This window comes from Euphorbia lathyris, chromosome 5, assembly GCF_963576675.1.
Source record: "Euphorbia lathyris chromosome 5, ddEupLath1.1, whole genome shotgun sequence".
Lineage (NCBI taxonomy): Eukaryota > Viridiplantae > Streptophyta > Magnoliopsida > Malpighiales > Euphorbiaceae > Euphorbia > Euphorbia lathyris.
In genome coordinates, this window is record NC_088914.1 from 70,326,425 (window position 1) to 70,398,045 (window position 71,621).

At 38.3% G+C, this 71,621-nt stretch overlaps 4 protein-coding genes and 1 pseudogene across 5 annotated transcripts; 3 read left to right on the plus strand and 2 right to left on the minus strand.

Moving 5' to 3' along the window:
• Positions 1–10,854: 10,854 nt before the first annotated feature.
• LOC136228789 (adenylate kinase isoenzyme 6 homolog) lies at positions 10,855–12,132 on the plus strand. Of its 2 annotated transcripts, none has more exons than XM_066017265.1 (4): positions 10,855–11,082; positions 11,267–11,480; positions 11,574–11,719; positions 11,818–12,132. In XM_066017265.1, the coding sequence occupies exons 2-4, from the start codon at positions 11,280–11,282 to the stop codon at positions 11,990–11,992; spliced, it is 522 nt and encodes a 173-aa protein (XP_065873337.1). In that variant the 5' UTR covers positions 10,855–11,082; positions 11,267–11,279; the 3' UTR covers positions 11,993–12,132. The 2 variants fall into 2 exon arrangements, with proteins under 2 accessions (XP_065873337.1, XP_065873336.1); XM_066017264.1 differs by having other exon boundaries at positions 10,856–11,082; positions 11,260–11,480.
• Positions 12,133–12,144: 12 nt separating this feature from the next.
• LOC136229863 (DAR GTPase 2, mitochondrial-like) lies at positions 12,145–14,391 on the minus strand (annotated as a pseudogene).
• A 14,527-nt stretch (positions 14,392–28,918) lies between these two features.
• On the plus strand, positions 28,919–35,292 carry LOC136229121 (casein kinase II subunit alpha-2). Its single transcript, XM_066017698.1, has 10 exons — positions 28,919–29,302; positions 30,684–30,813; positions 30,939–31,133; positions 32,426–32,583; positions 33,531–33,621; positions 33,720–33,785; positions 33,856–33,938; positions 34,307–34,370; positions 34,475–34,543; positions 34,973–35,292. The coding sequence occupies exons 1-10, from the start codon at positions 28,950–28,952 to the stop codon at positions 35,030–35,032; spliced, it is 1,269 nt and encodes a 422-aa protein (XP_065873770.1). The 5' UTR covers positions 28,919–28,949; the 3' UTR covers positions 35,033–35,292.
• A 1,405-nt stretch (positions 35,293–36,697) lies between these two features.
• LOC136230423 (uncharacterized protein At2g23090-like) lies at positions 36,698–39,230 on the minus strand. Its single transcript, XM_066019486.1, has 3 exons — positions 39,029–39,230; positions 38,860–38,900; positions 36,698–37,001 (listed from the first exon to the last, which is right to left on the minus strand). The coding sequence occupies exons 1-3, from the start codon at positions 39,099–39,101 to the stop codon at positions 36,882–36,884; spliced, it is 234 nt and encodes a 77-aa protein (XP_065875558.1). The 5' UTR covers positions 39,102–39,230; the 3' UTR covers positions 36,698–36,881.
• Positions 39,231–57,290: 18,060 nt separating this feature from the next.
• LOC136230191 (acyl-CoA-binding domain-containing protein 3-like) lies at positions 57,291–59,453 on the plus strand. The gene is made up of 4 exons (XM_066019175.1): positions 57,291–58,078; positions 58,735–58,840; positions 58,939–59,012; positions 59,167–59,453. The coding sequence occupies exons 1-4, from the start codon at positions 57,501–57,503 to the stop codon at positions 59,210–59,212; spliced, it is 804 nt and encodes a 267-aa protein (XP_065875247.1). The 5' UTR covers positions 57,291–57,500; the 3' UTR covers positions 59,213–59,453.
• The last annotated feature ends 12,168 nt before the right edge of the window (positions 59,454–71,621 follow it).

The window sequence follows — 71,621 nt, forward strand, 5'->3', positions numbered from 1 at the left end:
GATTTGGAAATTTTGAGTCTTCAAATCCAGGAGGTTGATTAACGTAAACTTCCTCGTTTATAAAGCCATTAAGAAATGCACTTTTTACATCCATTTGGTATAGTTTAAAATTCATGTAACTGGCATAGGCACACAATATACGTATAGCTTCTAATCTAGCAACAGGAGCAAATGTTTCTCCATAGTCTATACCCTCTTGCTGACTATAGCCTTGGGCTACAAGTCGGGCTTTGTTTCTAATCACATTTCCATGTTCATCTAGCTTATTTCTAAAGACCCACTTAGTTCCTATGGGCTTTTGATTCCTAGGTTTAGGTACTAAATCCCATACCTCATTTCTAGTGAATTGATCAAGCTCTTCTTGCATATCATTGATCCAGTACTCATCTTGCTCAGCATCAGCAAAGTTCTTTGGCTCATGTATTGATACGAATGCAACATTGCTGAGGTATTTTCTAAGTTGATCCCTGGTCATCAGTTTGTTGTTAGCGGCATCAAGAATGGCTTGTTCTGTATGGCCTCTTGGGATCTTTATTTCCTTTGGTAGTGCTGAGTTGTTTGGAAGAGGTGTTTCTACAATCTCTACAGGAATGGATTGGTCAGCAAATGATATTTCAATTTCTTGCTTACCTTGAGTCAGCTCCTGTATGTTAGGCATTGTGGCTCCTGGTTGATCATCGGAAGCTGAGCCTGGTTCTTCTTCTTCAGGCTGAGCTGACTTACCTGTAGGGTCAGTTTCATCGAACTCAACATGTACAGACTCTTCTACAACTTGAGTTCTTTTATTAAATACTCTATATGCTTTACTGTTCGTTGAATACCCTAAAAAGATCGCCTCATCAGCTTTAGCATCGAATTTAGCAAGGTTGTCTTTTGTATTGAGTATAAAACACTTACACCCAAAGGCACGAAAGTATCCAATGTTGGGATTTCGACCTTTCCAAAGTTCATATGGGGTTTTCTTGAGTATAGGTCTGACTAGAGCCCTATTCAGTATATAACATGCTGTGTGAACAGCTTCACACTAGAAGTACTTTGGAAGCCTATTTTCACTCAGCATTGTCCTAGCTATTTCAACAATAGTTCTATTTTTCCTTTCAACAACCCCATTTTGTTGAGGTGTTCTTGGAGCAGAGAAGTTGTGGTCAATACCACAGGTTTCACAGGATTCATCAAACTGTTGGTTTTTGAATTCTCCACCATTGTCGCTTCTAATGTGAGCTACTTTTAGGTCTTTTTCATTTTCAAGCTTTCTAATCAATGTGGTGAACATCTCAAAGGTTTCATCCTTGCTACTAAGCAAGATGATCCAAGTATACCGAGAGAAATCATCTACAATAACCAAAGAAAATTTCTTACCTCCCAAGCTGAGTGGCTGGATAGGTCCGAAAAGATCTAAGTGTAGTAATTCCAATGGCCTTTTGGTTGAGACGATATTTTTACTATGAAATAACTTTTTAGTTTGTTTGCCTTGCTGACAGGCTTTACATAGTTGATCTTTTTCAAACTTTAATTTGGGTAATCCCTCAACTAATTGCTTTCTAGCTAATTTGGCAAGAAGATCCATACTGACATGGCCAAGTCTTCTATGCCATAGCCAGGAGTTGTCCTCTTTAGATACTAAGCATATATTTTTAGAAAACTGTTTTTCCAAGTTCAACATATATACATTTTCTACACGAGGGGTAGTTAAAATCAATTCATTTGTATTTCCCTCGAGTATTTGACACTTAGTATCATCAAATACAACCCTTCTGCCGCTCTTGCAAAGCTGAGCTACACTCAACAGATTGTATTTGAGACCTTTAACTAAGGAGACAAACTCAATGGTTGGGTTACCTCCGATAGTACCTGAGCCGACTATCTTACCCTTCTTGTTGACTCCAAAGCTTACACTTCCACCTCGTTTAAGCTCTAGTGTGATGAACTGTGTCTCATCACCTGTCATATGCCTTGAGCATGCGCTGTCTATATACCATAGTTTTGACTTCTCCACGCATGTCAAGCTGACCTGCAATTTAGACTATTCATTTTTAGGTACCCAATTTCTTTTGGGTCCTTTCTTGTTAGTATAGACAGGAGCAAAGTCATGTTTTAACTTATGACGGCATACTTTTATGGTGTGGCCTGGTTTACCACAGAAGTCATAAAAAGGTACCCTTTGTGGGTTGAACTGAGTATAGTCAGCATTATTGTGTCGGGCATGCCAACATATTTTTATGGTATGCCCTTTTCTTCCGCAGAAGTCACATTTGACAGTCCGCTTGTTATGCCAACACACATCCTTTGTGTGTCCCCGTTTTCCACAACACTCACATTGAGTGATTTGCTTATGCTGACTGTTATTTGCGTACTCAGCATGGGCTTTATTTCTGTTTAAGCCCTTCCCTTGACTTTGTAATTGTGTGATATCCTTCCTAAGTTTCTTTGACTCAGATTGGACCTCCATGACAAACTTATGTAAGATTTGCATATTGGTATGCAAGTCAGAGTTGTCCTGGAGAAGATATCGGAGATCACTTAGCTTGACCTCTTCAATCTCATCACAGCGCCTGCTGAGTGCCTTAATCTTTTTGTTACACTTCTTAGTTAGTGTATATAAGTCACTCAGGGCATTCACCATTTCATTTCTAAGCAAAAGTAAAGACGTTACCTCATTGTTGTGATTCTCTTGGTCAGTTTCATCAGAAATGTCAGCATGCTCAAGCTGGGATTGGTCAGCTCCATCATCTGCCATAAAACATATGTTGGCTGTTTCATTTTGCTCAGCTTCAGATGATGTTGACTCATCACTGTCACTCCATGTGGCTACCATAGCCTTTTTGCTTCCCTTCTTCTCTTTCTTGAGATTGGGACAGCTTGACTTGATGTGCCCGGTTTGATGACACTCAAATCATGTGACGGATTTCGAGCTGTCCTTCTTGTACTTGTCGCTTGACTCAACTTTGTACTTATCATTTCTTCTAAATGATCTTTTGCCATTTCTATCATTTCTTCTGAACAGCTTTTTCATCTTTCTGGTGAACATGGCTAATTCCTCATCATCGGTTGACTCTGCTTCAGTTGAGTCTGCTTTCATGACAAGGGATTTTTGTTTCTTATCCTCTGATTTTTCTTTTTCTTTAGCTTCAAAGTTTTTTATAGAGATTTCATGGGTCAGCAAGGATCCTATCAGCTCATCATATTTGTAGGTAGTCAAGTCTTGGGCTTCTTCTACGGCTGTTTTCTTTGCCTGCCAGCTCTTGGGCAGACTTCTCAGAATTTTCTTCACTTGTTCTTCTTCAGTGAAGTTCTTTCCAAGCCTTTTTAGCTCATTTATAATGTTTGTGAACCTTGCATTCATTTCTGAGATGTCTTCATTCTCCTTCATCTCAAACAGCTCGTAGAGTCTCATATGTTGATTGACTTTAGACTCCTTAACCTTGCTTGTGCCTTCATAGGTTACTTCAAGCTTCTTCCAAATCTCCTGTGCCGACTCACAACCTGAAATCTTATTGTATTCTGCAGCATCTAACGCACAGTGAAGCATGTTTATAGCCGAAGCATTATTTTGTAGTTTTCTGAGGTCATCCTCTATCCACTCAGCCTCACTCTTAACAATTTTCTTATTGTTAATAGTTTTGTATGGCACATGTGGACCTTGAACAATTGCAAGCCATGCACTCATGTTTGTGGCTTGAATAAAGTTCTTCATCCTATTCTTCCAGAATGTATAATTTGATCCAAAGAATAGGGGTGGTCTAGTGATTGATAATCCCTCAGGGAGTATCTGTGTTGTTTGGTTTCCAGGAAGGAAACGAGTGCTATTCTCACCCATTTTTAGGGATCAGCTCAAGATTGTAAAATCTCTGAGTAGTGAGCTTTTTGGCTCTGATACCACTTGTTGGTCCCTGATAATTAGTTCCAAGGGGGGGGAGTTAGGAACTAATATAACTTTTTCTCTTTTTAATTAAGCTGACTGGAAGTAATTTTGAAAGTTTAATAACTCTGCTTTTGGTCAGCTTGGTGAGAAATGTTTGAAGACAGCTTTAGTCAGATGTTGACTAAAGTTGTTTTCTTGTGAGTTAAGAATTGACACTCTTGGAGGTCAGCTTCTAACTCAGCACCACTTATTTACTCAATGTCAGCTTAGGCAATTTATATGCTGAGTAAATTTAGCAAACAACACATACAATATAAGAGAGAGTTTAGAGATTACTCAGTACCACTTATCCTAGTTCGGCCTCTCTGCCTACGTCCAGTCCCCAGAGTCCTCCGGGCTTTTTGAATCCAATACTGAGCTCTTTAACGGTAGAGCACAAACCAATTACAAGGCAGTTGAATATGCAAGAGTACCTTCCTCTATTCATCTACTCAACTCCTACTAAGTGCTACAACCCAGCACCTAGATTTCTCTACTGCTGAAATGCTTACAACCAAGCACTCAGTTTTACTCTCTCGATATTTCTATTGATCACAGACTTGTTCCTTTGTGAACTAAAGAACACTTTAGATGATTACAACTCAATCTAGCATTTACACATAGAATAGAAACGTGGGTGTAAGATTCTTTTTGTATTTGAGTGCTTTTGAAACTTTCTCTCTTGTATTTTTCTTTTGATGCTTCAGTGCTTCTATATTTCTTTTGGTTCTTCGATTGTCCTTTTTATAGATAAGAACCTGTGGACTTGATCGTTTAAAATGTCTTGACCGTTGCTACCAAAACGGCTCTTTTGGGGAACATTTTCTGGAAAGCTTCAGACTGTACGCCATTCCCTGCTTCTGTTTTTCTTCAGGTGTCAGGTTGTCTTCTAGCGTCTGTTTTGTTTGTTTGTGCCAGTTGTCTGTTTCCAATAATCCAACGTCCCATGACTCTCGGAATCAGTCTTCTTAGATGTCTTTGAGGTTCCAATTATTGGTGCAGAAGATTGGCAGACTTTGTCTTTTAGTGAAACGGATCCTTCATGCTGTCCTGATGAATACTCAGCTTCGTTTGTTCATGGTTCATGCTGAGTTCCTTCAAGGTCAGCTCCGTTTTGTTTAACGGCTCCTGAAGAGGTCTTCAGCTTTAGTCAGCTTCGTTTTGTTTTCTGAACTTTAAATCCACTCAGCTTCTATTCTGTCATGCTGAGTTCTTTTCTACTCAGCTTCGTTTGTGCTGACTTTTGTCCTGTCTTTTTCTTTATATATTTTTGCACTCAAGATTTAACAAACATATTAGTACAATTAAATCAAAGCATCTAAATTTAATTGCCTTTTAATCATGGATGATTTTGTCAAATCAAAATCTTGTGGAAAGGTGTTTCAACAGCATGCTGTGTGGACAGCTTCACCCCAGAAGTACTTTGGAAGCCTATTTTCACTCAGCATTGTCCTAGCAATTTCGACAATTGTTCTGTTCTTCCTTTCAACAACCCCATTTTGTTGAGGTGTTCTAAGAGCAGAGAAATTATGGTCAATACCACTGACTTCACAGAATTCGTCAAACTGTTGGTTTTTTAATTCTCCACCATTATCACTTCTAATATGAGCTACTCTTAGGTCTTTGTCATTTTCAAGCTTTTTAATTAATGTTGTGAACATCTCAAATGTTTCATCCTTGCTACTCAGCAAGATGATCCAAGTATACCGAGAGAAATCGTCTACAATGACTAAGGAGAATTTCTTACCCGCCAAGCTGAGTGGCTGGACAGGTCCGAAAAGGTCCAAATGTAGTAATTCCAATGGTCTCTTGGTTGAGGCAATGTTTTTACTTTGAAAAGACTTTTTCGTTTGTTTACCTTGCTGACAAGCATTACACAGTTGATCTTTTTCAAATTTGAGTTTGGGCAATCCCCCAAATAGTTGCTTTCTAGCTAATTTGGCAAGGAGGTCCATGCTTACATGACCAAGTCTCATATGCCATAGCCAGGAGTTATCATCTTTAGATACTAAGCATATATTTTTGGAAAACTGTTTTTCTAAACTCAACATATATACATTATCAACACGAGGGGCAGTTAAAATCAAATTATTTGTTTTTCCCTCGAGTATCCGACACTGAGTAGCATCAAATATAACCTGTCTATCGCTATCACAAAGCTGAGCTACGCTCAATAGGTTATATTTGAGACCCTTAACTAAGGAGACTGACTCAATGGTGGGGTTACCTCCGATAGTACCTGATCCTACTATCTTACCCTTCTTATTATCTCCAAAGCTTACGTTTCCACCTCGTTTAAGCTCAAGTGTGATGAACTGAGTTTCATCACCAGTCATGTGCCTCGAGCATGCGCTATCAATATACCATAGTTTTGATTTTTCCACGCATCTCAGGCTCACCTGCATTTTAAATCATTCATCTTTAGGTACCCAATTCTTTTTGGGTCCTCGTGGGTTAGCATAGACAGGTGCAAAGTCATGTTTTAATTTGTGACGGCATACTTTTATGGTGTGGCCTTGTTTACCACAGAAATCACAATGAGTTACCCTTTTAGGGTGACTTTGTTTTTGGTCAGCACCATTGTGTTGAGCATGCCAACAAACCTTAGTGGTATGCCCTTTCTTTCCACAGAAGTCACATTGGACAATCCGCTTGTTGTACCAACACACATCTGTTGTGTGTCCCCTTTTCCCACAACAGTCACACTGAGTGAACTGTCTACGCTTACTAGTACATGAGTACTCAGCATGGGATTTATTTGAACCTTTTATTTGGTTCTGTAGGTTTGTGACATCCTTTTTTAGTTTCTTTGAATCTGATTGGACTTCCGAGACAAACTTGTGCATAATTTCCATGTTGCTATGCAAAGTTGAGTTGTCTTGGAGAAGATATCGAAGGTCACTAAGTTTGACCTATTCAATCTCGTCACACTGCCTGCTGAGTGCCTTTATTTTCTTATTACACTTTTTGGTCAGTGTATATAAATCACTCAGAGCGTTAACCATTTCATTTCTAAGCAAGTGTAAGGATGTTACCTCATTTGAGTATTCCTCTTGTTCAGATTCTTCAGAGAGGTCAGCTTGCTCAGATTGAGTGAGGTCAGCAGCATCATCGACCATGAAGGATATATTTGCTGACTCATTGGCATCAGCTTCAGATGATGTTGACTCATCGCTGTCACTCCATGTGGCCACCATTGCCTTTTTGCTTCCCTTCTTTTCTTTCTTTAAGTTGGGACAGCTTGACTTAATGTGCCCAGCTTGATGGCACTCGAAGCATGTGATAGGCTTGGAGCTGTCCTTTTTGTATTTATCACTGGACTCAGCTTTGTACCTATCGCCTCTTTTGAATGTTCTCTTGCTGTTCTTTTCATTCTTTCTGAACAACTCCTTCATCTTCCTTGTGAACATGACCATTTCCTCATCATCTGATGAGTCAGCTTCGGTTGAGTCAGCTTTCATGACAAGTGATTTTTGTTTCTTGTCTTCTGACTTTTCTTTTGCTTCGAAGTTTTTCATAGAAATCTCATGAGTCAGTAGAGATCCGATCAGCTCGTCATATTTATATGTGGTCAAGTCTTGAGCTTCCTCCACAGCCATTTTCTTAGCTTGCCAGCTCTTGGGTAAGCTTCTCAAGATTTTCTTCACCTGCTCTTCTTCAGTGAAGTTCTTGCCGAGTCTCTTCAGCTCATTTATGATGTTGGTGAATCTAGCGTTCATTCCAGAGATGTCCTCATTGTCGTTCATCTCGAACAGCTCGTATAATCTCATATGTTGGTTCACCTTTGATTCCTTGACCTTGCTTGTACCTTCATATGTTACTTCAAGCTTTTTCCAAATCTCCTGTGCTGACTCGCAACCTGAAATCTTATTGTATTCTGCAGCATCTAGCGCACAGTGAAGCATATTGATAGCCGAAGCATTGTTTTGTAATTTTTTAAGGTCATCTTCTGACCACTCAGTTTCACTCTTAACAACTTTCTCATTGTTAACAGTTTTATAAGGCACATATGGGCCTTGAACTATTACAAGCCATGCACTCATGTTTGTGGCTTGAATAAAGTTCTTCATCCTATTCTTCCAGAATGTATAATTAGATCCAAAGAATAGGGGAGGCCGACTAATTGATAATCCCTCGGGGAGTATCTGTGTTGTTTGGTTCCCTGGAAGGAAACGAGTGCTGTTCTCAGCCATTTATCGGGATCAGCTCAAGATAGTTATATCTTTGAGTAGTGAGCTATTAGGCTCTGATACCACTTGTTGGTCCCGTGTGATTAGTTCCAAGGGGTGGGGGGGGGGTTAGGAACTAATATAACTTTTTCGTTTTAATTATGCTGACTTAATATAATTCTTTGAGTTTTACAACTCAGCTTTGGTCAGCACGGCCAAGTGAGGCGTACGACAGTTTTAGTCAGATACTGACTAGAGCTATTTTACTTACGAGTTGGGAAATGACACTTTTGTGGTCATCTTCCAACTCAGCACTCTGATTTACTCAGTGTTAGCTTAAATGATTTATATACTGAGTAAATATAACAAGCAACACATACAAATATATATTGGGAGAGAGTTAGAAATTACTCAGCACGACTTATCCTAGTTCGACCTCTCCACCTACGTCCAGTCCCCAGAATCCCTCCGGGCTTTTTAAATCCAATACTGAGCTCTTTAAAGGTAGAGCACAAACCGTTTATAAGGCAGTTGAATATGCAAGAGTACCGTCCTCTATTCGTCTACTCAACTCCTACTAAGTGCTATAACCGAACACCTAGATTTCTACCACTGAGTACTTAAAACCGAGTACTCAGCACAACTCTCTCAATTTTACAATTGATACAAAATTGTTCTTTTTCACACAAAGAACACTTTAGATGATTTACAAAAAATCACTCTAGCTTTTACACAGAGATGGAAATGTGGTGTAAGATCTTTTTCTTGTTTTGATGTGCTTTTGTATGTATGATATCTCTTGTATTTCGGCAAAGGATCCAAGAAGTGTACTTGTCCTTTTATAGTTGAGGTCTGAAGCAGAAATGATTTGAACCCGGAATTATCTGTTGGATTCGAACGGCTTTTTCCTTGCGACATGTTCTGGTCAGCTTCAGATTTGCAGGCCAATCCTGTCGTCTGAATTCCGTAGGCGCCAGGCTTGTCTTCTTCTCGCAGTTTTGTCTTTTTGTACAGGTTTCGTCTTTTAGCTTTTGGACAGTTGACCCATGCATCTCGAAATTAACTTTTTGCGCAATTCCAAGGTTTCTATTATTGGTGCAGATAGTTGTCGGATCTTGTCTTTTATTAAACGGATCATTGGTGTTGTCCTTAAAATCATTCAGCATGACTTTGATAGCCGTTGTCTTTGATTGTTGCCAATTCCGATACTGAGTTACCTTTCACTCAGCTTCCACGGTCAGCTTCGTTCTGCAAGATATAGTTCTGAGGAAGACTTCTCTTCTTTTATGCTGAGTTGCTCTTTACTCAGCCTTTGTGATCAGCTTCATTTGTAAGCTTCGGTTCTGAAGAAGACCTTCCTTCTTTCGTACTGAGTCATTCGTTACTCAGCTCGTGCTATGTTATCATGCTGACTTCGTTCTGTCTTATTTTGATTCCTGTTCTTTAAATGTTTTTATACTCAATATTGAACAAATGCATTAGTACAATTAAATCAAAACACTTAAATTTAATTGTCTTAATCATGGATTAACTTAAACAATTTTGTCAAATTAAAATCACGTTAGAAAGGTGTTTCAACAACTTTTACCAAATATACCACTATTTAAGTTGACTTTTTACCTTGGGAATAGATAAAGTTACTAGTAGATGCAATTAATATGAGTGTAACAAAGTCTTTTACTTAAAATTAATTGTATTTCTTAATTAGTGTATATTAACCTTAAAAGACATGTATTATGGACCACAAAGAGTATTATCTTATATGTCTAAAATTATTTTTAAAAAATTTAGTTTATCTTGTATGAATAGTAATCAAGTTAATTCAAAATGCATTATTAAAATAGTTAACGGGTTAGCTCAGTTGATACATCCGCACGCACAAAAATGTATGTTAAAATAAATAAATCTCTGCTTATAAACTTTATTTATGGTTATATTTAATGTAAAATATCCAAAAAAATATTAATAAAATCTGTTATAAAATGTATGGAAAACGGAAATAGAAATGTGGGAAAACGTGTAAATATTAAAAATATATGGATATATTTATAAATATTAAAAATATAAAGACATATTTATAAATATTAAAAAATATAATAAAAGTAATCATAAATTATATAAGTAATTAATTTATTAGTTCATATATTTTGACAAAACATACTGTTTAGTCCCTGTATTTTCAAAAACACATGGTAAGGTCCCTAACATTTTTCTCAATGAACTGTTTACCCTTTATTATTTAGCTATTTGTATGGAGAACAAGAAAAAGAACAGACCCAATGCTTACGAATTTGAACGATTAAGAAGAAAATGAAGAAGAAGAACACTCAAAGTTGATTTCAGATGCATTAGAGTTTAAAAGAAAGAAAAATAAAGGAAAAGAAGAACGAAAATCCAAATTGACTAACATAATCTTCATGAGAGTCTAACGACATGGACTAAACAGTTCACCGAGAAAAACGTTAGGGATTTTACCGTGTGTTTTTAAAACTATAGGGATTAAACAGTGTGTTTTATCAAAATATAGAGATTAATAAATTAATTACCCTAAATTATATATACATAAATTAATTATTGATAAAACATAGAATGTGTAATTAAATTCTTTAGGCTGCTGAACACGGTAGAAACTATGTTTAATTTGTTTTTGACAAAGTAAGCATTTACTTGGTGTGTTTTCACCATTGGATGAATTTTACATTCCATCATACAATGGTGAAAAAAACCAAGTAACACCTAAAAAAGATACAATAAAAAATAAAAATGAACAGTAAAAAATATAATACAATTCTAGAAGCCTCCGTACTCCATCCAGAACCAGTCGAAGAAGAAGAAGAAATCGCCGCCGGACAAGAAGAAATCGTTATCAGGTTGCAACCCAGACCAGACTCAAATTAAAAAAACCCAGATCATATTTAGAAGAAGAAATCATGGAGATATAATACCTTTTTTCTCAAATCTGGATATTGATCGATCTCAAGAAGGTTCAGATTGGAGAAATTTAAGTGTGGGGTAAGTGTTTATATAGAAATAGATACTTGACGATTGAAATCAGTATATGTTTTTCACTGAATTTGAACCAATTTCAGTTTCTCAGAATCCGAATCAGTATATGGTTTAAATCTCTTATTTACTATTTCTAAATTTCCCAATCTGTTACCCTAACAGAGTAATTTTGCCTTGTGCAAGTTCATAGGATAGGGGTGATCATGGCGCAAGGTAGCAACAAGAGAAATAAACCAAATATACTGATAGCAGGAACACCTGGAACTGGGAAAACTACGACTTCATTGGCTCTAGCAGAGGCAACCCAGCTCCGCCACATAAATATAGGAGATTTGGTTAGAGAGAAGAATTTGCATGATGGTTGGGATGAGCAATTTGAATGTCATGTCATCAATGAGGACCTGGTATCCTATTTGTTTCTTCTATTTAAGTACCCAAATTATTTAGGGTTTGTGATATTAAATTGAATTTCATAAAGTGTTGAGTGACTATGCAAGGTATGTGATGAGCTTGAAGATATTATGCAAGAAGGGGGAAACATAGTTGACTACCATGGCTGTGATTTTTTTCCTGAGCGATGGTTTGATCGAGTTGTGGTGCTTCAAACCGAAAATTCTATCTTGTATGATCGGCTGACTAAAAGGTAACTAATTTCCCTTTCATTCACTTATTGCATATTTAGTTTCCTGGTGTGATTATTGACTGAAAAAGTTAAATCTTTTTTTCTTTTCTTCCGTAAAGGGAGTACTCGCAGAAGAAGATATCGAACAATATAGAGTGTGAAATATTCCAAATACTTCTAGAGGAGGCAAAAGACAGTTACTCAGAAGACATTGTTGTGGCACTAAGGAGTGATTCTATTGAAGACATCAGTAGAAATGTTGGTACTTTGACAGATTGGGTGAGGAATTGGTAATTGGGAGTATAATCCTGTTTTTTCTGTTTCAAAGTACCAGTTGGGAATGTTTCTGATATGCTTTCCAATGCTGTTAGATTAGATTTTGTGTCTTGGTAACGAATAATTTACCAGCTCTATATTGGAATTTGCTACATGAATATGCATGTTTTTCAATTAGAAATGTATGTTTCTTCTAATCTAATCTTGTATAGAAGAGGGTCTAAAGTGAAGTGTCCAAGCCTCCCAGTACGGTAAAGATTAAGCAATTTACTATGAGCTTCCTCCCCTATTTCTCTAGGCAACTCAAAGGCTTCTTCCAATGCTCTAAACTGCATCTCCATACCCACTTCATTTTCCACTTTACCATCAAAACATGAAATTGTCTCGTATAGAATTCGGCGAGCCTCTTACCTGAGTGTGATCTGTGAGCGTTTTCCGTTTCATGCCTGATGGTCCTTCACTTGAACACTCTGCTTTGTGGTCTTTATATGATATATTGTTTCCATGGGTGGACAACTTTGCCCATTTCTTATATTCATCACTGAGATTGAGGATAGCCAGAAAATATTGAGCAACTTCTTTTTCTCCAACCAAGCAATCTCTAATTGCTCCTGCATATGAAACGTCTGAGTCCAAAACAAAGAATAAAGGAGCAATTTATTGGGGGTTGGGTTGGGCTGAGAGGTGTGCCATAGTTTCACCTGTTATAGCTAGCTTGGAGCAGATATCATCGGCATCAAGAATCTGAGGCGGCAAGATGCCTGGGGTGTCCAACACATAGATATTGGGATGGCTACCGAACAACAATCATGTACATGCATTTTCTTTTTTTAGTTTTTCGCATTTACTTTTGAGCTTTCATTTTCAATTACAGTATCTGAAAAACAATTCTGAAAACTCTAAACAAGTATTTCCTAGTTTGAACTATTCAAAACTTTTATAAAGAATCAGCGATTTCATTTCTCTTTTGAAGCATATTCTTTTCCTTCTGAGAATGAAAATCCGTTCTCAAAACAAAAACAGAATAGATCCAATGCTACCTTCTCCTTTACTGGAGATGTGATGTAAAGATACATGAAATATATAGGTACCTTCTAATTGAACTTTTTCCCCCTTTAGTTCTTATTGTCGTAGTATCAGAATTAAAGAATGCTTACATGCCTTGAGGCTGCTGATATCTTTTGTTTCTCCTGGATGTGGAGTCACTTTTGCATGCTTCAACTTTCCTTTCTCTAAGAAAACCACTCACATGTTTTCAGAATTTACTACAGGAAAAGAGAAACGAATAGAAATTTCAGAAGGTCTAATTACCTACCTGCAGCACTAATCCTTCCAATCTGATGCAAAGAATTGCACAAGGCTGACTTGCCAACATTTGGAATCCCAACCATCATCATTGTTATGGTATGACCAGCAGTATTATCAATGTTCAATTTTCTGATTTGGGATTGCAAGAAGTTGAGGAACTACAGAAAGTTTAACCATTATAAGTTGTGAACCTAAAGAAGAAGAAGAAATGGAAGGGACAATGCAAACAGAACAAAGAGAGCTTAAAATGAAGATTACCTCTTAGACATTGTCCTTGTTATGAGAATTAAGCGAAAAAGAAATGCAGTTTGGTTGGTCGAAGTACTTGATCCAATCTTATAAAATAAAGGACATACATTAAAATTGGATGTAAACTAATCATTGGATTGTGGAAAGGGAGTAACTTGCCTTAAGTTGAGACCGATTAGCAAGATCCATCTTGTTCATCACTATGATGTGGTGAGAGGGAGGAAGGCAATTCGTGAGCAGCTGACACTCTGAAGACAAAGGAACTTGAAAGTGACATTTTATTGAACACTTGGATGAAGTAGAAAATACGAGATTGGATGAAGACAAAGGAACCTGAAAGTGACATCTTCAGGTGTTCCTCCTCTCCATTGTATTAGCAATTTAGTAGTAGCCTGATTGCCCCTCTTAACCATCTTCCTTTCGAGTATTGAATGTGGTGCAGGCAGGGAAATCTCTGTATCTGGTAAGGGAACATGTGCTATTTGTTGATCAGCAACCATTTTCCAGAGCTGTGACACATGGAAGATTGGATGAATAGCAGAATCCGCTGGTAGATTGAGCTTGTATGCTACTTGGCCAATCTTATCAATGACTTGATAGGGACCATAATACAGTAGTGATAGTTTGTAGTTAGAACGTTGCTCTACGATGCGTTGCTTGTAGGGCCGCAATTTGACAAACACCATATCTCCTATCACAAAAGTCCTCTCAGTCCTGTGTTCATCAGCCTGTTGCTTCATTCTGTGTTGTGCTCTCTGTAACTGTTGTTTCATGATCACAAGTGCTAACTCCCTGGTCTGCTGACTCGATATTAGAATCTCCAAGAAAGTAGGGGATGTGTAAAGGTGGTGGAATACCATACACAATCTCAAAGGGAGTCATGTTTGTTGAAGTATGGTAGTTGGTGTTATACCACCATTCAGCCAAGGATAATCATCCTTCCCATTGTTTAGGATTAGTATGTGTCATGCATCTAAGGTAGGTCTCCAGACACCTATTTACTACCTCAGTCTGCCCATCAATTTGAGGGTGGTAACAATTCAGTCCAAAAATGGCTGAGAAAAACAGGGTCCCTGTCACTCACTATGGATGCAGGCAATCCATATAGCTTGAATATATTATTTAGAAACAACTGAGCCACAGACTTTGTAGTATAAGGATGAGATAAGCTCAAAAAATGAGCATACTTACGGAGTCTGTCCACTACCACCAAAATCACCTCCTTGCCATTAGACTTGGATAAGCCTTCTATGAAATCCATACTGATTTCAGTCCAAATGTTGTTGGGAATTGGCAGCGGTTGTAGAAGTCCTGGATAGCTGACATTTTCGTACTTACAGGTTTGGCAAACAACACAATTTCTGATGTAGTTTCTGATGTCCCTGTACATGCCCTTCTAGTAGAAAAGGAATTGCAGTCTCTTAGAAGTTGCCTGAACCTCGAAATGCCCTCCTAATGTAGAGTTATGCATTAGCTGTAATAGTTTGAGCTTAAGGGCCTTGTCATCCCCAATCACCAGTCTCCATTTCCTTCTCAATAGAGAACCATTCCAAGTGTAGGGACACCCTTTTGGACTATTACTTTGCAGCCCTTTAATGATCTCCTGCACTTTGACATCTGAAACCCAACTAGCCTCAATCTCTGGTAACAAACTCCTCACGGAAGTAGAAACTGTTAAAGCAGCAAACTCAGCGGCATGTAGCCTGGATAAAGCGCCAGCAACTATATTTTCCTTTCCCTTCTTGTGTATGATCTCAAAACCATACCCAAATAGCTTAGTTATGTATTTATGCTGGTGGGATGTAGTAATTCTATGTTCTAGTAGAAACTTGAGGCTTCTATGATCAGTTTTAATCAGAAATTTCCTATGGGCCACATAGTGATCCCACTTCCTCACCGCATAAACTACTGCTGATAAAGCTTGATGCTTCATAGCTAATGATTTGCTGATGTAAGCTATAGGGTGACTCTCTTGCATCAACACTGCCCCAATTCCCTTGTCAGAGGCATCTGTTTCTATTATGAATTGTTTATCAGGATAAGGTAAGGCCAAAACAGGAGCAGAGGTAAGGGCTTCTTTGAGTGTCATGAAAGCTTCAGTAGCTTTTTCCCCCAATGGAACCGATCCTTCTTCAATAAATCTGTGAGAGGCTTACTAATTACTCCATACTTCTAAATAAACCTCCTATAGTATCCAACTAGCCCCAATAACCCCCTTAACTGCTTAATATTGGTTGGTAAGGGCCAGTTTTCCACAGCTTCAATCTTCCTAGGGTCAGTTGACACCCCCCTTTATGTATTACATGTCTAAGATACTCAACAGAATCGGTCACAAATGAGCATTTACTCTTCTTAGCTAGCAATTGGTGGGTTTGTAGCTTAAGGAAAACAGATTTAAGGTGGTGAACATGAGTGTCCATATCGGGGATGTATACTAGAATATCATCAAAGAAAACAAGGACGAACTTCCTTAGGAAAGGCTTAAATATCTCATTCATTAAACTTTGGAATGTTGAAGGGGCATTTGTCAAGCCAAAGGGCATCACCACAAACTCATAATGCCCCTCATAAGTCCTAAATGCAGTTTTATGAATGTCTGCAGGATTTTATCCTTATTTGGTAATAGCCAGAGGTTAGATCTATCTTAGTAAATACAGCTGATGCATATAATTCATCAAAGAGTTCCTCAATCACAGGTATTGGAAACCTATCCTTAACAGTTTTCCTATTAAGCTCCCTATAATCTATGCACATCCTCCATGTATTATCTTTCTTCTTTACTAACACTACAGGGGAAGAATATGGACTGACACTGTGTTGTATAGTGCCCTTATCAAGCAATTCTTGTACCATCTGTTCTACCACGTCTTTCTGCAGAAAGGAATGCTTATAGGGACGAAGGTTAACAAGGGTTGCTCCTTCAATAAGTGGTATTTTATGGTCATGGTTTCTTTGAGGAGGTAAGGAAGTGATTTTATCAAAAAGGGAATTGAATTCAGTGGGCAAGGGTATTAATGCTTCAAGGATGTCAGGGATATGGGCAGTGTCGTCTGTTTGTTGTATTTGGGCTAGGAAAGCTGTATGGCCATGATTCAACATCCTTAGCATATTACTTTCAGATATAAACTTGACTGAAGTACTAGTCAAGCCCTGTAAAGTATTCTTAGTATCATTCATATCAAATGTCATAGATAGTTTTTGAAAATTCCAGAAAATATCCCCTAGAGTTACTAGCCATTGCACTCCCAAAACTACTTCACATATCCTCCTAAAGTCATGACTATAAAGTCTACTAGATATTCGTGACCTTGCATCATCCATCGAAAGTTTTCACATATATAACAACTCATAATTTCCTGACCATTAGCTACTATAATCTTCACAGGCTCAATCATTTTCAAAACACAACCCAACCCCTTAGCCAAAGTAAGATCTGGGATATTAAAAGTGCTACCTGAATCAATCAGAATATGTAAAGCTTTCTTTTTGTAGGTGCCCTTAAGCCTCATAGTCCTTGGAGCTGACTTGAGCATACTTCCCATAGCACATAGTGAGATAGTTGGCACTTCAGTAATGCCCTACATCTACCTCTTCCACTTCTTCGGAAAACTCCTCTTCTGGGCATTCCTGGACCATTATCATGTGCATATACTTTTTCTTGCACTGATGGCCAGGCACAAATTTATCATCACACCAGAAGCAAAGGTTCTTAGCCCTTTTGCCTGCTATCTCTGCTTCTGTCACACTATGGGCTTTTAGTGGTGGTGGTGGTGGTGTTTTTGGGGTTTGGTAAGCTGTGGGCATGTTTTTAGGGTAGGTAGAATTTGTGAGCAACTTTTGGATAGGAGGAGTAGGTAATAAGGGTGGTCTGTGTGTTTTTCCTAGTGGTGTTGTAGTGTTAGGGAAAGTTATAGTTGGAATAGATTTATTCTGTATAGATCTACCTGGTTTAGTTGCATTTAAATAGGAATCCTGCATCCTTGCTAAAGCATAAGCTTGTTGTAGAGTTTTTGGACCCAACATTTGCAATGGATACCCCAATTCATCTTTTAATCCACTCAAAAAATAACTTAGGATATTCTCTTCAGTCAAAGTTACCTTGTGTGAGCATATATCGAATGCTTCGATGTAATCCAGCAATGATCCAGTCTGCATCAGACGCTTAAGATCCACCATTGGATCTTCATAATTCTGTTCTCCAAACCTATTAGTGGCTGCTATTACATACTCTTCCCATGGAGGTTCCTCTATGCGCCCCATGTTCTTCAGATAGGACTGATGCCATTCTAGAGTTCTCCCTGACAAGTGAAGAGAAGCTAGCTTAACTCTGGTGTAGATCGGGGTTAGATCGATCTGGAAGAAATGTTCACATCAGAACAACCAACCATTCAAGTCGGTACCGTCGAACCTGGGGAACTCTACTTTTGTAAATCGGGTGGATAAATGATAAGGGTTGTTTTCTGGGCCTGTGGTATTGAGGTTTACATTGTATGGATAGGTGGGTTAGAGGTGGAAGAAGAGTTGTTTCTGTGAATATCGGGAAAAAAAAATCCTTGAGCTATGTAACAATGGAGCCTTGCTGTTTAGCCATTAGGTCTATGAGTGTCTGCTCTTGTTTCTTGTTATTTTCTATCATCATATTTTCACCATCGTTTTAATGCTTTCCTCCATCTTCTTCATGTCATGAGCTCGAGTGCATTCAGCCATGATTTGGATGTGACGGAAGCTTAGAAAAGGTATGATATAACTGCTCTGATACCAAATGTTACCCAACGAATTTCAGAAAAGAGAGAGAAGCAGAGAAGATTGATAAAGAAGGAAAAGATGCTACTAATTCCATATCATAACCTTTGCAGTACACCATCCAAGGCTAAATAGTCGTTGTGCTAACAGAAAACACAGACATGTGTACAACTTTTCTCTTTCCTCTAACTAATTGCAAACAGATAATAATAAGCAAAACAATACAGCCAAAGCATTAAACGCAGGAAAACTAGAAGTGCAGCAGAAATTCATATATCAGTATACCATTCATTCCCTCTGGTTCTTGCTACTTTCTTTACAGCTTCACCCATTTCACTTGCCAACTTTCTTACATAGCCATTACAGCTTATTACCATTCTTTTCAAAAATTAAACCTTGTTGGTAACTTCATTTGTAAATTATATCAAGTTTTTGTTGTTTATTTTGTTCTTGGAAAAAAAATCACTAGTTGATCCTATTTTAGGAGAATTGTAACACCCTACTCCAATACTATCTAGATATTGTCCGATCTGACACAAATCCAACACATTTAAAACGTGTCTGCATGTATTGGATTCACATCTTACTAATAAGCCCCAATCACTCCCTCTCCATTTCCGATGTGGGATTCAGTTCATTCCTACCCCCATCGACATCCCTTAGGGCCCCTCCTTGCTCAGGCCTTCTACCCCGGCGCCACCCACTCCGGGCCGGATCGTTATAGGCCCACCAGCTTCCGCCTGGTTCGTCCCCGAACCACATATCGTACGTGGAAAGTCGGATCTGATACCAATTGTAACACCCTGCTCCAATACCATGTAAATATTATCCGCTCTGGCCCAAATCCAACATATTGGGCCTCACGGCTTTAAAACGCGTCTGCATGTATTGGATTCACATCTTACTAATAAGCCTCAATCACTCCCTCTCCATTTCCGATGTGGGATTCAGTTCATTCCTATCCCCATCGACATCCCTTAGGGCCGCTTCTTGCTCAAGCCTTCTACCCTAGCGCCACCCACTCCGGATCGGATCGTTACAGGCCCACCAGCTTCCGCTTGGTTCGTCCCCAAACCACACATCGTACGTGGAGAGTCGGTTCTGATACCAATTGTAACACCCTGCTCCAATACCATGTAGATATTGTCCGCCCTGGCCCAAATCCAACATATTGGGCCTCACGGCTTTAAAATGCGTCTGCATGTATTGGATTCATATCTTACTAATAAGCCTCAATCACTCCCTCTTCATTTTTGATGTGGGATTCAGTTCATTCTTACCCTCATCGCCATCCCTTAGGGCCGCTCCTTACTCAGGCCTTCTACCCCAGCGCCACCATTCCGGACCAGGTCGTTACAAGAATTATATACACTAGTGTTCAGATTGAACTGGTCGGGATCAGGAACTGGACATGTTGTGGATTTTGATCATGCTGCTTTTTTCAAATGCAACAACCCAAAAAAAATTGGGGACAACCCGTGAGCCGTGCTCCAACCAGGAACAAAGTGTACGATTTTTTTATTTAAAACAACTAATTAAAAAAAATTCAAGTAGTATTAAAAAAAATATAAAAACTTCTTGAATTGAGAAATAGAAAAAAAAAGCTTTAAATGTAATGTTGAGGAAATCAACGTGACAAAAATGATTGATTTAACTGTGAAAAAAATAATTAATTGTGGTTTTCTAAGTATAATTGTAACTCCATTTTTTTTATTTTTATTTTTTGTTATTTTGTCTGATTTCTCAATTCAGACTCGTTAATTAGAAATTAAAACTTTTTGTATACATTAGAACTCAAACTCGAAAGCTATTTTAACCGACTTAGAACCTTTAACCAATCTAACCAAGCTTAATTGGTGCAATTTTGGCTATTTCTAAACTTCAATTTAATGCATTATTTATATTAAATTTTATTTTATTGTATTAAAATGTTGTCTTTTATCTTATTTCTAATTTTTTAAATATTAAATTTTTGTTAACCTATAATTTAATTGTTTTATATTTTTAGTTGGTGATAATATTTTTAGATATTAATTCTTTTTTTTTAATTAATTTTTATTTATATATGTATATATATAATTTATAAAATAATTTTAAATTTAATTACATATAAGCAATTACATTTTATTATCTAAGCTTATCACCAATAACAAAGAATAACTTGATCATACTTTCCGAAGTTATTTTATCGCATGGAAAGCAATGAATCTACAAATTGGTAATATTCAGCTATCACTTGAAGATAATAAAATGTATATATGAATGGCAGAGGATAGACATGTATGACTAAGACAAGAGGGCACATGTGTTCTAAATTCTGATCTGGCTTTTTTAACCCTTACACCCGCATTGAAAGAACTAGATGTTCAAATCAGAAGGTTTAGACTTGTTTAGTGATAAAATTCTGCAAGACCTGAGACACAAAATCCTAAAACAACATACACTATATCTGAATGACCAAGTCTCCGACATGCCAAATGTTAAGTGTAACTTATCTTGAAAATTAACGCTCTAATAGGCTTAAGAAGCCAATTTATTATTATTATTATTATTATCTAATTAAATTATTTTTATTATATTTATTATGTCAGAAATCAAGTTAAAAATATTATGGTGTTTGTAAAACCTTTTACCACCGTTTGAAAAACCTTTGGACATATGTTTTGAAAAACCTTTGACCACCGTTTTTTCTCTCACGCTCTGCCTTAGACCTAGCATTGAGACGTTTTGATTTCTTCTCCCTGCATGAGATGCCTTCGTTTCTCTTCTCCTCCTCTACATTTTCTTCTCCCTGTGTGAGAAGCCTTTGTTCTCTTCTCCTCCGAGTGAGAAATTCCTTACGGGAGCCCTGTCAAGAGCCATGATAGGCCCGTCGTGGAACTACATGACGTTGGGCAATCCTCGTGCAGTGAATGCTTTGAAGAATATTGTCCGAGTACAGAGGCCGGATGTTATTTTTCTTATGGAGACGCTAGTCCATGCTAATAAAATTGAGTCGAGTAAATGTAATTTGGGGTTTTCTTCTTATTTTTTTTGTTAATTGTATTGGCCATAGTGGAAGCCTAGAACTTCTATGGAATAATAAAGTAAAGGTTTCTATTTTGTCTTTTTCTAGTTCTCATATTGATTTTACGGGTGAGGACCACACGGGGATTATTTGGCGTGGTACTGGTTTTTATGGTCAACCAAACAGAAGTGATAGACATTTATCGTGGAATCTTTTAAAATGCCTAAAGGAGCGGTCTAATTTACCATGTTGTGTATATGGGAATTTTAATGATCTCATTTTTGTTTCTGATAAGCGTGGTGGTGCTCCACATCTTGAGTGGTTGTTCCGAGGCTTTCGGGTAGCGGTGTCTTAGTGTAATTTGGTGGATCTTCCCTTGTTAGGATATGATTTTACGTGGGAGAAAGGGTGGGTTACGGACCATTTTATTTTACGTGGGAGAAAGGGTGGGTTACGGACCATTTTATTGAAGAGCGCCTCGATAGATGTCTTATTAATAGTAGCTGGATGGATCTTTTCCCGAAGCCTCACTCTATTGTTTATTTACTAGCATCTCTGACCATCACCTAATACTTTTACGAACTGTTGCTCGTCCACCCACCCGAATGGCTCCGAGACGCTTCAGGATGGAAAATGTATGGCTATGGGTACCTAAGTTTATCGAAGCGACTAAGGTGGGTTGGAAGGGAGGACTTTGTTGGAGCGGCTGGACAGGACTACGGAGTGTATGGATAAATTGGGTTCTCAGTTTCGAAAACAATTTTCTGAGCGAATCACACAGTCTCAGCGATGTTTAAACTTTGCAATGCTAAATATACAACAGCAGGTGTCAGAAGCGGTGCGTGTCATCAAGTCTGAGTTAAACTCGCTCTTGCTCCAAGAGGAGGACTATTGGCGACATCGCCCCAAGACTTTTTGGTTAAAATATGGTGATAAAAATAGCAACTACTTTCATAAATTGGCGACAGCTCGTCAGAGGAAGAATCGTGTTGAACGACTGTTTCAGAATGACGGAAATTGTGCTACGGACCAGGACAATATGAAGGGCGTGGTTTTTAGCTATTTTGCTGAGCTGTTTAAGGATGATGAGTCAGCTGGGGAGGTGAATGTTGATTTCTTAACTCCAAAGATTACTGTTGAGGTGAACTGTTAGTTACTTGAGCCTTTTGCTATCAAAGAGTTTAGGGATGCGGTCTTTTTTATGAATCCAGATAAATCCCCAGGGCCTGATGGCTTAAAATCGACCTTCTTCCAACATTTTTGGCTGACGATTAGGCATGATATCTTTGATTAATGTAAGAATTGGCTTCTGACTGGTATGTTTCCTTCTCATCTTACTCAGACTACTGTTGTGGTTATCCCAAAGTTCGTGTCACCTGTAGGGGTGGCAATAGGGCAGGGGAAATTTTAGCCCCGAACATTAAAATTGGACGGGGTGGGTATTACTATACCCGAACCGTGGGGATCCGCAAACCGCTCCCGAAAAACCGACCGTAAAATCCCCGCAAAATCCCCAAACAATATAATATAATATATATATAGATATATCTAAGTTAATTAGTATTTAAATGTGATTAAAAAAATAATTAGTATTGTGATAAGTTAACTAATACTATTATCTACATCTACAACAATTTAATTTAGTTTTATACTGCTCTTAGTATATGATATGTATTTAGATATATCAGCACTTTAATTTTGTATTATTGCTACTCTTGGTATATCACATGTATTTAGATATATCAGTACCTGAGTTTTTTTTATTATATCAGTACTGATACTGAATGCTAAGTTTTTTTTTTATTATATCAGTATTTTAATTTTATTTTATTGCTGCTCTAAACTAATATTTTATACCAAATAACACGTGGTGAATTTTAAATTTAGAGATTGGGTAATTTTTTGATTTAAGAAATTTTTTAAATTTTATTCGGAGATTGGGGATTCCCCAAAACCCATGGAGAACCGTGTGGGTGGGTGTGGGTGCCAAAAAATCCCCGAATATTTTTTTTGGAGATTCCCTGAAACTGCCCCCGAAAATATTGAGGGCGGAATGGGGAATGCAAAACTGCTCCCGCCCTGCCCCATTGCCACCCCTAGTCACCTGTTAGCATGAAGGATTTGCTACCTATATCCCTTTGCAATGTCCTTTATAAAATCTTGGCTAAACTCTTAGTTAATAGGTTAAAGCGGATCCTCCCTGACCTTATTGCCGATGAGCAATCTGCTTTTGTACCTGGTCGAGCTATTACTGAAAATATTATTGTGGTATTTGAACTTATTCATTCTATGAAAAGACGACAGACTGGTAAGCAGGGGGATGCAGCGTTCAAAATTGATATTAGTAAGGCCTATGACCGGGTTCGATGGCTTTTTCTGAATGTTATCCTTGCTCGACTTGGGTTTAGTAATGCTTTTGTTAAATGGATTATGATGTGTGTCTTTTGTGAATTACCATTTTCTTTTGAATGGAGATCTTATTGGTCCTCTTGCCCTAGAGCGTGGGCTTCGGTAAGGTGATCTATTGTCTCCATATCTCTTTATTCTTTGTGCAGGAGGCTTATCTGGCCTTATCAAGGATGCTGAGCGACATGGACATCTACATGGATACCATGTTAATAGATATGCACCAAGGGTTTTCCATTTGCTTTTTGCTGATGACAGTCTACTTTTCTTCTGTGCCGATACTGATGAGTGTGCGACCCATTAAGTTCTTATTTCTATTAGCCGTATATATTTATTGGAATTAATTCAACCTGATTAATTTCAACTTATATATATAACAGAATGACTTCGCGAGCTGTTACTAGCAAAACCTTAGACATCCCCCCATTGCAATAAAAAGTCAGGTTGAATACTGATGTTTACCTTTCCGTATTAGGTCCAGTATAATTCGATCCTTCATCAATTATATCCTTTGGACAATTCTTATAGCCATGGAACGTGTCATGTTAGATATAATGAATAGTCTGTTATACTTGTTCAGGTGGAATTAACTATGAAAGATAAGTTAAGTGAAATCTCGATTTATACTCTTAACTCTATCACCTTGCAAGGATTTCAGTTAATTCACCACAAACGGCCCTTTGGATATATCTCATATTTATCAGGAGTGACGAATGCTCAATCTATCATTAACTATTCTGTAATTACTTTATGCGATACCCAACCTTGCTCTCACACACTCTAGGGCCTCCTCCGTAGTGGATTGTGCTCGCACAGAATCAAAGCATCACACTCTATAATCCAGAATCACTAATTAATGATTGTTTAAGTTTGAGGATTACTTATATCTACTAACACCAATGAGATGAATAGTTGACACTTAGATAAATCTATCCATGTTGTTATCTCAAGTCGGGTCAGCAATCCTAATGAACTCCTTCACCAGATCTATGTGACTGTTTAGATATCTTTATATCTAAAGCTTGTGAGATCAACTCTTTGTTTGCAACAGAAAACACTATTACATGCAAGTCTCAGGAGCAACATGTCAACCCTATTAACATATTACTTGACTTGGGTTGATTTAAGTTTATTGACCTATTATAAAAGTATAGTCTCGCTGCATGCTTGTATGAACACTTTATAACTACTTCAAACAAACTTGGGATTGCTTTTACTTATAAAAGATTAATGCCTTCATATATAGTTAATCATATTATATCTTATTAAAACATACGATTTAAATAAATAATTTATTTATTAATATTTATATCCTAAAACAATTGTCTATAGGACATAAACCCCAACATTTTTCATATATGAAATAACAGATTTAACACTCGCTCTGATAACACTGAAGGAAAATAAACAAGCCTAGACACAATGGAAATATAAAATTTTATCTATTTCCCTTTTTCCAAGATCCGTTAATCGTTATTTCATATAAAGAGGGATTGAATAACCATACGTTTTCTGATGATCTATCTACTATTGCAAACGAAGTGCCCTCAACTTCAAAACCGTGTATCAAGATCACAATCAATGAAAACAATGATAGAAAAGAAAACGGTTAGTAATCAACCAATGAATAGCAATCTAAATTGATTGTCTCTAAAAGAATCGACACGAGATCAAAGAGGGAATAAACAAAAGAGTAATTGAGACGGGATGAAGTCAGAAGAAAAACTTAGTCTCTCTTTTAGCACTGGCCGAAATTTACATCATAGGGGGCTACTTATAGCCTTCAAAACTTAACCCTAGTTGCATTAGATATTTAATTACTTAATTAGAATCATATTCGAAATAGGATTGCTAATTAGATAATTAAGGTATTAATATATTTATCTCTTATCTATATCCGAATATAAATAATAGACAATACTAATCCAATTAGTTATTTAATTTAGGGTAAATTCAAAAAAAACCATGTGGTTTCATGGATTTCAAAAAAAAAACCATGTGGTTTGTTTTTACACGAATTAAGGAAAATGACTTAACACCGTTAAATGTGATGACGTGACAAAAGGTATTATGGAAAAAACTAAATTTTTTTATTTTTAATCCAGAATTCTCTCTCTCTCTCTCTCTCCCCCCCCCCTCTTCTCTCTCATTCTTCCATGGTTTTTCTTCTTCTTCTTCTTCATTTTTTCATCTTCTTCTTCCTCCTCTCTTCTTCTTCTTCCTCCTCTCTTTTTCTTCTTCTTCCTTTTTTCTTCTTCATCCTCTTCCTCCTCCTCCTTTCTTTTCTTTTTCCTCTTCTTCTTCCTCTATCTCTTCTCTTCTTCTTCTTTTTTTCTTCTAATTTCTTTTAATTTCCAGAATTTCTAGAAATTTCTAGAATTTTGGAGAACGTCTAAAATCCAGACATTCATCACGTCTGGAGTTCAGACGTTCTGAAATTTCTAGAATTCTGGAAATTTCAGAATTTAAAAAAAATAAAAGAAGAAGAAGAAAAAGAAGAAGAAGAAGAGGAGAGGAGGAGGAAGAAGAAGAAGAAGAAGGTCCCATTTTGGGATTTTATTTATTTATTTTAATTCGGACAATTTTACCCTTTGCCACGTAATCACATTTAATGGTGTTAAGTCATTTTCCTTAATTCGTGTAACGGCGTATAACACGCTCCTTTTTTTTTGTAAAAACAAACCACAAGGGTTTTTTTAAAATCCATGAAACCACAGAGCTTTTTTTTTTAAATTTACCCTTTAATTTATATTAGGGATAATTAATTAGAGATACAATCACATCGAACCTTCTAATTAATATTATCACATAATCTGATAATTTAATTGTAACAATAATCTAATTGTAATTCATAATTAAACCATCATATCCCTTCTACATGTAAAATTCGACCATCTCTCTACATCCCCTTCAATTACCGTTTCGTCCTCCGATTCTAAGTCCCATGTGCGACCCATTAGGTTCTTACTGCTACTAGTCGTATACATTTGATCTGAATTAATTCAACCTGATTAATTTCAACCAAATATATAACGGAATGAGTTCGAGGACTATTACTAGTAGAACCGTAAACATTCCCTCAGCGCGATAAGGAGCCAGGTTGATACTGACATTTACCTTTCTGCATTAGGTCCAGTGTAATTCGACCCTTCATCAGTTATATCCTTTAGACAATTCTTATAACTATGGAACGTATCAAGTTACATATTACGAAACGTCTATTTTTATACTTGTCTATGTAGAATTAACTATGATAGATAGGTTAAGTGAAATCTCCATTTCTACTCTTAACTATATCACCTTGCAAGGATTTCAGTTAATTCTCGACAAATGGCCCTTGGATATATCTTCTACTTATCAGTAGTGATGAATGCACAATCTAACATTAACTACCCTACAATTACTTTATGTAATACCCAACCATGCTCTCACACCCCCAGGGCCTCCCCTGTAGTGGATCGTGCTCGCACAGAATCAAAGCATCACACTCCATAATTCAGAATCACTAATTAATGTTTGTTTGAGTCTGAGGATTACTTATACCTACTAACATTAATGAGATGAACAGTTGACACTAGATAAATCTATCCATGCTGTTATCTCAAGTCGGGTCACCAATCCTAATGAACTCCTTCACCGGATCCATGTGACTGTCTAGATATATTCATATCTAAAGCTTGTGAGATCAACTCTCTGTTCGCAACAAAAAACACTATTACATGCAAGTCTCAGCAGCAACATGTCAACCCCATTAACATATTACTTGACTTGGGTTGATTTAAGTTTATTGACCTATTATAAAAGTATAGTCTCGCTGCATGCTTGTATGAACACTTTATAACTGCTTAAATAAACTTGAGATTTCTTTTATTTAACTTAATTAGTTTTGATAAAATATGAATGCCTTTATATAGTTAAATATAATATATCTTATTAAAACAAGCGACTTAAATAAACAATTTATTTATAAATATTTATATCCTAAAACAATTGTCTATATGACATAAACCCCAACAATATCTCCAACGAGTATATAGCAATTGAGCTCTCGATAGTATGTTGGTCGCACGGACTATTAACGAAAGGTGAGATAAGAGTTTTGAGATGAGTATTATTGGAATTGGTTCCATTACGTACGAGTGGGAGATATTAGGATTAATCCGACCCACCCGAAATGGAATGGGCCAGGCCCATCTTGTGAGATGAAGTAAATGGGGTTTTGGGCTCCATATAAAAGGAACACCACTAAACCCTAATCAAGATATATATAAAGCTGATCATAATCAGATACAGTCCCTCTCTTTCCTCTCTGCCTCCTGCGCCTCTCTCTCTAGATATCTCAATCAGTTCATCTTCTAATTTGTGGATTACACATTCTTCCCCAGCTAAACACCGAGTGGTTGATTGTCTCCGATGGTACAAAGATCGTGGTGATTAGATCCACTTCCGCATCCGCTTCTAACGAGATTAATCGACTAAATAAGATACGCTCGATCCTTTAATCTCAATTGGATAAGTTGTCGCTAATCCCTTCATTTCTTAATTGTAATTTTTATCATAATCAAACTTCATCAAAGTTGGGTTTCAACACTACTATCCCGCAATTCAATAACCGAGAAAGACCCTCAACACAGATGATGTAAAGATATGGCGATAAGGCGTCACCCTGTCGCATACCACGCATTGTGATGATCAGACCGACATTGACTCCATTTACATTAACCAAATACGAGATCAAAGTGATACACCATCATCTAGTGAATCCAACGATCATCGAAGCCCAACATGCGGAGCATCTTCCATAAAAAAATCACACTTGACACTATTGAATGCCTTTCGAATATCTATTTTAATAGTCATTCTCAGTCAAACTAGTTTTTTTTCTTCTAATTTTCAATAACGTATAGCTAAAATTGATCTTCCTTGAAAATGTTGGAATTAAATTTACATCATTATAAAAAGTTAAATTTTCTATCTTAATCTATAATAACAATAATGTCAATAGTATAATTTATATGAAAGCATATAAAGTTCTATTTGCTTTTTTTTTGTGTGTGCGCAAAGTATAAGATTGATTTAATCATATTTTTTTTTTATTTGTAGTCTCATATTTTGGAATTAATGCGAAAAATATTTGGTCATTTACTTATAATTATTTTGAGAATATATATTGTTTCCATAAAAGAAATTAAAGAAAAGAAAAGAAAAAGAGTTTGAAATATTAATTTGAGTGGAAAATGGCCTCTTGTTTTGTATGGGCACATGAAACAAGATGCGCAAAAATCAGCAGCACTACTTCATCGTTTGCTGCTAGTGTGCGCTCTTATTACTGTTCGTGCGCCAGTTGCGCACGACCCTATCCTGCGCCAACCCACCACCCCTACTCCTCTTCCTCCTCCTCCTAATCAAATACCCGACCCCGCCCCCACCATCTTCCTCGACAACGACGGTGTTCATAACATAGCGGGGCCTGATCTTACCATTGAGATCTCCGATTCTGATTCTGATTCTGATTCTAATCCCCGATCCATGTCGAAAGCACGAGTCTACACAGATGTTAACGTTCTGCGGCCCAAGGAGTACTGGGATTACGAGTCTCTCACTGTTCAATGGGGGTAATTTATTCATCTTCCTTTTTTAAACCCTAATTTTATTGTTTGTTTCTTTTTTTTTTAGTTGTTAGTTCTTGGGATTGGGGATTATTTGATGTACTGTTTGGAGTTAAAGAAATTTATTGATATTTCTCTTTTACCTCTTCTGGTTCTTTGAATCACCAAGCGGGTGATTTAGCTACATATTTTGTTATTATGTAAGCTTGTCTTATTTGCTCCATCAATTTCTGGAGCTGGATTTTATACTCTGATTCGAGGGAAACGAGGGGGAGTACGTGAGGTTTATGGGTTTCTGTTGGTATGATTTTAGAGAGCAATCTTGAGTTTGGTTCTGTGCAAGTACAGAAATCACTGAGCCTTATCTGCGTAGTTAAGGAGGAATGCTTTAGCTAAAAATGGCATCATTGTATATTGGATAATAACCTTTTCTTTGGCTCAAATGCTTGTGTCGTGTTTGGGACCAATTTTCTCAAGTGCGAAGTGATTCTTGTGACTGTTTGTGTCTTATTCTATTATGCCTTTCAGATTGAAGTACTAACTTAACTTGGAGCAATTATGCAGACATATGAACAAAGGTTTTTTTTCCACTTTATCTGATAGAGGACAAAACCTGGCCTATGAATGTCAATACACTGAACTCATATGGCAGAAAGAAAGTTTAGCTTTTAAGCTTCTGAATGTGAAAACTCATCAAGTCCCCCGCCCCCGCCAAAAAAAAAAAAAACAAAAATTCCGTAGGTGCTCTTTTATTAATGACAAATACCTTGCTCTTAAATGTTAATCTAGTAGGTGAGCTGGCAAAGTTGAGAATTTTATGGACTGGTGTCGATATCAAATGGTTTTCCTCTATAAAAGAGCAAAAATTAAGAGGCAGCGTCATAGATGTTCTTGGGTTTTCTTGTGAACTTTTACTGTCTTGGCTTTCTAAAGTTCAGGGAGAAAGAAATTTTATTTTAGCAATGTTTGAGAACTTGAACTCATATGGCTTTTATGGTCATTAGTGTTAAAATCATTGGAGTTGTAGGACACAGTGTGTAGATCAAGATTATCACAAATGATTAAACATCGATTTAGTGGACTTAAATTTATGGATCCTTCCCCACCATTTTTGTGCTAAATATTTTGTTCACAATTAGATATTTCTCGTATCTCTAGCTATACTTCAGTGTCCTATTTTCCTTCCACATTTTGCTTCATGATAGAATACGGATACTGTTGCAGTATTGACTTGCTACCCTTTTTTCTGTATTACATTACATGTAAGATCTTTTCCTTGTTTGATTTATTGCCCTTTTAACTTCTTATGTTTCTCCAGTCAAGCTTAGTATTGTGCTTGCTGTATCTTGCTATTTTTTTTGTTTTCTTACTTGTTGAGCCTCTCTAGTGATCAAGATGACTATGAAGTTGTTCGTAAAGTTGGAAGAGGGAAGTACAGCGAGGTTTTTGAAGGCATTAATGTGAATAGCAATGAGAGGTGCATCATCAAGATCCTTAAACCTGTTAAGAAAAAGAAGGTGATATTTAGTGCCGCTGCCTGAAGCTTATTTTAAATTTTATTATGGTCATCTGCTACCTCAACTTTTGGTTCAGATGCTTGAAATTTATTGTGGCATAAATGAGAACTCTGATCTTACTGCAGATCAAGAGGGAAATAAAAATACTTCAGAATCTCTGTGGTGGCCCGAATATAGTGAAACTTCTTGATATCGTTAGAGATCAGCACTCAAAAACTCCCAGCCTGATTTTCGAGTATGTGAACAGTACAGACTTCAAAGTTTTGTACCCAACGCTCACTGATTATGACATACGCTACTACATATATGAGCTTCTCAAGGTACTTCAGCAAAAGATCTCTTTCTCTTGCACACTATTGACACACATGCACAGGCCCTTGACATCAAACACAAACTCACATACTTCAGATACTTTTACCTCATGTTGATGGGTGCTCTTACTTTTATTGTGTATTGTTTAATGGGAATAACTTGATGGTGATTCAGCCTTGGATTGAATTTAAGTAACTGCAACGGTCTGGCCTGGAAAATATTCATGTAATTGCAATTATGCAATGCCGCGTTAGATTGAATTTATTCGAGTAACTGTATGGGTCTGGCCTCATTGAACTCCATGGATTTCAATTCAACTGAAAAAGAAAACCCGTAGTTGTGTATTTCAGAGTTAATTGATGGGACATGGAAATGGAAGTAACATGGGGAATTTTTGGCACACGTCGGTGACATTCAGTTGGGAAGAAAAATATATGTTCCCTAGAAAAGTTTTCTAAGAAAATTCAAAATTGGAATGGTTGTTTAGTTGAACAAATTTTCTAATAAGAAGAGTGGAAATCGAGTATCTAAAGGCTTAAAGCACTATTTAGCCCTTGATCTATCTAATATTTTATCATTTGGCCCCTGACCTATTATCTAGTCACATTTGGCCCCTGATCTATCCCAATTGGTGAAATTTCATCCAATTTGTATTCAAACTTCACCGAATCGTTATCTCATTGATAAGTAACGATATTTTGATATTTGAACTTAATAGATTTTAGTTTCGGATTTGTTTTTTATTTTTTATTTTTTAATCTATTTAATTATTTCCACATAATGTGGCAAAAAAAACTTTAAGAAATATCACGTTTCAAGTTCAAGTGTCAAAATATCGTTACTTGTCAATGAGATAACGATTAAGTATTGATACAAATTGGGTGAAAGTTCATCAAATGGGATAGGTCAGGGGCCAAATGTGACCAAACAATAGGTCAGGGGCCAAATGATAAAATTTTGGATAGGTCAAGGGCCAAAGAATGCTTTAAGCCAATATCTAAAAGATTTCCAACTTAACAATTACATGAAAAAGAACAAGAAATTATTCATTAAACAATAATATACATATGTTTATTTGAAATAGAAAAAAATTAATTAATTTTTTATATATATATTTGTGCTACAATATGTATAATATGCAACATAAACTAACTTCTAAAATCATTAATAGCAACATTGAAAATAGAATACTATTTTTTAGTTTTCCATATGGAAAATTAGAAAACTAAGGTAGCGAAAAGGAAATAGAAAATGTTTTCTAAAATAAAACTAAACAATCCCATACATCTTTGAATTGCAGGCCCTAGATTACTGCCATTCACAAGGAATAATGCATAGAGACGTCAAGCCTCACAATGTAATGATTGACCATGAGCTGCGAAAGCTTCGCTTGATAGACTGGGGTCTTGCTGAATTTTACCATCCTGGAAAGGAGTATAATGTTCGAGTGGCATCAAGGTAATAATTTGCACTACTTGTTGTTTGTATCACGTGTCAAAGTTCTTTATTTTCATCTCTAGCTTTGATTAGAGTCGCCTATCATCACAGAGCTAAGTCCTTAGGATTTTATTGCTTAAATCTAAAATTTTAACGACAGCAGGGGGGTTTTGAAGGTTGCTAATTGAGATGTACTCTCAATTTAAATATTGTTTTTAATCTTAATATAGTATGAGTTGAACCTTGCAGAAATATTAAGGCCTTGTTTAGTTTGAGAAAACTCACCTAGTCTCCTTACAAAAGTTTTCTATATGGAAAATTAGACAAAAAAAATCTTATTTTCTCAAATTTAATGTCTTAACATTCTCATAAGAATGAAAAAGGTGGACACTGCTTTCAAAACCCAACTACAACTGTTTTATTGTTTATTATTTTATAATTTTACGTGCAATACTTGTTTTTAATTATTTAATCACTTTTAATATATATATATATATATAATTCAAATATAACACTCCCTTACACATATAGGGAAAAGAACATTTTTTTTCTATGTAGTCACTCTTATGTATAAAAAATATGCTACTTATAAAAATATAGCAGATTAAATATTGAATTAGTTTTATTAATTGCGTTTATTTAGGTTGAGGTTTTTTTATTAAATGACACACTTTGAAACTATTTAAAAAATATTTTAGTATGTTTAGAAGTCTTCTTTATATAGTCATTTTTTTACAAATAAATACACATGTTAAATTGAAAAGTGTGCTTAAATTGTTTTGCAATTATGCTTGCATGAATTAAATTTCTAGTTTATTGATATTGCACTTTAAAGTGATGTCCATTTAAAAAATCTATTCTATTAATTGTTAGTTGCCATAAATGAAAGGAAAAGAAAACTCAAAAGATGAGAATGGATAACATCTTTTTGACACTAAAGACAGACTAATTTTCCCCCTCCTTCTCAGATACTTCAAGGGTCCTGAACTCTTAGTCGATTTACAAGATTATGATTATTCTTTGGACATGTGGAGCCTTGGTTGCATGTTTGCTGGAATGGTAGGTGTATATGCAAAGATTTCTCTTGGCCATTTCAGTACTTTATAGAGCATGTCGTATAGGACTGATTAGCTGATTGTGATTGCATCCAATGGCAGATATTTAGGAAAGAACCATTCTTTTATGGCCATGACAACCATGACCAGCTAGTCAAAATTGCTAAGGTAATTCTGATTCTGGTTTTTGATGCAGAAGCATAAAAGATTATGGTGACCCAGTGTCTGATGATTTTAGGTACTTGGAACTGATGAGTTGAACGCGTATCTGAATAAATATCATTTGGAGCTTGATCCTCAACTTGATGCACTTGTTGGAAGGTGTGCTTTTCTTCTCTATGTTGCTACTAATTTACCATTTCTAAGAAAAATACAATTGTTGTATTATTGATTGCTGCGAATGGCAAGATGTAGCAGGGTTGATCCTTGAAAAGTCATAACGTTTTCAGTTTAACTTCAAATTACTAATTAGTTTTTATGCTTGTACATTGGGGCCTAAAGTTTCATTTACTTATGTTGGGGGAGAGAGTGTGTTTACTAGAGAGAAAGGAGAAAGATTAGCACGTCATCCAATAATTTACATGAGGGAATCACAGTTTTATTTTCAATTATTGTATATATAAAACCTGTACTGCAAAACTAAATGTAGTCAACATGAATTTAAATTATGTTGTTTTATGGTGCTGCAGGCACAGTAGGAAGCCCTGGTCCAAATTTATCAATGCAGATAATCAGCATCTGGTTTCTCCAGAGGTTTGTTATCCTAAGCTTATTCATTTGTATTTTTGAAATATTTTCTACCTGTCCTGACTTGCTTTCTATGGTTGCATTCTCATGTGGTATCTTCTGTCATGCAGGCCATTGATTTTCTTGATAAGCTTCTTCGATATGATCATCAGGACAGGCTAACTGCAAGGGAAGCAATGGTAATTCTGATGTCTTTCCGGCCTGTTCTTTTCCTAGTTTGTGTAGCCGTAGCTCTTTCCACCCGAAACCCTTGAGTTTGTGTAGCCGTAGCTCTTTCCACCCGAAACCCTTGAATTACCAGTATGATAGGGAGACAAGGAACAGTTTAGAATAGTGTTGAATAAAAAAACAATAATATTCGACAACGCAATGGGATAACTTTCCACTGCTAGTTTGAGTTCTGGCTCTATTGCTCAATCCAGTAGATGCCTGGTGGAAATGAAAGGAATTTCTAGTGAGGGAAAATATAGCTGGCTGAGCAAACAGCTCAGATCTGATTAAATTTTTTTGTGACATCTTGATATATTTTCCGATTAAGGTTAACGCAAAATTCCTGTAATCGTTATTTTTTCGTCTTGGGTATGTCAACGTTTTCGTTGTATCTGCAGGGACATCCATATTTTTCTCAAGTCCGGGCTGCAGAAAGCAGCAGAATGCGCACACAGTAGCAAGCTTGCTGTACTATTATCTACATGGGGCCAGTTATTGGACCACAGGCCATTGAATTTGAGGCAATGTATCATCTTTATGATAATTTACTCTTTTAAACAGTTATGGCTGCCTCTTATTAGTTTCAGGCAGTTAAACGAATGCGTATGGGTTGTTTTTATTTATGAGATCTTCCTCCCAGTTGTTTGAGAATATAGAATGCTGTACTATTATCTTGTTATAACTCAGAATTTTCTATGAGAATTTATCAGCTTAATCATGGCATTCCTTGTTATGTAGATTTCTCGTCCCAATTCAACTTCGAAAGCTCAATTAGTTTAGTTAGTGTTCTTAAATGGTGCATTTTTATTTCTGTACCCTGACCTTGTCCCGGCAAAGCCCTGATGTTCTTTGCTCCTTTTATGTTGAAATTGTAGTAGAAGTCATTTTTTGGTGTATTTTTTGGTGTGTTTTGATTGACGGGTAAACCAGATTTCTCTAGTTCTAATACCTCTAGCTAAAAAACAGTGGAAATGAAAAATAATAGCAAAAGAGGTTCGGAGATATTATTGTTCTTGGTTTAAACTAATTAATAAATAGTTACGATAATGAGTAATGGAAATGGTGGTGGGAAGAATGTAGTGCTCATGTAAGTTGTGGAAAATAGAGACAGGATCCCAACTCAAGTAACAAATACAGGAAACCATCAAAGGCACATATATGCCTCTTTTTTAAAACGAAGAACTTATATTTAAATCAAGCTCAGAAATCTATTGGGGTTGAGTCGCAAATAGAAGAGCTACGAAAGAAGAAAGAGTTCTTGCACATTCGCAATACATAAAAAAAGCTACTAATCAAGAACTAATCAAAATTAAGCAGAATTGATATTTTTATATTTTCTTATTTACTATATAAATATAATTTATATGCACTCTAAAAATAGCATAAAAAATTTAATATAAAAAAAGTATATATTTATAAATATACCCTTAAAAATGTGTTAATAACTACAATATCTTTAAAACAACTGAAAAGTAAAAAATAATGTCTATAAATTATATAATTCACCAAAAACTATGAAACAATGTCCTCCAAATCTAATACTATATATATCATAACAACAAATAGATACTGCAATTAAACAAAAATATCTAAAAACAATAAACACAATTAATAACCATAGGGTAATGTTCAAAACTGAATTATAATAAAACAAAAAAAAAATATTTTTTTTGTTTGATCAGTGCCTAGGCAGCCAAAAAAACACCCAAGAGGCCGAATCGGAGAAAATCAAATCAGCTTCTTGATCCAGACGCCTAAGAAGGCTAGTCAACCAATTTCTTGAACACTAATGACAAATCTCTAAAGCATATACAGGCCACAATTGTTTAATATGCTTCCTTCCTAGCTTTCTAATCTCATCTCGTACAGTAAAAGTTTAGAAGTTTGATCTGTAAATTCCATAGTAAACCCTTGAGGAGGTTTATCATTTGTCCTGACCTTGAAAATGGATACCTAAGTAGGGGAACCTTTTTTTCTAAAAACAAAAGCATCAAACCAATCCATCGAGTAGGGATTCCAAGGGAAGCCTCAGATTCTGGGTTCAAAAATTAGCACCTCAATTCAATTCTCCATTTTCATTAGGGAGACAAAAAAAACTCATTAAGCTAATACTACCGGAAAGATGCACAAATTTGCCATTCATTAATTACTACTTACTAGACTTCCATTCCATATATAAGTAACAGAGGCAACAGAACCAAGCACTGCCTTCAGGCGCACAAGCATAAAATAGCTAAATCTTATACTTTAGTTTTATAAAGAAACATTCATTTACTGCCTCAAAAAGGCATTTTTTCCAACTTCCACTCAATTTTTGAGATGTGGGAAGCATGCAGTAACATCAGATTTAGGGTGCTTAGCTTCTGCATGTTCCCTGCACTTCACCTCTGACGTTGTGCACATGAAAGTCTGCATGCACACCTTGCACTGCATTAAAAGTTCACATTAGTGATGATCCATAAATATGACACATAGCAGAAAGCTATCTTTACTCATTTTAAAGTTGTTTCTACGCAAATGGATTTATCATATTAATACATAACCATTTCATTCCCATCAATTTATGCCTTGGATTGAAGATACTAATGTATTACAGGTAGGTAAAGAAAGTTAGCATAACTATAATACTTCATATATGGAGAATTTAGACATAAGTAACCTAAATCGAGGTTAGCAGTTCAAATAAGCGAGTAAAGAGTCCTCTTCACCAGAAAACTGTATCTCTTCATACTACCTACTTAATCTCAAATCATCCCATCTAACAGGCTAATCTTATGATGACCTATGATCTTATAGCACGAAGCATCATGGATACGTCTATCCCATTGATGCAAGAAGGCAACCAGCAATTAACCATATATCAGTAACATTACTCCCAAAAAATTACAAGGCAACAGATTACAAAATAACTATTAACACAACCTGATACGGTAATACCTCAATTTACTACCGCCATAGTTATTAAAGGGGCGCACCAGGCACAGGCCTTAGTGCCATGACGCCCCCATGGCGTGGCTCAACCACCGTGGAGTGCGCCTGGTGCGCCATTTTGCGCCAAGGGGTGGTTGCCAAAGGCGCGCCTTGGTGACATAGGGGCAGTTAGGGCAGGTTTATGGTTTTTTTGACAGTTATATATATATAATATATGTAATGGAACACGTGTTCTGAAGGGTCCCAAATGAGAAAAAATTCAAATATTAAAAAGGAAGAGAGAGATTATACGTTTGGATCAAAAGTTTGATGATGCTTTAGATTAGTGTGATAGTGATGATGGGGAGTGATGAATTTGGAGAGTTTTGATCACGAGTAGAACTTAGGATTTAGTATTCAACTTTAGCGTTCTAACATGGGGTTTATTTTGCATTTTAAATTTTATTTATGCTTAAGAATATTGTCATTGTTTAGTATTCATTGCATTTTTATGTTAGTTTTATAATTTTTGTTTTTCTAAGTGAGCCTTGTCTTGCTATGGCGCGCGCCATCGCCGTGCACCTTGTGCCAAGGCTCCAGGACCCCTAGCGCCTTAGTGCGCCGTGCGCCTTTAATAACTATGCTACCGCCCACTAGAAAGAAAAAGAAAATCATCTACAATTCCTAAAACTTTTAAACAAAATTCTGGACTTTCAACTTCTAGCAAAAACAAGTTTGCAAGCCTCTTCTTTCAAGGAATAACATAGTACACTGTTTTGACTATGGTTAAGAATTTATATGCTACATATGTAGGCTAAAAGTATCTTAACTTACCACGCAAAACAAATTGAAACCAAAGAGAAGCAGTGCTCGCTTGTGTTTGAAAATTGACTAGTAGAAAGGTAAAATAAAATTGGAATATAAACAATAAAACTTAATGCACGATTATCACTGTTAAATTGCAAGCAATAGAATGAATCCACATGAACATATTAACTAATAATCAGTTCCTACAACTCGCACATGCATAGGTAAAACCAAAAAGACAACCAACAATTATTATAATTTTCCAGAACTCGGCAGGGAGCTTCTGTTGGTGGAAAAACTAAAAAACGCTCCGTCACTGTCAACAACAATTTGATTGAATGTTTAGGAAAAAATTTGGATACTTGTAAGGCAAAAGTAAGAAAAAAAAATCCCGAATTTCATCTGGATTTAATATAAAGATTGATAATCGATACCATGTACACTCCCCAGCAGAAATTCGTTTAAAATCAGAAAACAAGGCCAGAAACAAGCGCATGTGTTTCCTAATCCAAAATTTACTTATTTAAGTCAGCATCAAAACCAGATACACAGTAATCAGGGCGGTTACCTGGATAGTCATGGCTTTTTTGTTTGAATCTAGCTGACTTCCTGAGGACATCAGAATTCGAAAAATCGCAATCAATAAATTTGAAGCGTACAAAGGAAAAATAAAAACTAGAATGTCTTAGCTTTTACAAATCTTCAATGAAACGAAGAAAAGAGAACAAAAAAATCACCCTTGCCGCCTTTCTGCTTTTCAGCGTTCCTCTCACGAGCCATCTTCGCCTTCTGTCCGTTGCCTCCTCCCATGTCTATCTACCTCCGATTAATCTCGAATCAATTACGCGAAGAGGACGACCTCTGGGAAACCCTAATTCTGAAATTTCAGGACAAGGAGGCAAAAATTTGGGCGTAAACTATATTTATAGAAATAGAAATTGAGTTGCATAATTTGAGAAGGGTTAACGACAACTATTTCTTTGCCAGCTAAAATTATATTTCTACACGTGGCGCACTGATTGACAATTTACTCGGACATTGGACGCTGCTGATCATAAAACGTAGTCGTCTGAAAGTGAGTGCTTGTTGAGACAACTACAATTAATTAATGAAAAAAATTTGATTTTTACTAAGTTTTACTTTGTTTTTTCTATCATTAGATGAGCTTATTTTATCAAAACAATGGTGAAAAAACAAAGTAAAGCTTATTTTATCAAAAACAAAGTAAGCATAGTCTAACCTTTGATTTATTAGTCTACCATTTAATAATAGTAACTAAATACTATATTTAAAAAAATAATAAATTTGATAAATTAATTAGCTTGCGTCTAACGATAAATAACTAAATATTATACGATCATTAAAATTATACTTAAAAAAATAATAAATTTGATAAATTAATTAGCCTACGTCTAACGATAAATATTATACAATCATTAAAGTTCATATGATAAAAATCGTTTCATTCATATAGATTTGTTCATTCGTTAGGTTGAGTCTAATTGGATTTTCAACAAGACCGGTTATGGGCTTTGAAAAAAGAGTGCTAACCTAAGGCTCGTAATATTAAGAGGCCAGAAAAAAATTTATGTAATATATATACATAAAAATATATGATAATATTATTATTGCCGTTGCGATATGTTATTTTTAGGGAGAGAAGTGACTATAGAGCTGCGATTTCCGAGATTTTTCTAATCTTTTTTACATATCGTTTTCGAATCAAATCCTATTGCTTTCTAATATATCTGTCTCTGATTTTGAATTTTATTTATCTTATGTTCTATGCTTCTTCTCTTGCTAGCTGGATGTTGCTTCCGCATTTGCTTTTGATCTCACTTTGAGACTGCAATTTCTTGTGATAAGTAAATCTAGTTAAGTAATTTTAGATTTGCTATATTATTTTTAAGCATTTAATTTTATTTTGAAGGAGTTCTCTTTGGATTTACATCGAATCTGAACATTGAATTGATACAATGATATACATAATCTGCCAATTTTGAAAAAGTTTTTAACTTAGGATTGAATGTTATTAGCTTTCAAGCTCTCTTTCTTATGAATTGTAAATTGTTTTGAAGGAGTTTTCTACTTTTATTTTGTTTGATAAGGCTACAATTAAATTCTATTGTTACATTTTGCATACTTATGGTTAGTTGTCATTGATTTAAATTTTTCTATTATTATTAACTCAATTTAATGTGCGATGTTATGCGTGTTATAAATGTTTAAAGTATTAAATAATAGTATAACTGTTTGATAAATACTAAAATAAGTACTGAATTTTAAAATATTAGTTGATAATGTTCAATTTAAAATTTCAAGTTAATTTTTTTTACATAACAGAATAAGCGATTCTATGAACTAACTGAAATATTTAAGGTTGTTATTAAACAAACTCAAAACCAATAAGCTTTAAATTTTAAATGCGGAAAGTCGTTATTAAATAGGGCTTTAGACAATATGAGAATAGTATTAAACATTATGATTAATATGAATACTTAGAAAGAATTAAAAATTCTATTGAATAAGAACATAACAATTGACAAAAACTTGCAGTAAGAAGTTATAAAAGAGAAGAACGTTGGAGCCAATTCTATTGTATTATTAACTGTTTTTTTTTTCCACTGCCTATTAATAAAATTAGACCAAAGTGTTTTTGGGAGTTCATTAGGGTGCCAATCTATTTGGCATGCACAATCACTATTTCATCTAAGTTCTAGCCTTCCACTTTTAATTTTTTTTTTAAAAAAATTATGTATAAAGGAGTCCAAATTTATTATCTCGCCCCAGAACTATAAAAGGTCAAAAGTGGTCGTGGTTTTCAATATAATTATTTGGGATTAAGGATTAAATTTGACTCAAAGGTTTTTTGAAAAAATGCAGATTTAGCTCTAACGTATAATTTGATGTAAATTTACCCTAATGTTTTTACAAGATCAATTATATGCCAACGTTACCGAAAATTTGAAAAAGCCGAATTGACTGTTATTTAATTGGCACATCAAACCTTCCAAATAAGTTTATCAATAAACTATTGTAAAAAAAAGTTTATTAATAAACTGAAGCGGTTTCGTACCTTTATATTGGTTATTTGTAACAATATTGCATTAAAAAATTTAGATACATTGATAAAAAAAATGCGATTTACTTGTATATATCAGACTTAGTTCTTAGCATTCTAACAAAAATTTGTAACTGTGTCAGTGACATATTAAATATCTTAGACGTAATGAATATTTGGAAGATGCGATGTGACAGTTAAATAACAGTGAAACCATCATTTTCAAATTTTCGATAATATAGGACTAAAATTTATCTTTTTGGTTTCCTTTCTCTCTTTCTTTTCTGAATATTTGTGAGTAATGAGTGATCTTTCCAATCTCTGTCAATCTCCCATTTTTCAAGATGCGCTGTACCACATTTCTCAGGTCCATTTTTTTTATAATTTCAGTTTCTTGCTCGGGAGAGAGAATTTTCAATTATTGTTCAAAATTATAAAAAGGGTGAAAATATTTAAGAGGAGACGGTGATAAGTAACTTAGAGACGGTAATTAGCAACATCCTTAACTTTTTACCATTATAATTAATTTTTTTTATCATTCTCCAAGAGTACATCCATTCATACAAATCCACTTTTAGATTCGATTAATATTTTAATATATAATATTCATTATTTATATTATTAAATCCACAAAAATGGAGAACTTTTATAGTTAATGATTCGGGATATGAAGAGGGCCCATTCGGGCAGGTGGGCTTTGGGCCCAAGCAACCTCTATAAAAACACACCTCACATTGAAGGAAGGTGGAGGTAATCACTAAAAACCATTTTGACATCTTACTTTGAATAGTTTCTTGGACCTCTGACTGTCTTGCTCGTCGAAGTATCCGCAGGGACCATTCCCGGCGAAGGGACGATCAGTCGACAAGCTAAAGCCTCTTTCCGAAGACCCGGATCACGGTGTTCACATACCTAATTATTTGGTGCGGTGATCGTGGACTACGAGTGACCCCGGATCTTCAGCCAAGATGGAGACCCCAAATGACCCGACGCCAACGGCACTGCGAGAAGCTGGAGCAACTAGTTCCGTAACACACGCCGGTGGCGTGGGCATGAACGCTCCAATATCCCCCAGAAATCTTGGGCCGTTATTGGAGGAGGTAGGCCCGGAGGAGGAGGCGACCTTTAACGCCACTCAACTCCTCAGTGCAGTACAAGGTTTTCAGACGACGCAGGCCGTGCACACGGCAGCTCAAATGAAGATCATCGACCAGTAGAGAAGCCTGCAGGAGGAAAACGCTAAGATTTGGCAGTACCTCAAAGAAGCAGCGGAACTACAGAGGGAAGGAGCTGCCCCGGAAGAAGTGATCATAGCAGGAAAAGGAGCCACAACCGCAGTCGCCGGAGAAGGCGAGGATCGAGGAGCTGGAGCCACAGCCGCGAGCAGCGAGGAGCTGTTGGAGCTGAAGATCCAGCGTTTCCTTGACAAAAGGGCGCTCGGGGGTGTAATGGGAGGCAGCGTTACATCCAGCAAAACGCCGTTGGTGCAGAGGATTATCGAAAAGAGATTTCCGCGTGACTGGAAAGCTCCTCGACTGGCCCAGTACTCCGGGACCGAGGACCCCAACGATCATGTGGCGTCATTTATGAGTACCATAAATTTGTACTCGAAAGACGAGGACATCATGTGCAAGGTCTTCCCTACCACTCTTTCCTCCAGCGCGCAGGAGTGGTATCGGGGACTTGCCCCGGAATCTATTGCTTCGTTTGATCTCTTGAAAGACCTTTTTCTCTCTCGGTTTGCCGCAGCGGTGAGGGTTAGGAAAATCAGTTCGGACCTCAACGGCCTTAAGCAGCGAACGACTGAGCCTCTGCGCAATTTCCTATCAAGGTTCCATCATATGGCATCGCAAGTCAAGGGTCTCAACCTGGAAGTGGCCCACGATGCCTTAGCAAAAGGGACCACCTGCGAGCCTCTCAAGCAGAAGTGTTTCCGAAAAATGCCCAGGTCCTTCGAAGAGCTGATGACTATGGCACAGACCTTTGTCCGGTACGATGACTGTGACCGACCGGCCGGTTATGAGGAAACTAAGAAGGATAAGGCCAAGGGCGACGCACAGAAGCAAGAAAGGAGCAGAGCAGTCCCGGAGTCGCGTGAGGATGTCCGGGTCCGCAGAGAGGCTCCAATGCCCTATCCCACCAGGGCCGAGCGCTCCCACCTAGAGCGAAGAGGGGATCGGTCCAGGGGCAAGGAGGTCCATTACGCCACTCAACATCAGCCACGCCGATATGCGCAGCAGCTCCCGGTCGGTGAGAAGGGCAAGACCCGAGCAGAGAAGGAGTACTGCAAGTATCACAGGTCCTCCGGACATTCTACAGACAACTGTTTTCAACTACAGAAGGAAGTCGAACGAATCACGGAGCAGGGGGCTCCGCCCAGGTCAGGCAGGCAAAAGGAGCAAAGCCCGGAGCAGCGGGAGACGGGGCGGGCAGAGGAATCAAAGAAACCAAGATACCAATGGGAGATACACGTGATCAGGGAGAGAGCGCTGGCTTTCCTCGCACGGCCTGACGGCTCCCAAAAGAGGAAGGCAAGCGGGCAGACATTGACACTACAACCCCCACTCCGGACTAGTCACTCGGAAGCACTTGTGGTCACCGTGAGCATAGCAGGTTTCAAAACTCATCGGGTACTGGTTGACACCGGGAGTTTGGTGAATCTGCTCACGTGGTCGGCCCTCCGCGCTATGAAAAATACTCGCGCTGCCCTCCTGGCAGGGACTTTCCCTCTGGTCGGGCTATCAGAAATCGAGGTGCCAGTAAAAGGAGTCATCTCACTGCCGACTAGTTTGGCCGAAAAAGTTGAGGGGACCGAGCAGGCCGTGGAATGGGTGGTGGTCGACATCCCCCTGGCTTACAATGCCATTATCGGTAGGCCACTATTGGCCGCGCTGAGGGCCACGGTGGATATCTCCGAGTTGTGCCTGACATTTCCCTCTCCTCGTGGAAAGATCATTATCCAGGGGGACCGATTGTTGGCCAAAAAGCTGCAGTGGGAGGCGACTCAACCTCGAGCAATGCTCTACCTAGAGGACGGGCTGATGGACGTAAGGGGATACAATCCCGTACCTATTGAGCCTGTCGCGGATTGTATCCTCAGAGACGGCATGATGGTAAAAATGGGAACGAAGCTCACTTCCCCGGTAGCTGAGGAGATCAAGGCCGTTTTGGAAGAGCATTCAGATGTGTTCGCATGGCGCACCGAAGACATCACGGGGGTCGCACCTGAAAGCGCAATGCACAAGCTAAATATCGACCCATCCGTCGAACCCGTCAAGCAGAAGATGAGAGTGCAAGCAAAAGATAAACAAGCGGCAGTAAAGCAAGAGATCGACAAGCTCCTAGCTGTAAAATTTATCCGGGAGGTGAACTATCCGGACTGGCTTTCTAATGTCGTACTTGTAAAGAAAGCTAGTGGAAAGTACCGTATGTGTGTAGATTTCACCAATGTCAATAAAGCCTGCCCCAAGGATTCTTATCCGCTGCCTAACATAGATCAACTCCTTGATCTGATGGCTGGTCGAAAGATCTTGTCACAATTTGATGCCATCGCAGGTTTCCAGCAGATCCCTTTGGACCGTGCCGACGCCGAAAAGACCTCCTTCATCACACACGAAGGAACTTATTGCTATAATGTGATGTCGTTCGGTTTAAAAAATACGGGGGCCACATACCAGCGATTGGTGGATAAGATGTTTGCTCACCTCATCGGGAAGACCGTGCAGGTCTATATTAACGATATGGTGGTCCTAAGCTCTGAGGAAGCTAACCATTCACGAGATTTAGCGGAAGTACTCAAGATCTTCAGAGCCTATAACCTCAAGCTCAACCCTGAGAAGTGTTTTTTCGGAATTCGCAGCGGAAAGTTCTTGGGATGTGTAGTATCGGAAAAAGGCATCGAGCCTAACCCCGTAAAAATAGAGGCCATTTTAGCAATGGAGCCACCACGCGACCTGCAGGGCGTGCAGAGGCTCAATGGAAGGATCATCGCCTTGGGACGTTTCATCTCCTGCTCGGCTCAATGATGTCTCCCATTCTATAAAGCGATCAAGAAGGAGCACCCCTTTAGGTGGTCGACTGACTGCTAGGCCGCATTCAGCACCATAAAAACTTTCCTCGCAGCTCCCCCATACTCTCGGCGCCAAAACCTGAGCGGGATATTCACTTGTATTTCACCATTTCAGATGAAACGGTAGCCGTCGTCTTAACTCAGGAGGAAGGGACGGAACTGTTTCCGATATATTTCCTGAGCAGGGTACTGAAGGGAGCTGAAATCAGGTACTCCGAGGTGGAAAAGGCTTTATTCGCCATCACTCAAGCCTCAGAGCGCCTGAGACCATATTTTCAAGCACACACGGTAATTGTCAGGACAAATTATCCGCTGAGAAGGGCCGTGCAGAGGCCGGAGGTTTCCGGACGCATCACAAATTGGTCGGTTCGTCTCTCCCAGTTCGACATCCGTTTTGAGCCTAGAATGACAATCAAGGCTCAGGCCTTATCCGACTTCATTGTTGAATTCTCCGGCCACGTAAACACCAAGCTTGAGACGACACCATCTCTTTCGGGCGACGTCTGGACTATGAGCGTTGATGGGTCATGTGCCCCGGGGAGGGCAGGTGCCGGGGTAGCAATTCAAGGGCCCGGTAACCTCCGTTTGCGATATGTCGTCCGGCTGAATTTCCCGACTACCAACAATCAAGCCGAATATGAGGCCCTCATCGCTGCCCTCCGACTATCGAAGGCAATGGTCACCGGAAGCGTGACAATATGCTCGGACTCGAAATTGGTAGTCAGCCATGTCAGCGGAGCTTATCAAGCAAAAGACCCCGTAATGTGTCAATACTTGACCCTCGCCACATCCCTGCTCAATGATGTGAAGAGCAGAGGTGTAACCCTGCACCTGGTGTTGGTCCCGCGAGAAGAAAACGAGGAGGCTGACGCTATCGCTGCTCTCGCAGCAGGGGAACAATCTAGTGAGCCGCTCACCTTTATTGAGAGTGCAAGCGCCCCGGCTTTTCACACTCAAACTCTGTTATCAATTCACTCCAAGGAGGTTACACAAGGAGGATGGAGAGGCCCGATTATCGAGTACCTTCAGGACGGGACTCTTCCAGCAGATCGGGCAGCGGCGTCACTGATTGTCCGATGTTCTTGGCGTTATGCATTACAGAATGGCTTGCTCTACCGCAAATCGGCCACGCACCCCTGGTTGCGTTGTATATCTGAGAAAGAAGGAGATCACTGCCTGAAGGAAATTCACCAAGGTGTCTGCGGCTCGCACCAAGGAGCCCGAACCATTGCGAGGAAGGCCCGGCTCCAGGGGTTTTACTGGCAGACCATGGACTCCGACGCAACGCGTTTGGTCCGCAGTTGTCAGGCTTGTCAACTACACGCCAATATTCATCACACCCTAGCGGCCCCATTCAAGGGTATCATCACTCCATGGCCTTTCGCAGTATGGGGCATTGACCTGCTCGGCCCTTTCCCAATGGCTTCAGCGCAAAAACGCTTCGTGGTCGTGGCAGTCGATCATTTCACCAAATGGATTGAGGCTGAAGCACTAGCCAAGATAACCGCTAGCAACGTCATCAACTTTCTCAAGCGAGCTATCATTTACCGTTTTGGGGTCCCCCATTCGTTCATCACCGATAACGGGAAGCAATTCGACTGTGGCCAGTTTCGCGATTTTTGCGCAGACTGGGGAATCAAAGGCCGATACACATCGGTCGCTCACCCTCAGAGCAACGGCCTAACAGAAGTAAGCAACCGCACGCTCCTTCGAGGGATCAAAGCACGATTAACCGATCAGGGCAGGGGGTGGCCCGATCACATTGCGGCAATCTTATGGTCATACCGAACCACCCCGCACACTGGGACTGGACGCACTCCCTTTTTCCTCGCTTACGGGTCAGAGGCGATGGCACCATCTGAAGTCATTTTCCGATCTCCTCGACAGGTAGATTACGAAGAGCGCGACAATAATGCAGAGCTACAGGAAGCCAGTGACAGACTTGAAAAAGAGCGCCTTAACGCCCTGTTGCACCTTACGACCTATAAGCAGAATATGGCGCGATATCATGATAGAAGGGTTCGCCCACGCATGTTTCAGGTCGGGGACCTGGTGCTCCGAGACGCCGCGGCTGCGCAGTCTCCTTTGGCCCAGGGAAAGCTCGGCCAATCATGGGAGGGTCCGTACAAGATCGACACTGTTCTCCACAGTGGAGCTTATAGAATTGCCTCTCTCGAGGGGGTAGTTTATGACAATAGCTGGAATGTCCAAACGTTAAAAAGATATTATCAATAATATGCGAACTACGTTTCATAAGGCAAGGGATAAAACTAATCAACAACTCCAGGCGCTCAGAACCCTAATGTGTTCTCCGCCAATCAAGCATTCGAAATGCTCGTCGGATAGGCTCTTCGATCAAATCAAACGCCTCCCTCATCGTCTAACTCACTTAGTTAACGATTCTAGGCGCCCAGAACCCTAATGTGTTCTCCGCCAATCAAGCATTCGAAATGCTCCTCGGATAGGCTCTTCGATCAAATCGAACGCCTCCCTCATCGTCTAACTCACTTAGTTAACGATTTTAGGTGCCCAGAACCCTCATGTGTTCTCCGCCAATCAAGCATTCGAAATGCTCCTCGGACAGGCTCTTCGATCAAATCGAACGCCTCCCTCATCGTCTAACTCACTTAGTTAACGATTTTAGGCGCCCAGAACCCTCATGTGTTCTCCGCCAATCAAGCATTCGAAATGCTCCTCGGACAGGCTCTTCGATCAAATCGAACGCCTCCCTCATCGTCTAACTCACTTAGTTAACGATTCTAGGCGCCCAGAACCCTAATGTGTTCTCCGCCAATCAAGCATTCAGAATGCTCGTCAGACAGGATCTTCGATCAAATCGAACGCCTCTCTCGTCGTCTAACTCATTTAGTTAACGATTCTAGGTACTAAGAACCCTAACGTGTTCTCCGACAACCAAGCATTCGGAACGCTCACAGGACAGGCTCTTCGATCAAATCGAACGCCTCCCTCATCATCTAACTCACTTAACAAATTCTAGGTGTTCAGAACACCATCTCATAAAGAGCACCAAAAATAAAGCAATTCAAAAAGAGCACAGAGCAAACATGAAATTAGAAACAAGTTCTCCAACTACCGATAAGATTATTTCATCTAAAGCAAGGAATACATAAAACACAAATCAAAGGCTATACGAACACAGTACAAACAAGCTGCTCAGAAAGGTTTCGGACGGTCAGGGTCCGGTATTTCCTCCTCGTCCATCAGGTCTTGATACATCGCCCTCCAGTCCACACACTCATCAGTGTTATGACCATTTTGCCTATGATACAGACAGACTTTGCCCACATGAGTCACACGATGGTTAGGATTAGCCGGAACGGGACCCAGGCTACCTTTCCTCGTAAATTCCAGGAAGACTACACTTCGCGGTTTGAGAGGGTCAACAAAAGTCGGCCCATAAGGACGTGAGGGGGAAGCATGGCGCCCTACCCGATGATACTCCACCTCATGAGGCAGATTCAACACCCTTTCCATCTCATCCGCTAAAAGCCTCTTAATCCAAGAAGGATGCGGGTTGAGTACCGGAGCGACAGTCTCGTCAGGAAGAAGGTACCCGATGCCTTCGTGAGACCAAGTTTTCCTTTCCGTTGATGAATGTGCGCTGACAGCAACCTCGCAAGAATCAGTAACGGATCCGGTGTACGACATGGAAGTCTCACTCTCCACTCTTCTCTTCTGCGGAGCCAAATCACGGTTCAGCCAAATAGGGGATGAGTACCTCACTTTTCTCTCCGCATCAATCTCCTCGGACGGAGGGCAATAAACATAAGGATGCGGCATCGCCGATATGGCTTTCTGAACTTTGAGCACCCGAGCAGGATCAACAACATCCCGAAGCGACATTTTCCAAAGAAACTTAGAAAAAAGAGAGAGCAGAGAAGGAAACACAAATTGCCATTTCATACCACAGCAATCCGACCCTTTTTTATAGCAGGTCGAGGAAAAGACATGAAAGACGGCACAATGCACAAACAATCACATCAAGCAGATAAAACATCATTAGATACAAAAAGATATCCCAAAGAAGATCCAAAGTGTACGAAGTCATCATTACATCTAAAAAATCAAAAAGCAAACTCCCTATTACTTCTTAAACCGACTGCAAAATTCAACAGCTTTCGCCTGAGCAGCTTTGTCGTAGATATTCGGAGCGAAGATCACCTCCGGGGGAACATTGTAACCCGCAGAGTGAGTTGCGGTAATCAGCATCATCCGATCTAATTTCACTAATTTCTCCTCGCGTTGACCTGCCAGAGCACGAAGATCGGCGGCCTCTTTGCGCGCAGCCTCCAGTTGTCGCATAAGAGACTCGTTCTCCTCGACCAGCTCCGCCGAGCGTTTCGTCTTCTCCTTCACAATCCCCGCCACATGACGAGTCCACCCGACTGCCATCTTCAGCAACACTCGATACGCGCAGATCTCCTCGACATCCTTCTTCAAACGCTGCGAAAGTTCCACCCGGCCGGCAGTTTCTACCTTCAGCTTCTCCGACAACACCACTATCTCAGCTTCGCGATGATCTAAAATTTCCCGAGCAGTTATCAACTTTTGGTTCGCCTCCTCAAGATCTCTGACAGATCTTCGCAGACCCGCTTCCATATCGCGAAAAGAGTTTTCATCATTAACACACATATCGAACACCCGAGTTGCATTTTGAATTGACTGCGTGAAAGAATGAAAGTAAAGATAAGGCACAACAAAAATCGAAGCACTCGATTCAAACAAAAACGAACAATAGAGCTCACCACGCCAAGAGCCGATAGGGTCTCTAAACCCAAGTTCATTTTTGAAACACCATCCATCCACTGTTGCTCACCAGGAACCCGGGCCACGCGGGCCATTGCACGAGCCAGGTCGGAGGTCATCATATCAGAATGCACTGACAGATCCATCACATACTCCTTGAACTTGGCAATTTTCATCTCCATTCTCTTCACCATTTCCGGATGATCCCGTATCCGATCCGTCACATCCGTTGACATTTGATTGGCACCATCAGAGGAAAGTTTCTCCCCGCCTTCGCTAGCACCAGCAATTACTTCCTCAGCATCTCTCTCTCCGGCTACATCTTCAACAACGGTTTTTTCAGCGTCCCTTTTTCTTTTCCGAGCAACCATCCCACGGTTGGGACTACCAGATCCCTCTTCGCCCAACTCAATCATCTCCACCCCTCCCGTCGGCTCCTCAACAGCCGGGACAATTACAGGTTTCCCCTGAGGGACATCAACCTCCCTGACAGCACCTTCCCGGGCAGCAAGAACACCTCCCATGCTTTGTACCACTTGGTTCGCATCCTCGAGCGACGAATACGATACCAACGACCCCGAGGCTCCTCCGAACGCCTCGTCGGCGGTCTCCAGACCAACGCTGAATTCATTAGGTTCGAAATCCATGCTAACGCGGGGATCTCCTGGACCTGCACGAACCAAAACAATGGAAAGGAAACATCAGATTACAAATTAATAAACACAACATACTGCATAATTGACCAAACAGAAGAATAATCCCAGCCCCTCACCTACGACGGCAACATTCACGGAGATTGCCTCCAATTCTGCCAGCTCACCGGCCTTGAAGTTATACCCCTTTTTCCATTTCTCAAAGTCCTCCGCCGACCACCCTTTGACATCCGCCATTCGCCATTTATTCCAGATGTAATAACCAGCAGAGAGGAAATGGCGAACCAGCTCATCGACATCCTGCTTATGATCTTTGTCAATCGGGAGACCTTTTAAATGCGTAATCAATTTTTCCTCGAAAGGAAGCATAGGTCGGGTCTTCAGCCACCGACTGGAATCCATAGGATCGTCGTTCCAAACAACCCGGAAGAGAAAATCGCCGTCACGCTTCCTCGCCAAAAAGAAGCGGTGGCGATATTCCGATAGTTTATCCTTCAGACCACCCATCACTCTAAATTTCTGATGAGAGAAAGTCACATGCTGCGATCTTTGCCCTTTGCTCGGCTTGAAAAATTCTCGAAACACTAAGCCTGTGGCTCGATATCCGGCGGAACGACACAAGGAGTAGAAAGCAACCATCATTCTCCAGCCATTCGGATGTATTTGACCAGGGCACAGGTCATATTCTTTTAATACCTCTACAAAGAAGGGCAGGAGGGGGAGCCGCATCCCCGACTCCAATTGCTCTTCATAGATAATGAGTTCATTGGCACTACCCGCATGGTGAGCTCTGGTCTCCTCGTTTAGCGCCACTAATTCATAGGGCTCCCCAAGCCGGTACACCGCAGAGATCGCCGGAAGATCATCCGCGACAATTATGCTATGAGCATCTTCAACAACGAGGGACTCCGGCCTCCTAGGGCGCTCCACTTTTTCGAAACGCTTACCCTCACTTCCAGCAGGACCAGGGGCTCGCGACCACACTTTTTCACGCATTTCCTCGTAGATTGCGGCAAGAGGACGTTCTACAGTAATTAAACCTTTCGGAACAGTCACTACCACCTCTAGCACACCGGCGGCAACGCCCCCAGCTGGACGTTCAACGGTGGGGAGCGGGCGAGCAACGGGTATTTTCCTTTTCTTCAGAACTTCACCCGCCGCGCTATTTTCACCCACCTTTTCAGCTCGCCTCTTTCGCACGACTGAACGGATTCGTGCAGACTCTCGAAGCGTGAAGTCACCTGGGGCGACCGGCGGCAGTCTGCTTAAAGCTCCCCGAGAAGACTCCTCTGACATAATACCCCTACCCCGAAGTCGAAATAAAGCGAGAAAAACACAGAAATCAGAGAAAGAATAATGCGACTAACCTCACTAAAGGCACGACAAGTTCTGCAGCAAGCAAAAAGCTCCCGACGACGGAAAATAGACGACAAGCGAACCAACGGACCCTTGCAAACACGAACAAGTAGGTATGGAAGGTTACAATTGCAGAGAGGTGGAGCGCGACGGCACGAACTTTTTCAGACGAATTTGAAAGAAAAGATTTCCTATTCCCCTCCTAAATATTTATAGTTGAGGGAGAATTCATTACGCCGGCACAGCTGTCAATTCGCAATTAATACTGGCGGCGCACGGGTAATTTAAAGCGAATAAATAATGGCACTAAAAACGAGACGCGCATGCAGTGAAAGGGCCGTTTTTGCGTTTCCAAAGGCGGATGTTCTCGCATGACGAACGGACACATCCGACTGTATTCTCGCATCAAATACTCGACCGGGCTTTTCGATGGGGGGGACTACTTGATTCGGGATATGAAGAGGGCCCATTCGGGCAGGTGGGCTTTGGGCCCAAGCAACCTCTATAAAAACACACCTCACATTGAAGGAAGGTGGAGGTAATCACTAAAAACCATTTTGACATCTTACTTTGAATAGTTTCTTGGACTTCTGACTGTCTTGCTCGTCGGAGTATCCGCAGGGACCATTCCCGGCGCAGGGACGATCAGTCGACAAGCTAAAGCCTCTTTCCGAAGACCCGGATCACGGTGTTCACATACCTAATTAGTTAATATATGAGGTTCTTTCCAACTTTGTTTAAAAAATTAGATTGGTTGTCTCAATGTTTGTTCATTAACTTTTAATTTGTTTAAAATTATTAATCTTTGAATTTGTTTATAATAATTTATTTAAAAATAATGGTATTTCAATTTATCTAAATTTAATCTTGTTTTGTTACATAAATTTAAGCAATTAATGGTGAAAGTCCAATACCCGAAAGCATTACTAGCTTACGCCCTGATTCGAGTAGCATGGGGCACGTGCCCGTGTGAATCCACAAGGACCATCTTATAAGACTAAATAATTTTAGGTGACCGATAGCGAAGTAGTAGTGTGAGAGAATGATGAAATGAATAATATTATTTTAAATAAATTTAAGAAACCAATAAGAGATTTTGTAAATTTGAAAAACCAATTATCAAGCCTACAAACTACCTCCTTCATCCCATTAAAAAAAAGTTTTTAAGTCCAAAAATAAGGGTTAAATTGCAAAAATACCCTTAATATTTTGGATCAGGAGCAATTTTATTCCTAACGTCTAAAATGATACAATTTTATCCCTAATGTTGGAAGCCAAGAGCAAATTTACCCCTAACGTTGGTAAATTGGGTCAATTTGAGAAATAATTCATCAAACTGTCTTCTCGGTCATGAATAATAGTGTCTGAAATTGATCCAATTTATCAACGTTAGGGGTAAAATTGGTGCAAAATTACAAAATTGATATGCAATTGGTGCAAAATAAAGAAAAAAATGACTGTATTTTATAATAGTGTCTGAAATTGATCCAATTTATCAACGTTAGGGATAAAATTGCTCTTGGCTACAAACATTAGAGGTAAAATTGCACCATTTTAGATGTTAGGGGTAAAATTACTCATGACCCAAAGGTTAGGAATATTTGATGCGTAACAACCCGAGAATCCCGGAAATGGATGATTAAGAATCGGAAACATTATAATTTACGTTTTTTATCAAAAAAAATCATGAAAATAATGCATGACAATTGAACGATTTTGCATTTTTTCGTCACCAAAAATTGAACAATTTTGTATTTTTTGTCATAAAAAATTGAACAATTTTACATTTTTTTTTATCTAAATTCAGTTTACGTAGAGTTTTGCCCCTCCCTCCCTCAAATCCTGGATTCGCGCTGCAACTACTAATGTAATAAGTGTTTAATATGTATGTAAATAAAACAATTGCACATGTCCACCGACATAAATGGATAGTTGAACAACATTTGTCTTTTTTTTTTATATTAAATTGATTTGGATAAACTCCAAGAAATAGGTTTGGACAGTTCATTACTAATAGAAACAAGGCACTCATATGAGTTTTAGCTACCACTTCAATAAATTATGTAGACAAGGATAACCGAGGTTTTTTTGTTTCTCTAAATGAAGATGATGACTTATCAAAATAATAGTACATTCAAAACCATGTGATATATAATATGCTACACATTTTTAAATGAATTTAATGCTTGCCTTCTTAGTTAATGAAAAATTCAATATGCATACTTGATCCAAAAGTAAATGACCATATTTGTAAAAAGCTGTTTGAGGTAAAATTAGAGGTTCCAGCAATTTTAAAAATTTTGACTAGTTAAACCTATAATAGTAGTAGTATTTGGTGAAAATAGGTTTGAGAAAGATTATTGGATCCAAAAAGCTAATTTTGTTAAAGCTTGTTTTATGAGTCTTTTCAATTAGCTTATTGTTCTATCTCTTTTGAATGATATTTTTATACCTAAATACTACTATTTAATCGCAAATAAAGGTTTTACCATGCTTTTATTTGTCATTTTACACAAACAACTATTAGGCCCTGTTCTTTATCACTTAATTTCAGTAACAATCAGTTCAGTTCAGTTCAGTTCAGTTCAGTTCAGTTCAGTTCAATTCAATTCAGTTCAGTTCAGTATTCAGTTTCAATATTCAGTTTCAGCATCCAGTTTCAGCATTCAGTTTCAGCATTCAGTAATTTATCATTATTTATTATATTATAATTATTATTATTATTATTTATCTATAATTTATCATTATTTATTATTATTATATATTATTATTATTATTTATACTTTATCATTATCTATAAATTAGATAAAAGTCAAGAAATGATAGTTTATTAAAGTATATATCATTTAATAAAAAAAATTAAAACTAAAGTATGCATCCATATTTAAAAATTAGGAATTGCATCCATATTATGAATTATTTCTAAAATTTACCGATTTATCAATGTTAGGAATAAAATTGCACTATTTTAGACGTTAGGGGTAAAATTACTCCTGACCCAAAACATTATGTTTGCACTTTAACCCTTAATTAGAATAAAAAGTTAAGAGTTTATATTCATATGAAAATTTGTATTTAATTTTATAGGCTTTAAATTATATGTAAATTTGTGTTTGTATGTAATTTGTATTTTTAATTTAAATTAGACTCATTTTTATTTAATTTCATAGGTTTTTATCGAGTTAAGATTTTATCAAACCGAGCTTTTATTTGATATTCAATTTAGTTTTATCTTTAATAATATATTTATTTATTATTGATATTATTAAATTTATTAGAACCATTATTATTATTATTATTATTATAAGTTTATTAATGTCCAATATTATCATTAAAATTATTTTAAAGTCTAATATCATCATTATTGTTAAATTCGGTATAATTCAGTTAAGTTCAGTAGCATTCAGTTAAATTCAGTTCAGTTCAATTCAGTTCAGTTCAGTTCAGTTTTTTTCAGCGATAAAGAACAGAGCCTTAGTAATCAGCTAAATTTTACCAAATAAGTTTACACAAACAGCTAGCCAAATCAACTAACAAAAAAAAGGTAACCAGCTACCGGCTAATATAATCAGCTAACAGCTAGTAACTATTTGTCAAACAGACCAATATATTAATATTTGGACTTGGAAGCAAATAGGAGATTCAAGATATTCTATTCCTATTTTAGCTATGAGTTTTTGGTAGATGTGTGTTATCTCCTGAAAACACGAAGTCCTATCTTTTTAAGGATTCTTTCCTAAATAGATTAAAGTCAGTTCTTCCCTATTTAGAATAGGACTCACAACTCTTAAATAAATAGTCTCACTCCCTCAACCGATACATTTGATGCATATCTCTATTCTTCGTGAAATACAGTTATGCTATTACTTTTCCTCTTTCTTTACAATTGATTGACTTGAGTGTCAAATAGCCCATGTCGAGATCCGACCAATCTCTCACCATGTCTTGCAAGAACATTAGAGGATTGCAGAATCAGATATTCCAATAAGCTATCCGGACCCATATTCATAAGTATCCATTTATGTTATCATGGGTATAGTGAGCATGCACTTAAGAAATCATCATGACTACATCATGTATAGACATGGGAGTGGTTGGAGTCGTTACCTCATAAGCAATAACTAAGAGCATCCTTAGTGGTAACTCTTTTTTTTGTTACTTTGATGAAAAAGTAGTACACAGCCATTAGAATGGTTGTATCCACTTTTAGTTTGGTAACAAACAGTAAACTCTATATATAATTATGAATGATACATTGGTGGTCCCATTCCCACTTTATCACCTTTTTCTTTGTATTTTAATTGGATAATTACTCTTTCAGTCCAATTTATTTGATTTAATATATTTTTTTGCTCTATCAAATACTAAAATATTAAAGCTCTCTAATGGAATGTAATTTTTGGATGTATTTTTTGTATTGGTGGCATCCAAAGTTACAAACACCATTAAAGGTGCTCTAATCCCTTTCTTATTCCCCCAACATCTCAAGTTCCTCACGCACTTGCATGATCTTATTTATGTTCCTCCTACTAGTGTGACAAACGAGCAACTTATAAGAAGACTCACAGGATTCTCGACCCTTGAAAACTCGAAAGCGTTCGCAAGCTTTTTCTTTCTAGGATGGCCTCGTGGCACGATTAAAATGAGAATGTCATTTGCTCAGCCTTTCAACCATTATGGTTGGCGCTAAAACTGAGGATGTCTTTCATATGGAATTCCTGACATGCACAAAAGATTATTTTATACTCCGAGACATACTACAAGGGATAAAATTCACGGAATCCCTTCATTTGGATCATCGCGATAATATTTTTTGAGCTAATGTTGGGGGATTTACTATTAGCCGGGTGTAATTTCTTGTCGGTTGCTTAGGCTTTTCAGTCTTCTTTCCCCTACCAACAAAAATAAGTTTAATTTTTTTTAATTTAGTAAAGAAATAATTGTAATTTAAAAAAATTGACTATAAGAAACATATTTGCGATTGTAGAAATTAGTATCAATTAGGGGAATAAGTATCGGAAAAGGAATATTTTCTTTGAATTAAAACTTGGAAGTAAATAACCTTGAATTTCAAGACTACTTTCTAATTTCTAATTGTATAGACTAATTAGCAGCAGAGTCCCTTTCAAATGCTTCGCTTTAATCTCACTTTCTCTGCAACTGTACCGACAAATTGCCAAGTAGCTTCAATATTAACCCAGTTTTCCGCAAAACAGCCTCCCCCTCTCTTTCTCTAGTCATCTTTTCTTCTTCTCACTCTAAAAATCTCCATCATAGACTCTGTTTTCTGTGAGCCAAGAATCATGGAGCTTTTTCTTGATTTCATTTTCACCATTGCCTTTTCTCTCATCTTTTCTTTCTTTCTCGCTAAGCTCCTTTCCGCAGCTACAACTGATGATCCTCAACATGATTTTACTAAAAAGAAGACTGACCATTACCATAAATTTCAAGAGTTTCTCGAATCTGTAGACGATCAAGTCTTTACCCAACAAGAAACCTCAAACGATCAAAGACTCGAACTTTCCCGTGGAGAAGTTGAGAAAGAAGAGGGGAAGTCGCCTGATGAAGTTCAGAAGACTGAAATTGATATGGGTTTGATAAAAGAGGAAGTGGGCGTGGAGGAGAAGGAAGACATTGAGATTATAAAGAGTTGTGAATTTGATAGTGATGAGAAGATGGAAGAGGAAGATGGTGATTGGGAAGGAATAGAAAGAAGTGAAATTCAGAAGCTTTTTGGTGTTGCAGTGGCATATGTTGGTTCTATAGGAAAGATTTCAACCGATTTGAAGCTGCAATTGTATGGTCTTCATCAGATTGCCATGGAAGGGCCTTGTAATCTTCCCCAACCCATGGCATTGAAGCTCTCTGCTCGAGCTAAGTGGTATGGTACTAACAAATCCCTAATTTTTGTCTCATTCTGTTTTAACATGTGATTTCATTGCTCATTCATTGATTTTCTAGTTCTTTCTGTTCTTTAAAATGCATCTAGTTAATTGAATTTCTTTATGTTTTAGACAAGGTTAGGGTGATTTAGTTGTCATTCAGATTATGCTCACTAGTTCTTGGCTTAGGCCTTAGAGAAATTACAAGAAATGGCTTAATGCGTTACAAGTTAATGACCCCTTCAACTTCAAAAACTAACTATTAACCTTTTGACATTGCTTAAAATTATCATGATTAATCTCCCAAGTCCTATGTGGCCGAGCAATCTAGAGATTTAGATAAGTTCAAGTCATGTAATACTTGCTATTAAGAGGGAAATAGATGACTTTAATCACGTAGTAGGGCACTTTAATCAAGTTCAAGAAGCCAATCGATCACTTTCGAGGGAGGCAATAGGCTTTTGTGGCCAACTTGGAAGGGCTTTTTATGTATTAGACCTATACAAGTTTTAGTTTTATTTGTTTTGTCCATTTAATTGAATGGTTATGCTGAGTATTACTTACAAGGATAGAAGATAACATAAGCTTGGATAAGTTTTGTGGTTTCTCCAATTAATGTTTTGATAAATGGAAGTAATTATAATATTGTTTGTAGGAATGCATGGCAACAACTTGGGAACATGAGTCAAGAGGCAGCTATGGAGCAATATATCAATCTTTTATCAAGAAGAATTCCTGGATGGATGGAAGATACTCTTGGGGTAAGTGACAACTCAGACTAATCTAGATTCAAACCGGATAGGTCTCTATCGGGAAGCAAAGCTAAGAATATTACACCTTTTGCACTCTCTTTTTACAGGAAGATGTCAATCAGGAGTTTACACATGATGATGCATCTATCAACACACTTTCTGATTCTGTTTTAGTTGAGAGGTGATCTTTTAATTTAAGCCTTTATTTGCTATTGATTTGATTTTGAACAAGTAATTTGTGAGATATTAATATGGTAAACTGAAACTTAATTGTTGGTTGTGAGTAAACTTCTTTAGATCTTTCCAAAATTTAACTTATCTCCTTTCTGATGCAGGTACTTAGAAGAACAAAAGCCTCATGTCATGATGAAGAAGGTTTAGTTTAGTTTAGTTAACTGATAATTAGAAGGTTTAGTTTAGTTAACAGTATACTATACATGTATTTCCTCCTTATTCTTTTATTATTTTGAGTTGTTAGAAGTGGCAATACCAATTCTGTAAAAATTGAAGAAGAAAAGAATCTTTTGCAAGTCTATAGATTTAGATCATCCTTCTTTTGGAGATGGTTTGGTTTTGTTTTGTTTGAGTATTGGTATAAAATTTCTTGAAATGAGAATCAAGTTCTTGGGGGATAAATGTTTGGTTGTTAATTATTGACTCCTTGAACCTTAATGCACATCTGAGAGCACATACACATATTTTGTATTGGTATATCTAGAGCAACTCCATGAAATTATCAAATAGTTTTACATCATCTAACCATATTCTTTTATACATTGATATCATTTTTAGAGAGAAGGATGAAGAATATTGAGAGAGAAAAAGATAGGAAAAGATTTTAGGGATTTAGAAAATGTAAAGGAAAGAAATGAGAGAAGAAGAAGGAAATAAGTTATTTATATAAAGGGTAAAATGATAATTTAATTTTGTTACTTTTTTATTTATTTATTAAATGTGAGGTCAATTGCCATTATGTAGTCAATGGTTACTTGGATTTGGATTTTTATATTAGTAAATTATAAAGTTAAAGACTTTTATATTCGATTTTGAATTTCAGAAGTATGATTAAAGTTGAACCACTAAATTGAAGGTTTATAGTAGTTAGTGGACTGGTTTGGTTCACTCCATGTTTCTTGTCGTTACATATTAGTCATGATTAGTACAATCTAAAACTTATAAAAACTTATATAGAATTTCTTAAAATGTTAAATACTTATAAACTAAAAATCGTTTTAGCATATTTCAAAATCCGACGGTGGAGGAAGCGCCGGAGGTGGATCGGTCGTCGGATGAGTGGAGATCGGAAGGGATAGGGAGTCCTAAGCCGGCGTCGCGTGAAGGAAGAAGGGCGGAGGAGGTGGATTCGTCGCGGGCAGGGAAGGGAGGTGGTGATCGGGTGAGGGAGAGGTCTTCTGAAAGGATCAGGCCGACCTTTGATGAGGGCGGCTGGCCGAGTCTGGTGGGGGTGAACGATGGCGGAGGGGAGATTGTTTCTGTGCGTGGCCGGGAGAGGATTAAGAAAGTTCAGGTGACGGCGGAGGGCACCACTGTTGGCGGTCGGCCGCCCCTTGTTGAGGCTTCGGATCGGAGCGCGAAGTCTGTCCCGGGGTGCGGTGGCGATGAGATATCGGTAAAACCGCGAGAGTGGTGGGAGGTGGATTCTGAGATCCGGTTGTTTGGGGAAGGATCGGGTCAGAAGGGCGGGAAGCCGGGAGTGCACTCGGGTGGTATGGTGAGATTGGTTGGTGAGATGAATGGGGTCCCGAAGACTTCTACGTTGTCTCAAGGGGCTATGGACCTAAACTCTTTTAAACATAATTCTAATCCGGATTCTAGTAATCAAATTAATTCAATAAATAATCCTAAACTGATTAATTTGGTGAATAATTCTAATGTGGATAATGAGATAGGGAGAACATATTGGAGAGATAAGGTGTTAGGGGTTATTGAAGAGGAGCCTATGCTGGAGGAGTTCTCTATTGAGGATGACTCAGAGGAGTTTTTATCCGATTCTGATGCTGAAGATGGAGAGCTTGATGACCCGCTTTGCTCGGTGATCCGTCTGTCTTCTGAGGATAAGCGATTTCTCATATCAAAGTGGAAATTAGCCTTGATAGTCACGGTCCTTGGTAAGAGGATTGGATTCAATTATTTTGCTCAGAGGATTCGGGCACAATGGGGAAAGAAAGGAAAAATTACCATTATAGACCTTGAAAATGATTACTATGTAATCAAGTTTACAAGTGCTGAGGATTTCAACATGGTGGTGAATGGTGGACCGTATATTATTTCCAACCATGTGTTGGCTTTGAGGCCATGGGTCCCAAATTTCAATCCTCATGATTGCTCTGTGAAAAGGATCCTTACCTGGGTTAGATTCCCAGGCCTGCCCATGGAGTACTACAATGAAAGATTCTTGAATAAGATTGGTGGCCTGGTTGGGATGGTTCATCATGTTGATAAGACTACCATTGGGGCAGTAAGAGGAAAGTTTGCCAGGGTGTGTATTGACATTGATCTTGCTAAACCGCTTCTGTCCAAGTTCTGTGTTAAGAATAAAATTTTCCACATTGAATATGAAGGCCTTCACAATATTTGCTATGAATGTGGCATGTTTGGCCATACTTATGATGGCTGTCCACAGTTGAAAAAGGTGGTGGAGGAAAGGGAAGCTCCTACCACTAGTAGGGTTGTTGATAATCAGGGTGATGGAAGGAATTTTGGCCCATGGATGCTTGCCAAAAGATCGAATAAGAGGAGACCAAATGCTAATGTTGTTAGGAGTCCCTCTCCAGACATCAACAAAGAGATAGCCTCTTTCCATATTAGTTCTGAGACAAAGGACAAGGTTCCTGAGAGGAAAAGGGGTGATGGGACTAGTAATGTCTCAACTGCTGATTCAGGATCGAGGTTCGGGGTCTTGGCGATGGAGGAAGGACAGGAAATGGATCCTGCTGTAGGACATGGGGAGTCATGTATGCCAGGTCTGGAGATAGATGAGCCTGCTTCCTCGCTAGGTGACTCTATTAACCCCCTTTTTGTTTCTACAGTTGACAATAAAGGGAGTCTCCAGGCTGTCCCCTCTTCAGGAAAAGGGTTGAAGAAAGAGGTTAGTAGTTCGAATCCTCTTTTTGATGTTCCTATTGGAAAGGCTATGGGAATCAAGAATTTTAATATTAAGAAACCCAAAGCCAAACCTAAAAAGAACCTTAATCTTGTGGGTTCTTGGGATAAAAGGGGGCCTTCAGGTTCCTCTTCTAGGCTCTCTGGAGCCCCGAATAAATACCTGATCTAGGGGTTTGGTCTCGAGTCAGTAGTTTTCCTTTCTGATGGACTTCTTCGTTTGGAATGTTAGAGGTGCGGCTAGTAAGGCTACCCGCATCCATGTTAATGATCTTATTAAGCAATTTAATCCTTCTTGTTTTGCTCTTCTGGAAACCAAGGTCAGTGGGTCCAAAGCAGATGAAGTGATTAGTAAGTTTAAGAACTGGAAGTGTGTTAGATCGGAAGCTACTGGTCGGGCTGGGGGGATTTGGCTTTTTTGGAAGCCAGGTCAAGTTAATATTGACATTATCAGGATGGATAGACAATTTATCCATTGTAAAGTTGGTTGTCTTGGTAACAGTCCTTTCTTTGTTACCTGGGTGTATGTCGATCTGTGGGAGATCCTTTATTCTATCAGTACTAGCATGAGGGATGCTTGGATGGTGGCAGGGGACTTTAATGACATTGCCCTTATGAGTGACCAAAGAGGAGGGGGTAATCATTATGTGAATCGGTGCCTCAATCACAGGCAGAGTATGGATTTATGCGGGTTGTGTGACCTGGGGGCCGCTGGTCATAAGTTTACCTGGAAAAGGAATAACGTGTTTGTTCATTTAGACAAAGTCTACGCTAATACTGCTGCTATCTATAGATTCCCTGAGGTAAAAGTGCTTAACCTCCATTTCCGTCATTCTGACCATTGTCCTATCCTGATTAAAACGGTTAAAGGAAATCGGATTAAAGGAACAGACCTTTCAGGTATCTTATTGCCTGGGATGCCCATCCTGATTTTAAGAACTTTGTCAAAGATAATTGGCATCCTCACTCTGATGTTCTCCGTGCTGCTGAGGGGTTCAGGAGGAATGTGGAAGGGTGGAATAAAAACACCTTTGGCCACATTATAAGAAGAAAGAACAATCTGTTGAGGAGGATGGAAGGCACTCAACGTTGTTTAGAGTTCCGTTTTGACCACAATCTTAACTGTCATCTCAGATCCCTTCAAAACGAGTTGGAGGCTGTTCTTAGACAGGAAGAGCTTCTTTGGTTCTAGAAATCTAGGAAGGCTTGGATTAGGGATGGAGACCGTAATACCAAGTTTTTCCACCTTTCGACGATTATCAAGAGACAGAGGAACAGGATCGATGCCATTAAAGATTCTAATGGTGTTTGGATTTTTGAGGAAGAAGATATCCGGCGGGCTGCCCTCGAGTTCTACAAAGACCTCTTTAAAGAGGATGCTGTGGACTTAATGTGTGCCCACTCTGGAATCTCCTTTCCCAGATTAGGGGAGGAAGTTATTAAGGAAGCTTTCCAGCCTATTGACCTGAAAGAAATCGATCGGGCTTTCTCCAGTATCGGATCCACTAAGGCTCCAGGGATCGATGGTATTCCTGCTAGTTTCTACCATAAACACTGGGACATTGTGAAAGAAGGTATTTACAACTTTGTGTTAGGTGTTTTTGGTGGCTCTAAAGATATTAGGCTGGTTAATAAAACCCTCCTAGTTCTGATCCCGAAAGTTGATAAGCCTTCCTCCTTTCCTCAGTTGAGGGTTATCAGTCTTTGCAATGTGCTTTACAAAGCTAGCACCAAGATTGTGGCTAATAGAATTCGGCGTATACTCCCGGATATTATTAGCCAAAATCAAGGGAGTTTTGTTCCGGGCAGGCAAATGATGGACAATGTCGTTATTGCCCAGGAGATGGTCCATTCCATGAAGATAAAGAAAGGTAGGAAAGGGATTGTGGCTCTCAAACTGGACTTAGAGAAAGCCTATGATCGCTTGAAGTGGAGCTTTTTGATGGATAGTCTGCTTAAAGCTGGTATCCCTGAATCCTGGAGGAAGTTAATTGAGAACTGCATTTCTTCTCCTACTTTCCAGGTTATGATTAATGGAGATATGTCTGAAGAGTTTACTCCCTCCAGGGGGATTCGCCAAGGTGATCCGATGAGCCCCTTCCTGTTTGTTATTGCCATGGAAAGATTGTCTCACCTGATCCAGGAGGCGGTTAGCAAGAGTCTTCTCTACCCTGTCTCCATTAATAAACATTGCCCTCCTATCACCCACTTATTCTTTGCTGATGATGTGATGCTTTTCGTTGAAGGGTCTGAGGATCAAATTAGTGTGGTGATGGATATTCTTAATTGCTTCTGTACGGCTTCTGGCCAGAAGATTAATATCCAGAAGTCTCGGATGCTTTGCTCTAAGAACATGAATATTAACCTGAGTAGAAGACTTAGCAATCTGTCCGGTATTCCCCTTACTCAGTCCTTGGGTAAGTATCTTGGGGTTCCTCTTCATAGTGACAGAGTCTCTAAAGCTTCTTTTAAAGATACCCTGGATAAAGCCAACGGTTTGTGTGCTAGTTGGAAAGCCAACTCCCTTTCGCTTGCTGGTCGTCTTACCTTAATCCAGTCTGTCAATTGTGCGGCTCTAAACCACATTATGCAAGCCTGTAGGCTCCCTGATCCGGTTCTCAAAGATCTTGACAAAATCAACCGGCGTTTCCTTTGGGGTGAATCTGGGAGTGGGAGGAAGGTTCACCTGGTTCCTTGGAAAGAGGTCTACCAACCTAAGAGCAAAGGGGGCCTTGGCATCAGACAAGCAAAAGATAATAACAAGGTCCTCTTGATGAAGCTTCTCTGGAGGATGTGGCAATGCCCTTCCTCTCTTTGGGTTCGTCTACTCTGTGGTAAGTATCGGAAAGATAAAGTTTTTGGTGGCCCTAAGGAGAGAGTTGTTAATTGTTCCTTCCTCTGGAAAGGGCTTAATGTTGTGTTTGCAGAGTTCTGCACTGGAGTTGGCCTGGAGGTGGGAAATGGTCAATCCATCAGTTTCTGGTATGATACGTGGATTGGTGACAAACCACTTATAGAAGTGTGTAACTCCCCCCCTCCGGATTACACCCTTTGCTGGAAAATTGCCGATGTGGTGAACTCTGAAGGTGACTGGATCTAGTCAAAATTTGATACCTTCTTTAACCTGGATATTCTCCTGAAAATAAGAGGAATCAAAATTAGCAATCATGAGGAAGATAAGGACAAGCATTGTTGGGCCCTGACCAACAATGGCACTTATTCCTGTAAATCGGCCTATGAAGCCTTTCTCCCTTTCAGGGACGAGCCTCCCTTGGATATCTGAAAGTATATCTGGGGCCTTAAAATCCCTTACCGTATTAGGAGTTTCCTGTAGCTGGGAGTAAAGGACAGGTTGCTCACTAATGCGGAAAGACATAGAAGGCACTTGGCGGATTCGGGCGCTTGCAGTAGGTGTAGTGGCCATGTTGAAACCTTGTGCCATGCTCTTAGGGACTGCCCCAAAAGCAGAGTGATTTGGAGTAAGGTTCTTCCTATCCACTTCCTCCCGTCCTTTATGGCTCATACTGAAGTTGACTGGTTCTCAAAGGGAGCAAGTGGGAAGTTATTAGCCGATATGGATCATGGTGACATTTTCTTCGCTATTATCTGTCACCAAATTTGGAAATGGAGGAATGAAGAGTTATTTGCTGAGAAGATTACCCCTATCCCTGACTTACTTGGTTACTTCTCAAAAAAGCTCTCGGTTATTTTAGATAACTTTGAAGGGGAGCCCCTTGTTAGACCTTCCCCGGAAAAAATGGTCCATTTGATTGGTTGGATTAGGCCTGAAGAAGGGATTGTGAAGCTGAATACGGATGGCTCCTGCCTTAGTGATGGTAGAATTGCTGCTGGAGGAGTTCTTCGGGATGCTAGTGGCGCTTGGCTGGCTGGGTTTACTCACAACTTGGGGATGGGCTCGTCCTTTTCTGTAGAGCTCTGGGGTATTCTGTCAGGAATTAAACTGGCCACTCGCATGGGTATTAAGAGGCTTTTGGTGGAATCTGATAATTTGGTGGCTATCAACAGGATCTCTGATTGCCAGGCCCTTTGCATGAGCAGCCGGAATCTTATCAACGCTATTTTGAGGCTCCGTCCTGCCTTTGAAGTTCTTAGTTTCTCCCATATTTATAGGGAGCAAAACCGCGTGGCGGATCGCTTGGCTGCTGCTGGGCATGGGGGGATGTTAGGTGTTTCTACCCTTTCTGTTCCTCCTTCTTTTCTTTTGGCTACTCTTCTTGAGGATAGGGTTGGGGTCAGCCTTCCTAGACTGATCCCGGGTTAGGTTTTTTGTTTTGTTTTGTTTTCCTTTCCCTTCCTACCAAAAAAAAAAGAAAAAAAATGTGGTTTTAACTTTTAATAAAGCTATGAAACTGTTTTTTTAACCCAAAAAATAACTGCATATTTGATAAAAGCATAATAAAAATTTTAAAACTGATTTTATATGTAATTTCCTCCAAAATCAACCACTTAAGGCCCACACGGAACCTGTTAGCCCATTTTCCCACCTCACGTGTAGTGTATGTGCACATCTCAAACTATCTCTCTGAAAGCATATATTTGTCTTTACAACCAAACATAAGAAGCATTATAAAAGACATAACTCTCCGCGAGGTATGCACATTCATGGCCTTCACTATATCTCTTTATTTTATTCTTATGTTTCTCTCTAATGACTTTAATATAGAGTTTCTCCTAAGGGCATCCTTAGTGCATGTTCCTCCAAAGGTATCTTTCTCCTTGACTCCTCTAATATATTTGATGTGGTGAGTGTGGATTGAAACTCAGTTCATTCCTGCTAAAAGAAAAAGAAAGGAAAAACAATAAAATTGTGATCGGAACTCCACCACCATCACAACCATTTCCTATAAAAGGAATACTAAATTTAGAAACTCACAGAAGCTTACCAATTTACTGATCCAGAGAATGAAGCAACTCGGCCAGAAGTAGCAACGAGGGATGCTAATTTAATGTTAATAGAGACTTTAAAAAGTTTGTTGGCCTCTCATGCTCAATTTTTAAAGACCCAAAAGCAAGTGGCAGAAAAACAAAAAATAATCCAAGAAGATCACCAAAAATGATGACAATTTTTTCATGACAATGATACCACCTCTAAAAGAGATCTAAGCCAAAAATCCAGTCCAGAATGATCAGGTTCCCCCGCTCAAAACTCTTGGGCCATCACACACTTTTAGTAGCGAAGGCAATTGTGGACAAAAGAGCCCTTAGATGGTTGATAGGCCACCAAGTCTGCATTGACACGCTCGTCCTCAGCCGACCATCGATACTCATTCCCTCCCAACTAGAAGACCCTTAAACTTCCTACTTAAACCAGGGTGGAAGATCCAAATGAGCATTGTGCTACCTTCATGAGTATGATCAATTTGTATTCCAAAGATAGATACGTAATGTGTAAGGTTTTCCCCACCACCTTGGTGGGGTCGCATATGAGTGGTACCAAAGGCTGGATGTAGGGTCCATTGAATCTTTTGATCGCCTTAAAGATTTATTCATGCAAGTTCGTATGGACAATCTGAACCAAGAGGACCAGTTCAGGCATAAATGATGTCTAACAATGACGAACAAATTTCATCCGAGAATACATGGCTCGTTTCCATAAGATGGCCTCTCAGGTGAAGTCCATGAATCTAAAGGTACCGATTGATGCCCTAGTAAAAAGGACAATTTATGAACCATTGAGGTAAAAGTGCTACATCAACCCCACCATGAAATTTCAAAGAACTAATGGCCTTCGACCAGAGCTATATATGGTATGATGGTAGCAAAAGGCATGTAGATTATATGGAGGGTGATAAAGATAAGCACCATAAGAGAAACCACTAGAGAAGAAAAAGGCAAGCATAATGGGGAGAAACCAAAATAGTACATCAGCAAAAGGCATAAGGCACCCCTAACACTCCTTAGTCAACAGACGACCATTACCGGACTCCTTTTGAAAGTTATCGAGGGAGCGAATACAAAGCAAAAAAGTTTATTACTATGATACAATATGTTATCCCTCGAGGGTAAACGCAGGGACTCATTTGGAAGATCGCAAATAATATACGACCTATCGATTAGATATAGAGATGTCCTTAAAGGAAAATAGTGCAAGTGGCATAAAAAGACAAGACAAGATAGAACTAAAGACCCAAATAGAAAAGATAACAGAGAGATCTAAGTTATCAAAGAGGGGAATCCAGTCTGCGATGCAGAATCCTCAAAACAAAAGAAAGATCATAAGGGAAGCAGTCCATGTGCATCCTCCACTATACACATCCCACAATAAAGCCTTTGCCATTTACCTAGCTATTAACAACTTCTAAGTATAGCGGATCCTCGTGGATACAAGTATTTTAGTCAACTTAATATTAGAGGAATCTTTGACAAAAATGCAGATGTTAAAGAAATATATATGTGATGGTACCTTTCACTACTTGAAAAATGTTATTAGTAACGAGAAAAATCATGGTTATTTGTCATGGACAAGCTATTGTAATTGTAGGCATTGCAAATAACTTTGTAATGAGCGCTTCTACCTGTTACAATTGTATAGTTTTTTTTGTAACATACATTTTAAGAAGCTCATAATAAATAATATATATTATTTTTGCATAATATGAGTCTATTGTAACGAGTTTAGTACAACTCGTTACAAATATGACATATATGTTGTTTGTGCTTTTAATCTTTAGTTTTTTGTTTTTGTTATTTGGTGCATTTTATAAGATATTTTAGGTTATAAAATGCACCAAATAAGAAGTATAAAACCTAAAGACTAAAACACAAACAATACATATGACAGAAAGTGAAAAATGAGCATCATATAAATATTAAACATACAAATATAAATATGGTATATGCACCAAATTGAACAAAATCATCAAATGCTTTTATTAATCTTGAATACAACATGCACAATATTATTTTAAACAATATATTATAAATATGTCTCTGCTGCTTCTTCACGATCTTCATCATTAACTAAAATTAATGGAAGAGTTAAAGGAAATAAAAGAAGAGTCTGTTAAGTTGATAGTTCTCAATTCTAAATCTACTTTTATTTCCTCTACTTTTTCATTGCTTCGGTTTATATTATAATTGATCTGGTTGATTCACATGATCAACCATGGCTTCACTCTCTAGAATCAATGATCACGATCTAATTTTTCTACTTGACTTGCTTCTTCTCATCTTATCTCTTTGATCGTCATGGTTTTAATGGCTGCTCAGAGTCATCATGCACTACGATCAATCAAGCTTTTGCACCAGAATATAGTAGGATATAAAATCATCAAAAAACACATAAAAATCAAGAGCATATCATCACCAAAAAATTATCGCTAAAAGACAAACCAAACCAGAAAACAAATCACGATCAAATTGCATTCTTTACATAGGGATGAAGGCTCCTAGTCTAATTAGGAGAAAATTGACTCTGAATCTTGATAAGGAAAGAACTCCGAGAAAGTCAAGATTTGTTTATCACATGTCGCTATCTATGTGTGCTAGAAGATTCATGAATGGGAAAGAATGCAAACATCTTAACTGAACAAGGAGGAAACTTCTACAAGAGTGGATAATACATTTGCCCGAAGGAAGAGGGGGATTTGGTGTAGTGTGATATCGGATCTCCAAATATCCACATATGGTATTATGGTTGAAGAGTATTAAGCTAATATGGTCATGTTTTAAATTAATAGATAAGTAGATTATAAAAATAAAAAATATAATATAAAAATAATTAAATAAAATTAAAAAAATAATTTTTTTTTGGAATGAAAGAATATCAATTAATCAATAAGTAAGTCTTTACACATCGTCTCCAGTAACCAATTTGGAGCCTCAAAAGAATAAAAGACGTTAGCATTGGATCGGGCATGTCGAGCAATGACATGAGTTGCCTCGCTCACTAACCTCGAAGAATAATACACTTTAAAATCGTGTTGGTTGAATAAAAGTTGTTTACAGTCTTTAATAATGCTACCGAATTCTGATAAATCATCCATTGTCGAGTTGATACTGTTTACTACTTCCAATGCATCACATTCATAAATCACATTGGTGCACTTTAGCGAAATAGTCCATTGCAATGCTTCATGAAGTGCCAGTGCTTCCATAACTCTCGGTTCAGATATGAACGAAAATAATTTGCTTTGACAGCCCATGAACGTACCATTGGAACTCTTGAGTACTGCTCATGTGTTGGTCCCGTGTAATTAGTTCCAAGGGGGGGGGTTAGGAACTAATGTAACTTTTTCGCTTAATTATGCTGACTTAATCAATTCTTTAAATTACTTAACTCAATTTTGGTCAGCACGGCCGAGAAAGATGTAAGACAGCTTTAGTCAGAGGCTGACTAGAACCGTTTTACTTGTGAGTTGGGAATTAACACTTACGGTCAGCTTCCAACTCAGCACTGTGATTACTCAGTGTCAGCTTATACAATTTATATCCTGAGTAATTTAGGCAAGCAACACATACATATATATTGAGAGAAAGAGTTGGAGATTACTCAACAGATTTATCATGGTTCGGCCTCACCGCCTACGTCTAGTCCCCAGAATACTTCCGGGCTTTTTCAATCCAATACTGAGCTCTTTAAAGGTAGAGCATAAACCGTTTACAAAGCAGTTGAGTATGCAAGAGTACTGTCCTCTATTCGTCTACTCAACCCCACTAAGCGCTATAACCGAACACTTAGATTTTCTCTACCACTGAGTACTAAAATCGAGTACTCAGCACCACTCTCTCAATCTTTACAATTGATACAAATTTGTTCTTTCTAGATGAAGAACACTTTAGATGAATACAAATTCAATCTAGACTTTTACACAGAGATAGGAATTTGGTGTAAGATTTTCTTTTCTTGTTTGAATGTGCTTTGTATGCATGCTCTTTTCTTTTGTACTTCGGCAAAGGATCCAAGAGTTGGACTTGTCCTTTTATAGTGAATTTCTGATGCCTCAATCATTTGAATTCGGATGTATCCGTTAAATTCAAACGGCTCCTTGCGTCATTCACTGGTCAGCATACAGATATTGCAGGCCAATCCTGTCGTCTGAATTTAGCAGGCGTCAGTGTTGAGCGATTTCCGCAAGTGCACGGTTTCGCTTGTAGTAATAAAAATATCGATCCCACAGGGATACGTTTTTTAACGAAAAAACTTATTTTTTGAATCTGTTAATTTCGAACAAGTTAGATTTACTATTAAATGTAAATGAATTTAGGAAATTTGTTTAATTGAATTTGTGAACTTTGAGTATTTGAAAATGCTGGAATAAGATTTTATATTTAGAATAAATCGATTGTTAGAAAGGTCTTCTGATTTTAAGGATGAATTTTACAAAACAGGAACATTTAGAACTTTTTAGAAAAAACGAATGAATTTATTCATTTGCATTAAGCAAAGAAAACAACTTAAACTTTGTATCAATTATGATGATGAAATAAATGACGGAACCTCTAATTAATTGGCTTTGAACGCGACAAAACCCTTTCGGGATAGTTGCCCTTACTCAAATTAAAACTCTTTCGAGATGATAATTTGCCTAAGTGTTCAACAAAGTTTCCTTGTAATGATTTTGAATTCAAGTGCATATTAATGAAAACACCAGCCTCACTTATATTGGATTGGTTACCATAAGTGCTGCATAACGATTTGTCGAAT

What these genes read in the sequence shown, in the direction of transcription:
- LOC136228789 (XM_066017265.1), top strand. Translation starts at nt 11,280, where the DNA reads ATGGCGCAAGGTAGCAACAAGAGAAATAAACCAAATATACTGATAGCA. An exon ending in ATGTCATCAATGAGGACCTG is followed by an intron (nt 11,481 to 11,573) that starts GTATCCTATTTG and finishes TGACTATGCAAG; the next exon opens with GTATGTGATGAGCTTGAAGA. An exon ending in TATGATCGGCTGACTAAAAG is followed by an intron (nt 11,720 to 11,817) that starts GTAACTAATTTC and finishes TCTTCCGTAAAG; the next exon opens with GGAGTACTCGCAGAAGAAGA.
- LOC136229121 (XM_066017698.1), top strand. Translation starts at nt 28,950, where the DNA reads ATGAAACAAGATGCGCAAAAATCAGCAGCACTACTTCATCGTTTGCTG. An exon ending in AGCTAGTCAAAATTGCTAAG is followed by an intron (nt 33,786 to 33,855) that starts GTAATTCTGATT and finishes TGATGATTTTAG; the next exon opens with GTACTTGGAACTGATGAGTT. An exon ending in CTTGATGCACTTGTTGGAAG is followed by an intron (nt 33,939 to 34,306) that starts GTGTGCTTTTCT and finishes ATGGTGCTGCAG; the next exon opens with GCACAGTAGGAAGCCCTGGT.
- LOC136230423 (XM_066019486.1), bottom strand. Translation starts at nt 39,101, where the DNA reads ATGGGAGGAGGCAACGGACAGAAGGCGAAGATGGCTCGTGAGAGGAAC. An exon ending in AAAGCAGAAAGGCGGCAAGG is followed by an intron (nt 38,901 to 39,028) that starts GTGATTTTTTTG and finishes TGATGTCCTCAG; the next exon opens with GAAGTCAGCTAGATTCAAAC. An exon ending in AAAAAGCCATGACTATCCAG is followed by an intron (nt 37,002 to 38,859) that starts GTAACCGCCCTG and finishes CTTTTAATGCAG; the next exon opens with TGCAAGGTGTGCATGCAGAC.
- LOC136230191 (XM_066019175.1), top strand. Translation starts at nt 57,501, where the DNA reads ATGGAGCTTTTTCTTGATTTCATTTTCACCATTGCCTTTTCTCTCATC. An exon ending in CTCTCTGCTCGAGCTAAGTG is followed by an intron (nt 58,079 to 58,734) that starts GTATGGTACTAA and finishes TATTGTTTGTAG; the next exon opens with GAATGCATGGCAACAACTTG. An exon ending in GGATGGAAGATACTCTTGGG is followed by an intron (nt 58,841 to 58,938) that starts GTAAGTGACAAC and finishes CTCTTTTTACAG; the next exon opens with GAAGATGTCAATCAGGAGTT.